This window comes from Hordeum vulgare, chromosome 4H (genome assembly GCF_904849725.1).
Source record: "Hordeum vulgare subsp. vulgare chromosome 4H, MorexV3_pseudomolecules_assembly, whole genome shotgun sequence".
Lineage (NCBI taxonomy): Eukaryota > Viridiplantae > Streptophyta > Magnoliopsida > Poales > Poaceae > Hordeum > Hordeum vulgare.
This window is the reverse complement of record NC_058521.1, coordinates 172363-242066: the sequence shown is the minus strand read 5'-3', so window position 1 is coordinate 242066 and position 69704 is coordinate 172363. Positions and strand designations below refer to the sequence as shown.

The window sequence follows — 69704 nt, the reverse complement described above, 5'->3', positions numbered from 1 at the left end:
CAGTCCATAGATAAATCAATGGAATGGATTTAAAGATATCGGCATCATGCTGAAAGAAATAAGTGCTCTCAAAACATTGTGAGTACAAAGGCAGGACTTGTGAAATGTATAGCGAAATCCACAATGGTCGCTAACTTACATACTCGGAGTTTTGTGTGGAAAATCTCCAAATGAGTGAAACGATTGTCATCAATGTGATGCAATGATATGTTATAACTTTATATGAGGCTGAGGGATAGGCGAAATGGTTAATGGCTACCTATACCCGGAATTGATAATGGTTGACAACAACGATAACCATTTAAATTCTTTCGCTCCTGTCACAACGAGTCAAGTGTTGATGCCAAACACACTGACAAAGAGTTACGTGTTGTGAAGGAGAAAGTCCGGAATTATGAAAAAATGCTTGAAGCATAAAAGCAACAAACAAGTGTTTGCAGATCTGTTCGTCAAAGGCTTACCGCCCAGTGTGTTCGGAGAACACACAGTTGACATGGGTTTTATGGTATAGTCTAATATTTCCGGACAATAAAGGGCCCAAGGTTAAAGAATCTGTCTCAAAATAGAGAGGTACATTGTGGCTGTCTAATTCCATCGGCAATTGAGCCGTGACGATGAAACATGCCCTATGTATTGATCTGTTACGAAACGGGTAAAGTTAAAAGTATATGATGAGATCAAGGGGGAGAATGTTAGGTTGATCTCTTTCCCCAATGGGCCCAACGGCCCATTGGACCTTGACTCACGCCCTGATCGGGGGCGTCCAGCCCAAGTAAGGCTGGTGGGCCCCTGTCGTGCAGTGCTATAAAGAGGAGGTGGGGACCATGGCACAAGATACGAGGTTCGCCGCCGCCATTGGTTCCCCACTCTCTAACCCTAATCCGATCTAGAGGGATGCACTGAAGCGCTGGGAAGTCCACCTCAACCGCTGTCACATTTCTCTCCTTCCCCACCGTCGTCACCACCTCACGATGGACGACCGGAGGGAGCTCATCGAGTTCATCACAAGGTAATAAATCACTACTCATCATCCGAACACATCTAGCCTAAGATCCACGGGATCTATCAATGCAAACTCCACTCATGCACAACAGATTAATTAATATCTCATGGATAAATGGCTGATTGTTTTTAATTTTATCCTATTTAATCTAGAGCACCATGCCAGATCGAGTTGATGATATGGGAAAGGAGACAGTGTACATATATCAAGACTGCATGTTTTGTTTATTTTCTAATATATACAGCTACTTAAACATAACTAACATCCACACTTATACAATATTTAGAGATCTACACCGAAAAACAAGGATCAAAGACGATGGTGACTTTCAGCATTCTCATCTTAAGCCGCTAGCTGATATATCTCCTAGAATTATCTTGCAGACCGCACGCCATCACGAGCCTCTCCTTCCATACGGGTCTGAAGGGCTAATGCCGTGCCTCTTTCCACCTTCCACCTTCCTCATCTTTCGGTGTCTCGATGCACTACTCTCCAGGTCCAGATTCACTTTAGGAGGGTTATCAAAACAGAAAGATGCCGCAACTTTCTGAAAGACGGCAATGAATTAGACATATAACCTCTTCATCCGGTGCAGTGTCAATTAAAATACAACACCTGCCTTTTTTTGTTACGGGAATGCAATTCATGTTGTTGATGCAAGACAGAGCTGGTGAGATATCACCATTATTCTTAAACAGAAATTTTCTATTTTCTACTCATCCTAAGCTAGCTTGGCATTTTCAAGGGATATGCTAGTTAAGGAAATAAAAAAATGTGCTTCTACTTTACAACTTTAGATTTTGTGAATTTGCAAACTTATAGCCAGAGGACAGAAAAATGCACAGAAACAAAATGCCCCCCCCCCCCCAGTTAAATGCACAAAAATCAAGGACAGAACCTTGAGAAAGGACGTCGCAAATATTTACCTTGAGATCAAGTTGATGTACATCAAAAATGTCCTTCATCGAGTGTGAGTTATATGCCAAAATGTAGGACCTGTAGGCTTCCTTCGCTGACTGGTTTAAAAAGTAATTCCCACCAACAATACTCTCCTGCTCCAAAACTAGACTTATAACACTACACGTTTAAACGATAGGATGTAGTTGCAAAAGGAACACTCACAAGTAGCGATTGCGTTTTCGGCACATGCTTTTCACTGAAAGCATATTCAGTCAGAGAAATTTTGGACGCCTGCAAGCAAACATTAAATGTGTTATTACTCCCTCTGTCCAAAGTTATTATGTGAAACATGTAAGTCATTGGAGAAGTTGAAGCCTTAGCACGTTTCAAACTACTACTTCAATTTCTTTTCTTTTTGACTTTGTGTATGTATATATAATAATGTCAGGAAACAGTTGTCAACTTGTAGTGCTGCATATATATACTTGAAGGTCCTCCTTAATAAAAGAAGAGGAGGACACACATTACCTGTAGGTAAATAAGCAACTTCATCTCTTCTGGTAGTAAGAACAATAAGGCACGTCCTTTGCCTTTATCACCTCGGGCAGTACGACCAACTCTGTGAATGTAGTCCTGCAAGTTAAATTCCAATGTCAAGTTAGCAAAAGAGAGAAAATAGGTAAGTCATCTAGCAAGGTTAACCACTTGCCTTTGGGTCATCTGGAGGATCATATTGCACAATATAGTCCTAAACAGGGCAGACGGTCCTTACGGTAGTTAGTCAGGTGATATATATAGAAAGGAGCGGTATCAATGATTTTAAAACTAGAAGCAAAATCTTACCACATTAGGAATATCAAGCCCACGTGCTGCCACGTTAGTGCATAATAAGATGCCCTTATTCATCTTCGAAAATTGGAAGAATGTAGTAGTGCGTTTCTGCTGCTTTAGTTGCCCGTGGATATCATAACACTCTATCCCAAGGAAATTTAGAAATTCTGCATGGAATTTTACTGAGCTACATGATGAAAAGAACACCATGACTTTCACATCCTGCTTCGTCTGCATCCTTTTTAGGAAAGCATACAGAACCAGGAACCTTTTCTCGCTAGGAATGACACAGTAGCCCTGTTGCAAGCCCTCGACGGTAGGCTGTAAGAGCATCCAAAGTTATTTCTCATCCAAATAAGTGAAAAACATATAATTTAAAAGAGGGTTGAACAGCATGGTGAAGCAGCTCCCATACCTTTAATTCAGAATCATCAACTCCAACATAAACAAGTTTTCGCTGTCTTTCTTCATTATTCCCAAACGTAAATTTTGCAAAATCTTCAACCTGTGCGATGACATCACATAAGCGTGTCGCCGATAGAGCAAATCGGGGTAAGTTTTAATAGGCTGGATAGCAAATCCACTAACCTTTTGAGTCTGTGTAGCAGAAAAGAGAACAGTTTGTCTATCCTGCGTAGGGTGCATATAAAAATTTCAGGACAGAATACAGCAATGTCAGTAGAAAATCAAAGGATGCACTGTACATATGAAATGAAATGCATGGTGACATACCCGAGGGAGACGTCGAAATATTTGTTTCATGTCCTCCTCGAAATTTTGCTCAAGTATGCGGTCAGCTTCATCGATTATGAGGCACTACATCATGATAGGATAGTTACGATTTTGCATATACTTGGAATAATGTAGGCTGACAGTCCATACACACACCCAGTTCAGTGTTAACAAGTAAGACTCGCAGTCATGAACAAGCAAACGGTAGACATACAAAAAAGAATTCATATGTGAAATAATCAGGTGGCTGATTATGCATGAACAATGAAAATATAGTATATTTAATGTGCCAATGAAACAAATATATTTCGACGTCGTGTAGTGCCAATTCAAAAGTGTTCAACAGAAGTATTTCCTTGGGAGCTTGAAATACATGACAGGATCGAGCCAGAGTGTCTTTACCTGTAGCCTCTTGTAGTTGAAATTACTGGTACTTCTCAAATGGTCCAGAAGCCTGCCCGGTGTTGCAACTAACAGATTGACCCCTTTCACAAGTTGGTTGGCCTCGCTTTTCATGTTAGTGCCACCAATTACATATCCAATAGTTTGTGAGTGATACTTCATTAATTCCTTGGCAACATTGTGTGTCTAGCGCAAATGAATAAATGGTTATGGATAGTCTTTTGAAAAATATAATGCGTAAGAATGAATGAATAGTTTCAACAAGCACACAACAGTTAGAAAAAAGTGCATATTGTGAAGGCAGTTTTCTTATCTTGTCTTAAACTAATGTGCATTATATATATGTATGTATGTATATATATACAGACATGGAAGGATAATACTATGTATCTCACTGAATAGCTGTTTCATTCTCAGCAAGTTGAAAAATAGTCATCATAATAAAATAGATCGGTCAAAAGAGGAATACTTTCTGAATATATACGTACGTACTTGGATAGCAAGCTCTCTTGTTGGGCAAACTATAATAACTCCAGTTCCGTTCCTAGGGGTGTAGTGCGCGTTGTGTAGTAGTTGGATCGCGGGTATGAGGAAAGCAAGTGTCTTCCCTGAGCCAGTCCTGGCTGAACCCAGCACATCATGTCCTACCATGAGGTGCGGTATTGATCTAGCTTGAATCTGAAACAAACATGCATGCATATATATTACTGTACATGAATATGCTACTACATACTGATACACACAAAAAAATTCATTTAAATACATGCATTAGACTTGCCAACAAAATAAATACTCCCTCCGTCCTAAAAATAAGTGAGAATAAAGAAGAAGTACCTGGGTGAGGTGTGTGTAGTTCATCTCCGTGATGGCCTTTGCAGTGAGGTCGGACATGTAGAGATCTGAGAAAAGCTTGCATGTCAGAATCCCACCTCCCTTGCCCTCCTGATCGTCACTTTGCTTCTTCTTCTTCTTCTCCTTTTGTTCTTCTTCTTCTTCCTTGTTATTACCCTTATCCTTTTCTTCCTCTTTCTTCCTCACAGCAGCCTCCTCCTCCCGCTTCATACAACGCTTCCGCTTCCTCTTCGACGCCGTATGCTTCTGCTGGATCGCGTCCATGAGAGTTTTTTGTTTTTTTGTGAGGTTTCAGATTAGATTAGAATAGAGGTGCGGCTGGGGTGAGTTGTATGTACTACTCCTATATATAAAGGCCAGGGGTTCTTATGGGTGTAATCCATCGGGCTGGCAGGGTTAGATTACATCAGGTTTCAGATTATATTACAAGGTGAACTCATGAAAGGTGGGTCCCCTTTTTTTTTTCTTGTGCCGTATTAAATAAAAAAAGGCCCAATCGTTTTTTTTTCTTCCCTTTTTTTTGCGGGCGTTTTTTTTTCTCCCTGTTCTGATATTTCTGCGTACGAAAATTTTTGTACTCCCTCCGTTCTAAAAATAGTGTCATAAATTTAGTACTAAACTAGTATAAATTTTATACTAGATCAACGGCATTTATTTTGGGATAGAGGAAGTAATTTTTAGATAGATAAAATACTACTACCATAGCAATTATATGATATGCCAAACAATCTATCTATCTCCCCTAATAATAAAGCGCGGAGCGCTTCTGCCGTCCGTCACTGGCGGTTTTGCAAAAAAAATCCTGTCTTTTCAAGTAATTAACCCGCCGTCCCTCTTTAAGTGACTAACCAGAAAAACGTTTCGTTCTTACAAAATGAACCTCGCGTTTTGGAGTATTCCATCCGAGATCCTTTTCTTAAGATAAGGTTTCGTTTTAGGGGCCGGTGCGGTGCGGTGCACGGGGTGCCACCAGCACCCGCCCGCCGCCGCCGCCACCACCAAGGCGCGGGAGAATACCAAGGGCGCGCGCAAGCTGCGCGCCGCCGACGTCGCGCTCAACCACCGCCTCGTCTCTTGGCGCGTCGGTGGCGGCACCGAGGACGGCCCGGTCGCAACGGGCGGGTACAACTACAGGGGCGCCTCAACGTCCGCCGTGCTCGCCCACCTCGCCGGCGGCAACAACTGGCACGCCGAGGACAAGGAGGAGGACGACGCCAATCTCGTAGCTGCCGCCCTGAGGGGGATCTCTGACTTGTACGACCTCATTGTCGGCCTCCAGGCCGCGCCGGACGGCCAAGAAGACGACGCAGACGGCACGACGGCAGCGGCGGACACCGACGAAATCGAGGAGCAGGATGCTGAAATTACTGACGTTGTCGACGAGGACGAGGAGGAGGACGACGACGGGTTCTGCGTGGTGCGGGGCATCACCATCGCGCTCGAGTTCTCCGACGTGGAGGAGGACTGGATCGTGGTCTGATCCGAACTCATCTCATTCATTTGCAAATAAGACGGCGTGCAACAGAGGTCAGCCGCCCGCACCCCTCTGCCTCTGCTGCTGCTGCTCAATTCCATTCAAATCTGCATCTGCATGTGCTCTGCTCCTGTTAATTCATCGTGCCCTTGTGTGTATACTGCCCCTGTGTGTATACTGCTTTGTTCCTGTTAATTGATTGTGTCCCTGTGTATATACTATATGGTGACTGTCTGTCTAATTGTCAAAAATTCATGGATTATCATGACCGGAATGAATTTATCAAACATGTGTGATTAATAAAATAAAATTAATGGAGAAGGGATTCATTCCTCCTGACCCTATTTGTTTCTTTCTGATTGAATGGATGGATTCCGATGTGGACGTGTCTTTCTTGCACTTTTAATCAGTTCCCTTCTGAATAGAGACTGTATGATGATCTGAATGGCCGATCGGCTTTCAGTCTGTGATGAAATCTGGTGAATTCAGTTCTTGATGTGGCCATGTTTTTGTTGGAGAACGTCGCATGGGAAACAAAAATTTTCCTACGCGCACGAAGACCTATCATGGTGATGTCCATCTACGAGAGGGGATGAGTGATCTACGTATCCTTGTAGATTGTACAGCAGAAGCGTTAGTGAACGCGGTTGATGTAGTGGAACGTCCTCACGTCCCTCGATCCGCCCCGCGAACAATCCCGCGATCAGTCCCACGATCTAGTACCGAACGGACGGCACCTCCGCGTTCAGCACACGTACAGCTCGACGATGATCTCGGCCTTCTTGATCCAGCAAAAGAGACAGTGAGGTAGAAGAGTTCTCCGGCAGCGTGACGGCGCTCCGGAGGTTGGTGATGACCTTGTCTCAGCAGGGCTCCGCCCGAGCTCCGCAGAAACGCGATCTAGAGGAAAAACCGTGGAGGTATGTGGTAGGGCTGCCGTGGAAAAGTCGTCTCAAATCAGCCCCAATACCTCCGTATATATAGGTGGGAGGGAGGGGACCTTGTCTTGGGGCTCAAGGAGCCCCAAGGGGGTCGGCCGAGTCCAAGGGGGGAAGGCTCCCCCCCCCCAAACCGAGTTGGACTTGGTTTGGTGGGTGGGAGTCCTTCCCTTCCTTCCCACCTCCCTTTTTTTTTCTTTCTCTTTGATTTTTCTTTGTATGGCGCATAGGGCCCTTTTGGGCTGTCCCACCAGCCCACTAAGGGCTGGTGCGCCACCCTTATGGCCTATGGGCTTCCCCGGGGTGGGTTGCCCCCCCCCCCCCCCCCGGTGAACTCCCGGAACCCATTCGTCATTCTCGGTACATTTCCGGTAACTCCGAAAACCTTCCGGTAATCAAATGAGGTCATCCTATATATCAATCTTCGTTTCCGGACTATTCCGGAAACCCTCGTGACGTCCGTGATCTAATCCGGGACTCCGAACAACATTCGGTAACCAACCATATAACTCAAATACGCATAAAACAACGTCGAACCTTAAGTGTGCAGACCCTGCGGGTTCGAGAACTATGTAGACATGACCCGAGAGACTCCTCGGTCAATATCCAATAGCGGGACCTGGATGCCCATATTGGATCCTACATATTCTACGAAGATATTATCGTTTGAACCTCAGTGCCAAGGATTCATATAATCCCGTATGTCATTCCCTTTGTCCTTCGGTATGTTACTTGCCCGAGATTCGATCGTCAGTATCCGTATACCTATTTCAATCTCGTTTTACCGGCAAGTCTCTTTACTCGTTCCGTAATACAAGATCCCGTAACTTATACTAAGTTACATTGCTTGCAAGGCTTGTGTGTGATGTTGTATTACCGAGTGGGCCCCGAGATACCTCTCCGTCACACGGAGTGACAAATCCCAGTCTTGATCCATACTAACTCAACTAACACCTTCGGAGATACGTGTAGAGCATCTTTATAGTCATCCAGTTACGTTGCGACGTTTGATACACACAAAGCATTCCTCCGGTGTCAGTGAGTTATATGATATCATGGTCATAGGAATAAATACTTGACACGCAGAAAACAGTAGCAACAAAATGACACGATCAACATGCTACGTCTATTAGTTTGGGTCTAGTCCATCACGTGATTCTCCTAATGACGTGATCCAGTTATCAAGCAACAACACCTTGTTCATAATCAGAAGACACCGACTATCTTTGATCAACTGGCTAGCCAACTAGAGGCTTGCTAGGGACGGTGTTTTGTCTATGTATCCACACATGTAGATGAGTCTTCATTCAATACAATTATAGCATGGATAATAAACGATTATCTTGATGCAGGAATTATAATAATAACTATATTTATTATTGCCTCTAGGGCATAATTCCAACAGTTTTGTTGTGAATACTAGACACAGGCCGCGTGGTTAGAGCATCTCTAGCCCTTCCCTCAAATCTTTATATAACAAGAAGCAAACTGTGTCCGGATTTTCTCTGGGAGCGACCCATTTTCCTATTGAGGTGTTGGGGACTTGCTCTTGCTGGTCAGTATCGGTCATTGGCTTTTTTACCTTGACACTTGGCTTCCTGTGCATGTAAGCATCGGCTCAAACAAACTCTTGTTCCGCATGATTTCTTCATGACACCAGAATATTGTGTTGTGGACGCTTCGCCATTCATCTAACGCTGTTGAGTGAGGAGGTGCTTCCGGACATGAAAGAGGGGGCAAAGAAGCTAGGTTGCAGATACATTCATGCGCCAACCAGCACCTCATGCAAACTACGAAGGAGGAGGGAGAGGGACAGGGAGGGTCCAACAAAAGAAGAGAAAAAGAGCAAGCTTTGGAGAGACAGACGGAGAACACGAGGAAGGAGGTCAGGGCAAAACACTACTCTGAGCCCTCTGTTATTTCTTCGTATGTAATTATGTTGACTGCTCGTGGGATATTCAGACTGAAATGTCAAACAGATATATTTCGTTTTCCCACCGGCGTCCACGTACAAATTTATGCAGCCTAAATTAGTGGGCGTGGTCTTGAATCATGGTTATTGGGTTAAGAGCGTGTTTTCTTTTTCCCCGTTGCAACGCACGGGCTCTTTTGCTAGTACCTACTAATAAAAGAAATAGGTATTCTTGGTCCGTCATACACTTTTGTATAAAAGCCTTTAATATTTTTTATGATCAACCCGCAGTCTATATATATGAAAATGTTTGACAGTTTATGTAAACTACATAGACAGTACATTATTAATTATCTCTTTTTTCTTACTATTTGCCAGTTCTGTTGTTGTACTGTTCAACAATCATTCCTGCCAGATAAAAAAGGGTTTGTATTTACTTAAAATGGTTGCTTCATTAATAAAGTTATAGTTTCTGTAGCCCTTTTCCACTACCTAAACAACTTGTATTTCTACCTACTACCAGATATGCTATTACTAGATTGCCTAGTTCCTTGCTTAAGAAGCTCCTCTGTTGTTCTATATTACCACTCAAATAATTGGAGTTCCAATTTGGTGAAAGAAATGCACTGTGCTCATGTTCCTTTCTATAGGTAAATAATCTTGGGTTTCTATGTGAACAAAATAAAAACTACAATCCCATCTAGATATGGTTCTAGAGCAAAGAAAATATTGTCTCTTTTTCGAACAAAGGACCTAAATTAGCTCTATTTTTTGACTTCTTACAGGATAATAAGCAGATTAATAATTAAATAGTGCTATTATATTATTGATTAATCTGGTTTCAGTTACGATCCACATGCACACAGGGATGTAAGAGCATCTCTAGTAGAACCCTCAAATCCTTAAATGTAAAACCAGTTTTAAGGGTTGAGAATTGCCCAATTTTAACACTTTTATGGGTTGAAAAACAGGGGCAAAGAGTAGAACCCTCAAACCCAACCCTTATAGCGGAATATATAAGGGTTGGGTTTGAGGGTTCTACTCTTTGCCCCAACCCCAACCCTTAAAACTGTCATTTGGCATTGCATAATTTTCACTAGAAAAACATAATAAACCTCCAAACAAACATGGAAATAAAGATCATTGATGCATGGTTTAATAGTTTTTACATCACACAATCATCATCTTCCCCCTCTACTCGGCACCATCACCAAAAAATTACACTTGGCGCCATTTCCTAGACCACTTCCACGTCCATCAAGCACCTCCATTGTCGCCGGTGGTGGAGTCTTCCACACCGCCATCGCCTCCACAACTCATCGGAGCGTCACCTCGAAGAGTAGAGGACGCACCACGGAATATCCTCTTCCTCTCCGCGATGTCCTCCTTGTAGTCCTTCCACCATTGCAATTGTTCTTGATCCATGTCCTTCTTGGACATCATCATGTGCTCTTTCTCTTCCACCATGAGTTCTTTCCATACCTTTTCAGGTACTTCAGGATATTCTTGACCGCTGTCCAGTGATCCACTAATGGATTACTCTGGAACCTACCTGCCATACTTATGGCTAGGCTAACATCCGGTCTAGTGCACATCATCGCATACATGATAGAACCTATGGCTGAAGCATAGGGGACGGAGCGCATATGCTCTCTATCTTCATCAGTTGCTGGGCACTGAGTCTTACTCAATCTCGTACCTTGTTGAACTGGCAAGAACCCTTTCTTGGACTGTTCCATTTTGAACCTCTTCAAAACTTTATCAAGGTATGTGCTTTGTGTAAGTCCTATCAGGCGTTTTGATCTATCCCTATAGATCTTAATGCCTAGAATGTAAGAAGCTTCTCCTAGGTCCTTCATAGAGAAACTTTTATTCAAGTAACCTTTTATGCTCTCCAAAAACTCTACGTTGTTTCCAATCAGTAATATGTCATCCACATATAATATTAGAAACGCCACAGAGCTCCCACTCACTTTCTTGTAAATACAAGATTCTCCAACCACTTGTATAAACCCAAATGCTTTGATCACCTCATCAAAGCGTTTGTTACAACTCCGAGATGCTTGCACCAGTCCATAAATGGATCGCTGGAGCTTGCACACCTTGTTAGCATTCTTAGGATCGACAAAACCTTCGGGTTGTATCATATACAACTCTTCCTTAAGGAAACCGTTAAGGAACGCCGTTTTGACATCCATTTGCCAGATTTCATAATCGAAAAATGCAGCTATTGCTAACATGATTCTGACGGACTTAAGCATTGCTACGGGTGAGAAAGTCTCATCGTAGTCAACTCCTTGAACTTGTGAAAAACCCTTTGCCACAAGTCGAGCTTTATAAACGGTCACATTGCCGTCAGCGTCCGTCTTCCTCTTAAAGATCCATTTGTTCTGAATGGCCTTGCGGCCCTCAGGTAGTACCTCCAAAGTCCACACTTTGTTCTCATACATGGATCCTATCTCGGATTTCATGGCCTCTAGCCATTTGTTGGAATCTGGGCCCACCATTGCTTCTTCATAATTTGCAGGTTCATTGTTGTCTAACAACATGATTGATAAGACGGGATTACCGTACCACTCTGGAGCAGCACGTGGTCTCGTCGACCTGCGTGGTTCGGCAGAAACTTGAACTGGAGTTTCATGATCATCATCATTAACTTCCTCCTCAACCGGCGTCGCAATGACAGAGGTTTCCCCTTGCCCTGCGCCACCATCCAGAGGGATGAGAGGTTTGACAACCTCGTCAAGTTCTATCTTCCTCCCACTCAATTCTCTCGAGAGAAACTCCTTCTCGAGAAAAGCTCCGTTTTTAGCAACAAACACTTTGCCCTCGGATTTGAGATAGAAGGTGTACCCAACTGTCTCTTTTGGGTAACCTATGAAGACGCACTTTTCCGCTTTGGGTTCCAGCTTTTCAGGCTGAAGCTTTTTGACATAAGCATCACATCCCCAAACTTTAAGAAACGACAACTTTGGCCTTTTGCCATACCACAGTTCGTATGGTGTCGTCTCAACGGATTTTGATGGTGCCCTATTTAAAGTGAATGCAGTTGTTTCTAATGCATAACCCCAAAACGATAACGGCCAATCAGTAAGAGACATCATAGATCGCACCATCTCTAATAGAGTACGATTACGACGTTCGGACACACCATTACGCTATGGTGTTCCAGGCGGTGTTAACTGTGAAACAATTCCACATTGTCTTAAGTGAGTACCAAACTCGAAACTCAGATATTCACCCCCACGATCAGACCGTAGGAACTTGATCTTCTTGTTACGATGATTTTCCACTTCACTCTGAAATTGCTTGAACTTTTCAAATGTTTCAGACTTGTGCTTCATCAAGTAGACATAACCATATCTACTTAAATCGTCAGTGAAGGTGAGAAAATAACGATATCCGCCGCGTGCCTCCACGCTCATCGGACCACACACATCCGTATGTATGATTTCCAACAAGTCACTTGCACGCTCCATTGTTCCGGAGAACGGAGTTTTAGTCATCTTGCCCATGAGGCATGGTTCGCACGTGTCAAGCGAATCAAAGTCAAGTGACTCCAAAACTCCATCAGCATGGAGTTTCTTCATGCGCTTTACACCAATATGACCTAAGCGGCAGTGCCACAAAAATATGGCGCTATCATTGTTAACTCTAACTCTTTTGGTCTCAATGTTATGTATATGCGTATCGCTATCAAGATTCAATATGAACAATCCTCTCACATTCGGTGCATGACCATAAAAGATGTTACTCATAGAAATAGAACAACCATTATTCTCTGACTTAAAAGAGTAACCGTCTCGCAATAAACAAGATCCAGATATAATGTTCATGCTCAACGCAGGCACTAAATAACAATGATTTAAGTTCATCACCAATCCTGACGGTAACTGAAGTGACACTGTGCCGACGGCGATTGCATCAACCTTGGAACCATTTCCTACGCGCATCGTCACTTCATCTTTTGCCAGCCTTCGTCTATTCCGCAGTTCCTGTTTCGAGTTGCAAATATGAGCAACAGAACCGGTATCGAATACCCAGGCACTACTACGAGAGCCGGTTAAGTACACATCAATAACATGTATATCAAATATACCTGATTTTTCTTTGGCCGCCTTCTTATCTGCCACATACTTGGGGCAATTGCGCTTCCAGTGACCCATACCCTTGCAATAGTAACACTCCGTTTCAGGCTTAGGTCCAGCTTTGGGTTTCTTCGTCAGATTGGCAACAGGCTTGCCGCTCTTCTTCGAATTGCCCTTCTTGCCTTTGCCGTTTCTCTTAAAACTAGTGGTCTTATTCACCATCAACACTTGATGCTCTTTACGGAGTTCATACTCTGCGACTTTCAGCATCGCAAACAACTCGCCGGGAGACTTGTTCATCCCTTGCATGTTGTAGTTCAACACAAAGCCTTTATAGCTTGGCGGCAGTGATTGAAGGATTCTGTCAGTGATAGCCTCTTGCGGGAGTTCAATCCCCAGCTCAGCTAGACGGTTTGAGTACCCAGACATTTTGAGCACATGTTCACTGACAGATGAGTTTTCCTCCATCTTGCAAGCATAGAATTTATCGGAGGTCTCATACCTCTCGATCCGGGCGTTCTTCTGAAAGATAAACTTCAACTCCTGGAACATCTCAAATGCTCCATGATGCTCAAAGTGACGTTGAAGTTCCGGTTCTAAGCCACACAAGACTGCACATTGAACTATTGAGTAGTCCTCCTTACGTGCTAACCAAGCGTTCTTAACATCCTGATCAGCCGTAGCGGGTGGTTCATCTCCTAGCGCAGCATTAAGGACATAATCCTTCTTCCCAGCTTGTAAGATTAGCTTAAGATTACGAGCCCAGTCTACAAAGTTGCTTCCATCATCTTTCAACTTAGCTTTCTCTAGGAACGTATTAAAATTCAGGATGACTGTCGCGTGAGCCATGATCTACAACACAAATATATTCAAAGTGGACTTAGACTATGTTCAAGATAATTAGAGTTTAACTTAATCAAATTATTCGCTAAACTCCCACTCAAAAAGTACATCTCTCTAGTCATTTGAGTGGTTCATGATCCACTTACACTAGCTCAAGTCCGATCATCACGTGAGTTGAGTATAGTTTCACTGGTAAGCATCCCTATGCTAATCATATCATCTATACGATTCATGATCGACCTTTCGGTCTCATGTGTTCCGAGGCCATGTCTGCACATGCTAGGCTCGTCAAGCTTAACCCGAGTGTTCCGCGTGCGCAACTGTTTTGCACCCGTTGTATGTGAACGTTGAGTCTATCACACCCGATCATCACGTGGTGTCCCGAAACGACGAACTGTAGCAACGGTGCACAGTCGGGGAGAACACAATTTCGTCTTGAAATTTTAGTGAGAGATCACCTCATAATGCTACCGTCGTTCTAAGCAAAATAAGGTGCATAAAAGGATTAACATCACATGCAATTCATAAGTGACATGATATGGCCATCATCACGTGCTTCTTGATCTTCATCACCAAAGCACCGACATGATCTTCTTGTCACCGGCGCCACGCCATGATCTCCATCAACGTGTTGCCATCGGGGTTGTCGTGCTACTCATGCTATTACTACTAAAGCTACATCCTAGCAAAATAGTAAACGCATCTGCAAGCACAAACGTTAGTATAAAGACAACCCTATGGCTCCTGCCGGTTGCCGTACCATCGACGTGCAAGTCGATATTTCTATTACAACATGATCATCTCATACATCCAATATATCACATCACATCGTTGGCCATATCACATCACAAGCATACCCTGCAAAAACAAGTTAGACGTCCTCTAATTTTGTTGTTGCATGTTTTACGTGGTGACCAACGGTATCTAGTAGGATCGCATCTTACTTACGCAAACACCACAACGGACATATATGAGTTGCTATTTAACCTCATCCAAGGACCTCCTCGGTCAAATCCGATTCAACTAAAGTTGGAGAAACCGACACTTGCCAGTCATCTTTGAGCAACGGAGTTACTCGTAACGATGAAACCAGTCTCTCGTAAGTGTACGAGTAATGTCGGTCCAAGCCGCTTCAATCCAACAATACCGCGGAATCAAGAAAAGACTAAGCAGGGCAGCAAAACGCACATCACCACCCACAAAAACTTTTGTGTTCTACTCGAGAAGACATCTACGCATGAACCTAGCTCATGATGCCACTGTTGGAGAACGTCGCATGGAAAACAAAAAATTTCCTACGCGCACGAAGACCTATCATGGTGATGTCCATCTACGAGAGGGGATGAGTGATCTACGTACCCTTGTAGATCGTACAGCAGAAGCGTTAGTGAACGCGGTTGATGTAGTGGAACGTCCTCACGTCCCTCGATCCGCCCCGCGAACAATCCCGCGATCAGTCCCACGATCTAGTACCGAACGGACGGCACCTTCGCGTTCAGCACACGTACAGCTCGACGATGATCTCGGCCTTCTTGATCCAGCAAGAGAGACGGAGAGGTAGAAGAGTTCTCCAGCAGCGTGACGGCGCTCCGGAGGTTGGTGATGACCTTGTCTCAGCAGGGCTCCGCCCGAGCTCCGCAAAAACGCGATCTAGAGGAAAAACCGTGGAGGTATGTGGTCGGGCTGCCGTGAAAAAGTCGTCTCAAATCAGCCCCAATACCTCCGTATATATAGGTGGGAGGGAGGGGACCTTGCCTTGGGGCTCAAGGAGCCCCAAGGGGGTCGGCCGAGTCCAAGGGGGGAAGGCTCCCCCACCCCAAACCGAGTTGGACTTGGTTTGGTGGGTGGGAGTCCTTCCCTTCCTTCCCACCTCCCTTTTTTTTTCTTTCTCTTTGATTTTTCTTTGTATGGCGCATAGGGCCCTTTTGGGCTGTCCCACCGGCCCACTAAGGGCTGGTGCACCACCCTTATGGCCTATGGGCTTCCCCGGGGTGGGTTGCCCCCCCCCCGGTGAACTCCCGGAACCCATTCGTCATTCTCGGTACATTCCCGGTAACTCCGAAAACCTTCCGGTAATCAAATGAGGTCATCCTATATATCAATCTTCGTTTCCGGACTATTCCGGAAACCTTCGTGACGTCCGTGATCTAATCCGGGACTCCGAACAACATTCGGTAACCAACCATATAACTCAAATACGCATAAAACAACGTCGAACCTTAAGTGTGCAGACCCTGCGGGTTCGAGAACTATGTAGACATGACCCGAGAGACTCCTCGGTCAATATCCAATAGCGGGACCTGGATGCCCATATTGGATCCTACATATTCTACGAAGATATTATCGTTTGAACCTTAGTCCCAAGGATTCATATAATCCCGTATGTCATTCCCTTTGTCCTTCGGTATGTTACTTGCCCGAGATTCGATCGTCTGTATCCGTATACCTATTTCAATCTCGTTTTACCGGCAAGTCTCTTTACTCGTTCCGTAATACAAGATCCCGTAACTTATACTAAGTTACATTGCTTGCAAGGCTTGTGTGTGATGTTGTATTACCGAGTGGGCCCCGAGATACCTCTCCGTCACACGGAGTGACAAATCCCAGTCTTGATCCATACTAACTCAACTAACACCTTCGGAGATACGTGTAGAGCATCTTTATAGTCATCCAGTTACGTTGCGACGTTTGATACACACAAAGCATTCCTCCGGTGTCAGTGAGTTATATGATATCATGGTCATAGGAATAAATACTTGACACGCAGAAAACAGTAGCAACAAAATGACACGATCAACATGCTACGTCTATTAGTTTGGGTCTAGTCCATCACGTGATTCTCCTAATGACGTGATCCAGTTATCAAGCAACAACACCTTGTTCATAATCAGAAGACACCGACTATCTTTGATCAACTGGCTAGCCAACTAGAGGCTTGCTAGGGACGGTGTTTTGTCTATGTATCCACACATGTAGATGAGTCTTCATTCAATACAATTATAGCATGGATAATAAACGATTATCTTGATACAGGAATTATAATAATAACTATATTTATTATTGCCTCTAGGGCATAATTCCAACAGTTTTGTTGTGAATACTAGACACAGGCCGCGTGGTTAGAGCATCTCTAGCCCTTCCCTCAAATCTTTATATAACAAGAAGCAAACTGTGTCCGGATTTTCTCTGGGAGCGACCCATTTGCCTATTGAAGTGTTGGGGACTTGCTCTTGCTGGTCAGTATCGGTCATTGGCTTTTTTACCTTGACACTTGGCTTCCTGTGCATGTAAGCATCGGCTCAAACAAACTCTTGTTCCGCATGATTTCTTCATGACACCAGAATATTGTGTTGTGGACGCTTCGCCATTCATCTGACGCTGTTGAGTGAGGAGGTGCTTCCGGACATGAAAGAGGGGACAGAGAAGCTAGGTTGCAGATACATTCATGCGCCAACCAGCACCTCATGCAAACTACGAAGGAGGAGGGAGAGGGACAGGGAGGGTCCAACACAAGAAGAGAAAAAGAGCAAGCTTTGGAGAGACAGACGGAGAACACGAGGAAGGAGGTCAGGGCAAAACACTACTCTGAGCCCTCTGTTATTTCTTCGTATGTAATTATGTTGACTGCTCGTGGGATATTCAGACTGAAATGTCAAACAGATATATTTCGTTTTCCCACCGGCGTCCACGTACAAATTTATGCAGCCTAAATTAGTGGGCGTGGTCTTGAATCATGGTTATTGGGTTAAGAGCGTGTTTTCTTTTTCCCCGTTGCAACGCACGGGCTCTTTTGCTAGTACCTACTAATAAAAGAAATAGGTATTCTTGGTCCGTCATACACTTTTGTATAAAAGCCTTTAATATTTTTTATGATCAACCCGCAGTCTATATATATGAAAATGTTTGACAGTTTATGTAAACTACATAGACAGTACATTATTAATTATCTCTTTTTTCTTACTATTTGCCAGTTCTGTTGTTGTACTGTTCAACAATCATTCCTACCAGATAAAAAAGGGTTTGTATTTACTTAAAATGGTTGCTTCATTAATAAAGTTATAGTTTCTGTAGCCCTTTTCCACTACCTAAACAACTTGTATTTCTACCTACTACCAGATATGCTATTACTAGATTGCCTAGTTCCTTGCTTAAGAAGCTCCTCTGTTGTTCTATATTACCACTCAAATAATTGGAGTTCCAATTTGGTGAAAGAAATGCACTGTGCTCATGTTCCTTTCTATAGGTAAATAATCTTGGGTTTCTATGTGAACAAAATAAAAACTACAATCCCATCTAGATATGGTTCTAGAGCAAAGAAAATATTGTCTCTTTTTCGAACAAAGGACCTAAATTAGCTCTATTTTTTGACTTCTTACAGGATAATAAGCAGATTAATAATTAAATAGTGCTATTATATTATTGATTAATCTGGTTTCAGTTACGATCCACATGCACACAGGGATGTAAGAGCATCTCTAGTAGAACCCTCAAATCCTTAAATGTAAAACCAGTTTTAAGGGTTGAGAATTGCCCAATTTTAACACTTTTATGGGTTGAAAAACAGGGGCAAAGAGTAGAACCCTCAAACCCAACCCTTATAGCGGAATATATAAGGGTTGGGTTTGAGGGTTCTACTCTTTGCCCCAACCCCAACCCTTAAAACTGTCATTTGGCATTGCATAATTTTCACTAGAAAAACATAATAAACCTCCAAACAAACATGGAAATAAAGATCATTGATGCATGGTTTAATAGTTTTTACATCACACAATCATCATCTTCCCCCTCTACTCGGCACCATCACCAAAAAATTACACTTGGCGCCATTTCCTAGACCACTTCCACGTCCATCAAGCACCTCCATTGTCGCCGGTGGTGGAGTCTTCCACACCGCCATCGCCTCCACAACTCATCGGAGCGTCACCTCGAAGAGTAGAGGACGCACCACGGAATATCCTCTTCCTCTCCGCGATGTCCTCCTTGTAGTCCTTCCACCATTGCAATTGTTCTTGATCCATGTCCTTCTTGGACATCATCATGTGCTCTTTCTCTTCCACCATGAGTTCTTTCCATACCTTTTCAGGTACTTCAGGATATTCTTGACCGCTGTCCAGTGATCCACTAATGGATTACTCTGGAACCTACCTGCCATACTTATGGCTAGGCTAACATCCGGTCTAGTGCACATCATCGCATACATGATAGAACCTATGGCTGAAGCATAGGGGACGGAGCGCATATGCTCTCTATCTTCATCAGTTGCTGGGCACTGAGTCTTACTCAATCTCGTACCTTGTTGAACTGGCAAGAACCCTTTCTTGGACTGTTCCATTTTGAACCTCTTCAAAACTTTATCAAGGTATGTGCTTTGTGTAAGTCCTATCAGGCGTTTTGATCTATCCCTATAGATCTTAATGCCTAGAATGTAAGAAGCTTCTCCTAGGTCCTTCATAGAGAAACTTTTATTCAAGTAACCTTTTATGCTCTCCAAAAACTCTACGTTGTTTCCAATCAGTAATATGTCATCCACATATAATATTAGAAACGCCACAGAGCTCCCACTCACTTTCTTGTAAATACAAGATTCTCCAACCACTTGTATAAACCCAAATGCTTTGATCACCTCATCAAAGCGTTTGTTACAACTCCGAGATGCTTGCACCAGTCCATAAATGGATCGCTGGAGCTTGCACACCTTGTTAGCATTCTTAGGATCGACAAAACCTTCGGGTTGTATCATATACAACTCTTCCTTAAGGAAACCGTTAAGGAACGCCGTTTTGACATCCATTTGCCAGATTTCATAATCGAAAAATGCAGCTATTGCTAACATGATTCTGACGGACTTAAGCATTGCTACGGGTGAGAAAGTCTCATCGTAGTCAACTCCTTGAACTTGTGAAAAACCCTTTGCCACAAGTCGAGCTTTATAAACGGTCACATTGCCGTCAGCGTCCGTCTTCCTCTTAAAGATCCATTTGTTCTGAATGGCCTTGCGGCCCTCAGGTAGTACCTCCAAAGTCCACACTTTGTTCTCATACATGGATCCTATCTCGGATTTCATGGCCTCTAGCCATTTGTTGGAATCTGGGCCCACCATTGCTTCTTCATAATTTGCAGGTTCATTGTTGTCTAACAACATGATTGATAAGACGGGATTACCGTACCACTCTGGAGCAGCACGTGGTCTCGTCGACCTGCGTGGTTCGGCAGAAACTTGAACTGGAGTTTCATGATCATCATCATTAACTTCCTCCTCAACCGGCGTCGCAATGACAGAGGTTTCCCCTTGCCCTGCGCCACCATCCAGAGGGATGAGAGGTTTGACAACCTCGTCAAGTTCTATCTTCCTCCCACTCAATTCTCTCGAGAGAAACTCCTTCTCGAGAAAAGCTCCGTTTTTAGCAACAAACACTTTGCCCTCGGATTTGAGATAGAAGGTGTACCCAACTGTCTCTTTTGGGTAACCTATGAAGACGCACTTTTCCGCTTTGGGTTCCAGCTTTTCAGGCTGAAGCTTTTTGACATAAGCATCACATCCCCAAACTTTAAGAAACGACAACTTTGGCCTTTTGCCATACCACAGTTCGTATGGTGTCGTCTCAACGGATTTTGATGGTGCCCTATTTAAAGTGAATGCAGTTGTTTCTAATGCATAACCCCAAAACGATAACGGCCAATCAGTAAGAGACATCATAGATCGCACCATCTCTAATAGAGTACGATTACGACGTTCGGACACACCATTACGCTATGGTGTTCCAGGCGGTGTTAACTGTGAAACAATTCCACATTGTCTTAAGTGAGTACCAAACTCGAAACTCAGATATTCACCCCCACGATCAGACCGTAGGAACTTGATCTTCTTGTTACGATGATTTTCCACTTCACTCTGAAATTGCTTGACGCCATTTCCTAGACCACTTCCACGTCCATCAAGCACCTCCATTGTCGCCGGTGGTGGAGTCTTCCACACCGCCATCGCCACCACAACTCATCGGAGCGTCACCTCAAAGAGTAGAGGACGCACCACGGAATATCCTCTTCCTCTCCGCGATGTCCTCCTTGTAGTCCTTCCACCATTGCAATTGTTCTTGATCCATGTCCTTCTTGGACATCATCATGTGCTCCTTCTCTTCCACCATGAGTTCTTTCCATACCTTTGCCTCTTTCACCTTGATCATCCTCTCCTCCAAGTCGGCCTTGCGCTTTGCTTCTTCACGCTTTGCTTCCACTTGTGCAAGCTTGACCTCTTTCTTCTTCTCGGTGATAAGAAGCTTCGTCTCCAATGTCTTCGTTGTCAATTCCTCTCTTGCCTTCATCATTTGCTCCATCTTGGAGGCAGCCCCTCGCGGCCTTGGAGGACTCGCCGGCGGCCTTGGAGGCAGCCCCTCGCGGCCCACGGGAGGCCGCCTTCGGTCGGCTCTTCTTGAGGGCCGGAGCGTCGTCGGGGGCGGAAGCCGGGGCAGTGGCAGGGGCGGGAGCGGCGGCCGGGGCTGGCGCGGACGGAGGCGGTGGCAGGCCTGCCCGCCGCCGCTTGGCCCCGACGGTGGCGGGGGCGGCCGGGGCTGGCGTTGCGGCGGCCGTGGCGGGGACGGGGCCGGCAGGGGCGGGCGAGGGCCGCCGCTTGGCCGGGGCCGGGGCGGGGACGGCCGGGGCCGGGGCGGGCGCTGCAGCCGCGGCCGGGACGGGGACGGGGCCGGCAGGGGCGGGCGCGGCGGCCGACGGCGGCGCGGCGGCGGCGGGGGGCTCCATGGCGGCGGCGGGGGCGAGGCGGGCGCGAGGAAGGCGACGGTTGGGAGACGGGATCGATCCCGCGCTGGAGCTGAAGTGGAGTGCGGGTTGGGAGGAGTTTCTCCTCCCAACCCTCACTTCTACAGGCTCAAAACTAGTTTGAGGGTTGGACCTCTAAAAATATTTACGGGTTTAAGGGTTTAAGGGTTCTAGTCTACGCCGTTTTTCGGACGAAAACTGTAAAAAAAGCGGTTATTTTTAAGGGTTTGGGGGTTTGAGGGTTCTACTAGAGATGCTCTAACCAATGTAGATTAGCATTGAGCTCCTAAAGTGTATATCCCCGTTGCAACGCACGGGCATTTTTCCTAGAAACAATGATATGTGAAACAATGATAGAGAAAGTATGGAAGTAGCATCTCAATATATGAGCAAGAACGGAACATAACTAGAAAAGTAACTATAACAACAAGTTGCGGCAGGAACTGTAACAGGAAGGACACGAACTCGAACACGTACTGAGTTGCAGTTGCATCAGTAGTGGAGTTGGTGTTGGCGTTGTCGTTGGCCATGTTGCCGAAGAGGTGGTCGACGTCGGGGAAGAAGTCGTCGTCGGTGTTCGTGATGAAAGCCAGTAGTCGCGCCCAAAAACCTTATCGCCCTTCTCCCGTACAGGACTCGAAGAGACGGAGTTTCAGAGGCCTACTATCCCGACCTACGGTCCATGCCGCAAGCCGTGATGGGGAAGAACATAGCAGCAGCACAGAGTTTGCACAAGAGAAGGAGGACATTTCATATATACGAGTCGTGCGTGGCAAAAAATTAGTTCGGCTGGGCTCACTCCTGCAACCTGCGGCGCATCGTGACGAGGTGAGGCGGGCGGCGGAGGAGGAGGTGCGCGCATGTATGTCTCTCTTGTTCTCATGCTCATACATGTGTGGAAACATCCTCCCTTATAAGGAGGTCCAACTCCCACTCAGCTAGCAATATGGGACTAAACTTTTCCGCCTCTTGCCTTGCATAAATGGGTTGCGTGGGCCTCTAGGATTTATTAGGAATTTCTGAAATTATATATTGGTCTGTCCCAAAAAATAGGTAAAATTTCAGCAATCCCCCACCAGATCCCAGAGGCACATAATATTTGCCTTTGGTTCCAAACACTGTTTTATATACCGATACTGCAGTGGAGACTGTTAAATTGAACTTCCACCTAGAACTCTATGCTACACTAGTAAGCAACTTGAACAGTGGACTAGGCCTTGAACTGCAAGTTTTCTGCGAATCTAGCTTCACACAGAGCCTTAATCGATACCAGGCTACCGTGGGACTTCCCCGCGGATGGAGCTTATGCGTCATACTCCAAGACCTTTCATGAGTTTACTAGAGAGCACCCTACTCTCATAGATTGCGACATTAACAATCAAACTCATATAGGTGTGTTCTTCAAAAGATGTTCTGCAGGACAACATCTCTGCTTCAATAAGCCACTTAGAACATATTAAGATTTATATCAACCTGCCATGTAGTTTAGGAAAGTATTGCATCTTCATGGAGTGGTATTATCAATGATAAGGATACTTCCCTCTTAGTTGACCAACAGCTTGTCTTCCACTTCTAATCCACGGGATCTTCGATCACAAAGAATAGGTTACCACTGTGAACAACTCATATTGTGGGTCTCATATCCATCTCCCTCGATGCATTATCTATCACATTACGTGATAGACCCTTAGTAAAAGGATCTGCCAAATTTTTAGATGTTTGGATATAATCCAATGCAATAACTCCAGAGTTTCTCATTTTCCTGACATATTTTAACCTTCTCTGAACGTGTCTTGATGACTTCATGTTATCCTTTGAGCTGCTCACTTTCGTGATCACAATTTGATTGTCGCAGTTCATAAGGATACCTGGTACAGGTTTCTCAACAACCGGCAAGTCACTCAAGAGCCGGCGAAGTCAATCTTCTTCGACTGTAGCTGTATCTAGTGTTGTGAGTTATGCTTGCATTGTTGACCTTGTTAAGATCGTTTGCTTGCAAGACTTCCAAGAAACAGCGCCACCTCCATGAGTGAATACATATCCGCTCGTGGCCTTTATCTCATCAGCATCATAGATCCAGTTTGAATCACTATACCCTTCAAGCACCTTTGGGTGTCTAGTATAGTGAATTCCATAATTTGTAGTGCCTTTCAAATAACGCAAAACTCTCTCTAGAGCTTTCCAATGCACATCTCCTGGTTTTGAGACAAACCGACTCAGTTTGCTAACAGCAAAAGAGATGTCAGGTCTTGTAGAACTGGATAAGTACATAAGTGAGCCAATAATCTGAGAATATTTCAATTGGTCTCTAGCAATTCTTCGATTCTTTCAAAGCAGCACGCTAGCATCATATGGTGTTGGAGAGGGCTTGCAGTCACTATATCCAAAGCGACTCAAGGTCTTTTCCACATACTGAGATTGAAGCAATGTTATCCCACCATCATCGTCTCTCAACAACTTGATGTTCAAAATGACATCAGCCACTCCTAAATCCTTCATCTCAAAATAGTGTGATAGGAAATCCTTGACCTCCTTAATAACATTCAGATTTGTTCCGAAAATCAGTATGTCATCAACATACAAGCAAAGGATAACTCCCTCGCCCCCACCATGGCGATAGTGTACACATCTATCAGCTTCGTTTACAACAAAGCCTGCAGCTGTCAAAGTTCTTTCAAACTTCTCATGCCACTGCTTGGGTGCTTGCTTAAGTCCATACAAAGACTTCATCAACTTGCACACTTTTCCTTCCTAGCCATCTACTACAAACCCATCTGGTTGTTCCATGTAAATTTCCTCATCCAACTCTCCATTTAGGAAAGTAGTCTTAACATCCATTTGATGAACTAGAAGACCATGTGAGGCAGCTAGTGAAAGTAGTACTCGAACAGTGGTCAGTCAAGCCACAGGTGAGTAAGTATCAAAGAAGTCTTCACCTTCTTTTTGAGTATAACCCTTAGCCACGAGTCGTGCCTTGTATTTCTTGATAGTACCATCAGGCCTAAGTTTCTTCTTGAATACCCATTTGCATCATATAGGTTTACACCCATAAGGACGATGAGTTATCTCCCAAGTTTCATTTGCCAAGATGGAATCCATCTCACTACGAACTACTTCCTTCCAGTAGTCAGCATCTTCAGACGCATAGTCCTCTGAAATAGAACTCGGAGTGTCATCTATGAGATACACAAGAAAATCATCACCAAAGGATTTTGCAGTCCCCTGTCTCTTGCTCCTGGTTGGAACTTCATTGTTCTCCTCCACAGAATTTCCAAAGTTTTCCATCGAAATGGTAGGTTCATAAATTTTAACTAATTCATGGTTCGATGAACTAGGCATCTCCTGATTAGATGAGGTAGCCATATCCTTCATGGGAAAGATATCTTCGAAGAAAGTCGCATCATTCGACTCCATGATTGTACCAACATGCATCTGAGGTACCTCATATTTTATAGCCAAGGATCTATATCCAATGCTATGAAAAGCATATCCCAGGAAAACACAATCCACGGAGTTTGGTCCTAGCTTGCGCTTCTTCGGAATTGGCACATTGACTTTCGCCAAACAACCCCAGGTTCATAGATAAGAGAGTTTTAACCTTTTCTTCTCCCATTCCTTGAATGGAGTTATCTCTTTGTTCTTTGTGGGAACTCGGTTTAGGACATGACATGAAGTCAATATTTTCTCCCCCCACCATGCCTTGGAGAGACCCGATGTGTTTAACATGGTGTTAACCAAATCAGTTAGAGTACGGTTCTCTCTTTCGGCTACCCCATTTGTCTGAGGTGAATAGGGAGGCGTCCTCTCATGGATTATACCATGTTCCACACACAAAGAATCAAACTCATTTGAGAAATACTCTCCACCACGATCGGACCTAAGCCTCTTGATCTTTCGATCAAGTTGGTTTTTCGCTTCAACTTTATAGATCTTGAAATAGTTCAAAGCCTCATCCTGAGATTTCAGAAGATACACTTGGCAGTATCTAGTGGAGTCATCAATTAACGTCATGAAATATTTCTTTTCACCTTTTGTAAAAATACCATTCATTTCACATAGATCTGAATGTATGAGCTCTAGTGGTGCAAGATTTCTCGTTTCGGCAGTCGTGTGAGACTGACGAGGTTGTTTGGCTTGCACCCAAACTTGACACTTAGATCCCTTGACGGTGGTGAAACTAGGGATTAAGTTTAATTTGGCTAGTCGCGGCATGCAACCAAAATTAACATGACAGAGACGCGAATGCCACACATTTGATTCACTATGCTCCCAAGATGCCACTAAGGCCACCGTATTGTCCTCACGCCCTCACACAATGCAAGATGTCGTGATTCCACTAGTGGTGCCCTTGAAGGCGACGACCGAACCTTTACAAACAAGGTTAGGGCATATATCCACAACTTAATTGGAGGCCCCCAACAACTTAATCGTGTTCCCCTCCCCTGCCTCGCACGAGCCAGGCGCTGGAGAAACTGCAAATCTGAGCGTAGGTCGCGGGCATGGCTTGGAGTGCTTTAAAGTTCACGCTATGCAGGCCGAACAGTGTATGCAGGCCAACCAAATAGCTCGATTCCTTCCCCCGCGGGCCTGGCTGGGCCTTATGCGGGCAACCAAACGCTACTTAGGTGTATATTCATCGTTCTCCTCTGAGTCCTCTTCTAAGCCCGATGACAATGCCCAGAACCGACACCCCTCTCCCTTGTCGCACACTGGCGAAGCGACCACCGGTTGGGAGCTCGCCGTAGAGACAAACCCTAATGCACTTGTCTGGTCATTTCCATCTCCCTCATACGCCGAAAATGGTTCGCGAGCCATCCCAAATTTGTCCTCACTAGTAAGGAACTCCAACCAACTATACTCATAGTCAAACTTCTATAAGCTAACTGACTAAACTCGTGGCAGGCAAGTCACCTATTCCATTGTCTTGTCCGCGTCATTGCCGTATGTGGAGCTCGCTAGCAAGCTAGCATCTATCTGGTTGGCTCGGTGGACCCGTGAGCCGACCGCAATGCCGGAGAGCTCCTTCTGTTTGACAGAGAGGTTATCCCATAGAGCTTTGGAGTCCGAGACCATAGCGGGTGTGGTGGAGAGAGAACAATGAGAGTGGAGGTGTGATGGGCAGTTGTCGGCCCTAGTCATGTTTGAATAGCAGGCGGATGACATGCCAAGAAGCGAGATGTTTAATGGCACCAGCGGGCGGACGGATGTGTGGCATTCGCATGCGGGCGTCGGAATAGGTTTATCGGCAAATGCGCTGGTTTAATGAAGGAAGGCTAGCGGACGGGTTCGTTTGAATGTGGAGAGAAGGCGCGTGCATCGGGACGACACTACCGGCCAGCGCGCCGCTACAATATGCTCGTTTCGATGAGAGGTCAGGTTCGCTCTGGCATCAATACGGCGTTGGTGCTCTGAAGCGGCATGAATACGGCGCAATTGCTTCGGACGGGGGAGGACGCGGGCGAGGGAGAGAGTTTTAGGTGGGACCAGGATGTGAGATGCGTGCATTTTTATTTATTTTTTATTTATGTTTTGAGGGGAGTGAGATGCGTGCATGACAGAATCCCACATCGTTGGAGGTGGCATGCATGCATGGGAGTAGAGTAGGCGATCGGACGGCTACAATTAATTAACTGCGCTGGTTTATGACGGTTCTTTTTCTTCTTCTTTTTTGAATTGAAAAAAGAAAGAAAACAACCATATCAAAACGGAAAAAGATTCCATTCTACGACCAACCAACCAACCAACCAAACCACGCGTATCATATCTACGAGTAGTATAAATATATCGTCCGAGGCGGAGCCGTGAAAGAATTAGCTGACAAATCTCGCTTCCACCTCTCGCTTGCGAGGCCACCAGATCACTTCCACCTCTCGCTTGCGAGCGAGCGAGCGCGCAACTGACAAATCTTGCCCGCCGCCGCCGCCGCCAGGATGAGGCGCCACCGGGTCGGGGGAGTCGGCGACGACCAGCTGCCAGGCGCGGCGGAGGCGGAGGTGGCGACGCAGCTGCTTGATCTTCCCGAGGTGGCGCTGGCTGCGAGCCAGGTTGCCGTCGCGACTGTCGGCGGGCGCCGCGTCGCCCGCATCGCCGGGATGGACGACATGAACGCAATCTACCTTGGCAAGGAGCGATTCGCCAGGGTGTCCTACTTCGCCGTGGTGAGCGTCCGCCTTGGAGACGCCCGCCACATGGCCCGCCGCCTCCGCCAAATCAAGACGGCGTCCACGATCTGGGTCAGCAATTTGGCAGCCCTTGTGCAGGCCCGGGGACTCGGGTCTTGGCTGTGCCTCCTCTACAACGAATTGATGTGGCTGCTGGAGGGGCTTGACGGGAACCTGATCCTGTGGGAGATCATCTCCGTCATCCGAGGAATGCTGCGCAAGGCGCGCGCAATGCAAGTCCATCTTCTTCCTGGCGTCGACATGGACGCCTTCTTGGACAAGATTGGTGTCACCGTCAACGCCTTCCCGCTCGAGCCGGCCGGTCGCCACGCTGGCCCCGAGACAGTGTCCTGTCCTCCGGCCTCGCCCGAGGCCTGCAAGCAGCTGCACCAGCAAGTGGGGGACAGTCTCGACGAGATAGACGCGCTTCTTGACAGGAAGATGGACTTCCTGGGCGTGCCTGATGATCCTGATTCGTTCGAGGTCCGGGTGATGGAGCGGCTCAAGGAGCAAGAAGACGAGATGATGCTGCTGGGCAAGGGCAAGGGCAATGGCAACCACGTCAGGGGATTGGAACACCTCGAGCTGCTGCAGTCAATGGCGAGCAAGGGACCGCTGACAGAGTTCTGCCTTGCCGGGATGCATCTGGGCGACGCGGATGACATGGCGAGATCCCTCAGTTGCTGCATCCAGAAGCACAAGTACGTGTTCCTCAACTCGGATAGGGTGAATCGTGCTCCTGGAATCAGAAGGTCCATCATCACGCTATCCGAGTCCCTGCGTTCCCTGGCAAAGGACCTCCGAGGCGGCGTTATCAACCGGCCTCTGCTTGCCAGGATGGAGCAAGTCGAGAGCACCTTAACCAGCCAAATTCTAGGCCAGAGTCCGACCGGGGCGTTCCGTGATGCGGCATTTGAGATCAACAGCAGACTCCTTGACCTCCTCGACCACCCGGGTCTGCTGCCTTCCCCTGGTGATGGTGTCCTCGCACAGCTAGTCGACCACCCGGGTCTGCTGCCTTCCCCTGGTGATATCGATGGTGTCCTCGCACAGCTAGTCCCCCTGGTCGACGATCTTGAGCAAAAGGTGAACGCACTCTGGGCTATCAGCATTGAGTATCCGCTCCACGGAAACGCGGATAGTTAGCCCTGGTTGTTTGCTTGACATTCATCTTACCATCTTTTAGTGCACTCTCTTTTTATGTATTGATATGAGAAATCAAAGTTCAATCATCAACTCCTTCGTATATAAAATACTAACAACAAATTGGTTTATATAAACCAAACGTGCAACAAGAGCAATGTGGACAGTCAAACACGCTTAACAACAGATTAAGATGAAGGCAACTATCGGCATGGATCCCTTCATCTTCATGCTAACAACTCTTGGACCCTAAAAAAATCTCAACCAGCAGCACAGGATGGATGAGGAAAAACATCTTCTACACGTATATAGTAGATAAATAACACTAGATAGATAGATAGATAGATTATATATTCTCTCCAGTCCAGCCAGGAGGTGACCATCAGTCCTCCGACATGCCACCCGACTTGCTTTTCAGGTGCTCCTTGAACTCCATGATGCCGCCCTCCCACCGGGTAACCGCCTGATTCTCGCACACCCAGATCTCCTGCGCCACCTGGTTGATCAGCCGGAAGTCATGGCTCACCAGCACCAGCCCGCCGTCCCACTCGTTCAGCGCCTCCGCCAGCGAGTCGATCGTCTCGATGTCCAGGTGGTTCGTCGGCTCGTCCAGCAGCAGCATCTGCGGCTCGCGCCACGCCAGCCACGCAAAGATCACCCTGCTACGCTGCCCGTCCGACAGGTTCCGCATCGGCATCACCTGCGCCTTGCCCGACAAGCCAAACCGCCCGATGGCCGCCCGCATCCGCTCCTCCTCGTTGCCCGGGTACTCGTTCAGCATGTACTGCAGCGCGGAGAGGTCCAGGTCCAGCTTCTCCGCCAGGTGCTGGTGGAACTGCGCGATCCGAAGGTGGTTGTGCCGCCGCACCATCCCGTCCAGCGGCACCAGCTCCCCCGTCATCAGCTTCAGCAGCGTGCTCTTCCCCGCCCCGTTGGGACCCACCAGCGCCACCCGCGAGTCCAGGTCCACCCCAAAGTCCAGCTTCTTGTAGATCAGGTTGTCGGGCGTGTACCCGAACGTCACCTCCACAAACTGCAGCACCGGCGGCGGGAGCTTGCCCACGTTCGCGAACCGGAACGTCAGGATCCTGTCCCTCGCCACCTTCTCCGTCAGCCCGCCGCGCTCCATCTTGGCCAGCGTCTTCTCCTTGCTCTGGGCCTGCCGTGCCAGCTTGGCGGACCCATGCCCGAATCGCGCGATGTACTCCTTCATCGACGCGATCTGGTCCTGCTCCCACCTGTACTGCTTCATCTGGTTCTCCTCCAGCTCAGATCGGGTCTGCACATACTGGTCGAAATTCCCGGTGTAGAGCTTCAGCTTCCTGTTCTGCATGTGGATGATGTTCGTACATACCCCATTCAGAAAGTCTTGAGAGTGTGATATCACAACAAGTATACGGTCAAATTTCTTCAGTGTTTCTTCCAGCCACACGCATGCCTCAAGATCTGCAAATGTTGCCACAGAATTGCCAGCATTATTATTATTAGTTCACAGATAAAAGCATATCTATTTGGCTTCAGAAATCATATTGTACTAGCTACTATATTATCTCAGTCAGCCTCAACTCAAACAGCTAAGCAGTAATCATGCTATTTTTATAAACGTTCCTAAACATGATAAAACTGCTTGTGTCAATGGAAGATGAGAAATCGAGGGCCTGGAGTTATCAAAACAACCTACCAACACCATCTGACAATCAGCGCGAGTAAATCTTGGGCAAAACAGGTCCACTAGATATCCAAGTGTAGCTTTTTAAGTTTCATCCTACCACCACCCAACAGAGTAAAGTCCAACAAAGTCAGGAATTAGAACCCCGAATGTGCCGAGACATGTATAATCAAAAACTGTAACAACCTACGTTCATGGTGATTTTTTGGTCAGCAGACCAACAGGTTCTCCAGTATAGCTGCTTCTACAGCCAGGCATTCCTACAGCAAGGCGCACGTCATTGTTTATCGTAACAAAGGATGCCATGGCAGAACCTTTTAATTTGGCAAAAATAAAGTCATTTAAAAAAAACATTGACTCATATGACAACTAATGAGCTCATCATTTTTTCATTTTTCCTAGTTTCATTGATAATAGATCACCCTTCAAACAGGGACATTGTCTAGCACTTCGGCCTAAGCTTTGTATTGAGGATAAGACCCTATATTGAAGACATTATCTAGCTGCTAAACTGAGATAACCAGCATATTCAGCTGGCCTAGTAGTATTTCGGCTGCTGCTCCCCTACGTGTGTGCCAACTCTACAGGTCCACCTATAGTAATCCTATGCGACCTTTTTCAGTATAAAAAAAACTAATTATCCAAACAAATATGTTCAAAACTGATGTAATTTAACTCCGCCTCAAACAAGCATAGAAAGCTCCATATGCTTTCATTGGCACTCTAAATTCATATATGGCGCAGCCCTTATGTCCCATCTCCACAATCCCAACAGGCCAATGCATCGCATCTAAGATGACCCATAATTATATACCTCCTAAAGTCGGTCAGGGTAAAGCTTGCTGAAAAGCATGTGATTTGGTGTTAAAGAAACACAAAGCACCAGGCCCACTTTACTTGTGACATGGGTTGGAGAAAAACTCACCAAGATGATTGGTAGGTTCATCGAGCAAAAGAATGGTTGGATTCATGAAGAGAGCTCTTGCCAAAGCAATTCTCATGCGCCAACCGCCAGAAAAGTCCCTAGTTTTCTTGGCCTGCATCTGCTTGTTAAAGCCCAGGCCAAACAAAATCTCGGCAGCACGCTTTTCAGCGGTGGATGCATCAATTGCTTCTAACCGCTCATATACGCGCTCCAAAGCTGCACCGCCGCCATCATCCTGAATATGCCAGCACAGGTATTCGTGAGACCATCTTCAGAAATCAGTCGGTTAGAGCACAGGCATTCATTAGAACATCTTCAGGTACAACACAGCAGACATGGGAAAAAGGAACAAATTCAAAGAGCAAGATGATAATAATAAATCTGATTGATAATAATAAATCTGATTGATTTTGACTGTTAAGAAACATACTTGAGCGGCCAAAACTTCAGCTTCCTTTTCCAGCTTGACCCTTTCTTCATCACAACTAATGACCGCTCCCAGTGCAGACATGTCTGAAGCCTCAATCTCATGGCTGAGGTGGTATATATCCATGTGCTCAGGGATAGGAAGCTCCCTGCATCCTATTGCTTTAAGAAGGCAGGACTTTCCGCAGCCATTCAGACCAAGCAAACCATAGCGCCTGAGATGGAATAATAAACCCATTAATAAACAAGATCACGGAGTCAAGAGAGGTTGGGAAGAGAGCGTGATGACCATGGCATAGTGTAGTAACCTGCCGTAGTTAAGCTCCAGCTCTGTGTCCACAAGTAGATCGTGGCCGTGGAATGTTAAAGTGAGAGACTCTATCTGCAAGCGGCATTCATCAAGACAGAAAACTGAGTTATTTTAGGTGGATTGTTGGGAATACAAGCAGTAGCAGAAACAAGAGAAATAGAGGGATTCATTATTATAGCCATGATCATTGTTATGGAAAAATGGGACAAGATTTGGTTGGAAAGTAAGTGCAGAAGTTTTATTCAAAAAAAGAAAGTAAGTGCAGAAGAGAGTGTTGCAGATGACAGGGAAATCGTAGTAAGATTAGTCAGTACTCTTGGTAGAACATGGACACGTGCATCGATCCATGGCAATTTGATTGATGACATGATTAAAGAAGGTATCTAAAACAAAACAAAACCAAACAAAATAATATATATCCTTGAGTGAGATGTAGTGGAATCATGGCTGCCTGCCATAGATGAATTGAAACGAAACATCCTTGCTAGGAAATGAAATGAAAAGTTGGGGCCTAAACGTGCACGTGCCAAGCCATAGATGGATCTTAATAAATTTCAGAAAGTAGTAGTAGTAGTATAAAAATATTAGTATCCTTCCCCTGATCTGAGCTGGGACTAAGATTACTAGTAGTATGCTAGTCTAAGAAAATTTGTTAATATATAGTACTAACTAGGTATTAAATACTGAAATTGATGAGAAAGCTATACTAGTCCAGTAGATAATCTGAGAGTGAAGAGGGGCATAGCATAGCATAGCAAATACTAATAATGATTAAATAACCAATTATAAGAGTGAAGAGGGAGAGATGAATCAATCTACAGATAGATAGATCGATAGATTGATTGATGATTATAACAAGACAAGAGGAGGAGAGGAAGAGGGATCTGAGAGGCAGACGTACGTGGATGTCGCGGGAGAGCGGGTGGGAGGTGAGAACGGCGGTGCAGGTGCGGTCGGAGAGGTGGACGGCGGCGAGGGCGTCGGCGACCTTCTTGGTGGATGCCGAGGATGAGGAAGAGGAGGAGGTGGGCACCTTGGCCCCCCTCTTTGCGGCGGCGGCGGCCTTTTTCTGCGCCGCCTTCTTCTTGCTGGCGTCGGACACCATGGCTGCTCTGCTCTGCTCTGCTCTCGTCTTCTTCTTGGTGATGGCAGAGAGACGGAGATTACGGCGGCCGGCGTGGTCTGATTCCGACCGACGACGCCGGAACAACAACAAGAAGAAGAAAGTGTCGTGGTGGGCTTGGCCTGCTACTTCTGCTTCCAGAAACTTTCTTGTGTTTTTTTTTTAGGGAATCAGAAACTTTCTTGTTGTTGGACACGTGTAGGTCTGTTGGGTCTCTTTTTCTTATTTGTTGTGGTCAAAAGGAAGGAGTTTTTTTTTTTTTTTGATAACAGTCAAAAGGAAGGAGTTGTGAAAGTGATGGACCGTTTTTCTTTCTTTCTTTTCACTCTACTCCCCCCTTCTCAAGACACGTATACCCCTCTCCCTAAGGCCGCCCTTGGTTGCCCTGTATTTTAATACACGCGTATTAATTGTACAGATGTATTTTATCGACGGCTAAAAGATTTTAGACGAAAGCAAAACGATGAAAGGAGATATGTATTTTTTTACAGAGGTATTTGAAGCTAAACGATAATCCAAACAAAGCCTAAGAGTTGTGAAAGTGATGGACCGAAGTACCAATATGGCCGCGCTTCAGGCAAGACGTAAGAGTTATGCAGGAACAGCTAAACCCTAAAGCCTTTCGTCGCACACACGGTTTTATGAATTAGTTTATTGTATGCTTAATTACTAATAGTATGTATGTATGTATTTTTCGGTAAGCAGAATATATTAATATTACGAAGATACTAATTACATCCAATCCCTATACCACACAATACCGTAATGACACTAGTAATGCACACATCCACAAAAAACAAGAAGAATATAAAAAAGAAAGTCCCGCTATACTGATCTAGTCCTTAAAACCGAGATTGTTCATTTGACCAGGATTGGGCTGCGCTGCGAGGGGCATGCGCGAAAATGACTGGGCCAGCCCAGCCAAGCCCATCTCGCTCTCGGACGTCACAATATTTACGGAAATAAAAAAAAGTGACAAACAATTCACGAATTTTGAAGAAATGCCACGTACTATTTTGAAATGCCACGTACTATTTTCATAATATTTAAATATATCTTGAACTGCCACATACGATTTTTATAATATTTAAATATATTTTGAAATACCACTTACTATTTTATAATATTTAAATATATATCTTGAAATGCCACATACTATTTTTATAATATTTAAATATAATTCAAAATACCATGTACTATTTTTATAATATTTAAGTATATTTTGAAATGCCACATACTATTTTTTATAATTTTTAAATATATTTTAAAATGCCACATACTATTTTATAATATATAAATATATTTTTAAATGACACGTACTATTTTTATAATATTTAAATATATTTTGAAATGTCACGTACTATTTTTATAATATTTAAATATATTTTAAAATGTCAGATAATATTTTTATAATATTTAAATATATTTTGAAATGCCATGTATTATTTTTATAATATTTAAATATATTTTGAAATGCCACACAGAAAATTACACATGCTCTATTTTTTTAACAGGAAAGTTTTTGCTGCATCACTACTACTTGTACGTTCTAACCTGAAAAATCACATTTGCTGGTCAATATAGAGCCGCTGACTTTAGCTCCAGCTGCTGCAGCTGTCCAGCGTATGTTTTTTTTTCCTTTTTTTACTCTTCTTTTTCAAAAATTTCATTTTCATTTTATTTTTTATATACATTTTCATTTTTTGAAAAAGGGCAGCCTTTTTTATTAAGTTTTTCGCTTTTATAAACTTTTTGTGTTCACTTTTTTTGTTTTTTATTTTTTTAACCCTGCGGCAGCCTTTTTTTAGCAGACTAACAAAAAAATGGGCCGATCCAACGCGCTCCTTGGCCCATCAGCCAGCCGAATCCCGGTTGACATTTTTCCCATGGGTATTTTTGTGTCTCAAGGTCCAATTTAAACCGGGATCGTATAGTTTAGGGTGCAAACGACAGGGATTTGGACTTGAGGGTTTGATTCGCCGAACCTCTATGAATTCAGGGGTTTTTTTTTTTTGAAAAGGAGGCATCGCCCCGGCCTCTGCATCGATGATGCATGCAGCCCTTTATTAAAAACCGGAATAATCCAAAGCAAGTACATAGTCTAACGGTAATCCGTGAGCAGAAATTACAAGGCGATCAATGCTCAAATGAAAAGATATAAATAGGTGAAGTTGGCTAACTTCCTATTCTATCAGCATGTCGCCATCCATATGGCTGAAGATAGCCTGAGCTACCATCTCCCATCGGGCACACCCAGTAACCAAAGGCTCCCTGGTTTCCACAGGAGTGAGTAAGGACCACATGCGGATCAAGGTCGTAGTCCTGAAGATGACCTGTAAAAAATTAATACAATGTTGTCTATTAAAAACTAGGTCATTTCTACAGTTTCATATAGCCCACAAAAGTGCGGATATTCCAACTCGAGTTAGTTTGGCTAAACGAACGTTAACCCCGTCCAGCCACGTCCCAAATACATGTTAATGCTAGTAGGCGAGGTGATGTTAAAGGCAATATGGATTGAGCGTCATAAGAGTTTAGCCATAGAACAATATGAATTCAGGGTTTAAAATGAACTTTTTCCTTTCTTCAACCATCAATCAATTAATCAATGTCAATATACTTACAAATCAAGTGGTTTACTCTGACTTTTGGGTAAGCACGTATGTACATACATATCTTCTCTAGTACTCCCTCCGTAAACTAATATAAAAGCGTTTAGATCACTATTTTAGTTATCTAAACACTCTTATATTAGTTTGTAGGAAATTTGTAGGAAGAGCCGGCCTGGTCGTTCGGTGCATGCATTCATTCTTGTGGCTGGTATGCATTGTGGCTACATAGATAGATAGATTGATAGATAGATGGATCGATCAAGTTAGCACCGATTGCTAGTGTTTATTTCTTTCTTTCTCTCTGACTTTTTTTAGAGATGCAAGCAGTAGTAATGCTGGAGACGTTGTACGTACCACTATCGTACGTACTCACTAGATAGATAGATATAGAAAAGAAACAAAGACAGATACGATAGAATAGGTAGAATAGATAGAGAGCGAGGCCTGCGCTGGCTGGATTATTAGCTGTATACCACTCATTCTTCATTTACGTACATACATAAGTATTTACGTACAGCTCAGCTTTCTCTTTCTGTTATGCCTTTTTAATGTATATATATGTACATATACAGTGGTATGTAGACGTACTCATCAGGCAGCATATATACATACATACTACATCACGCTGCAGTGCAGCCTCAACTGTGCATTGTTTCACCGCGTGCCAGCCATGGCCGACTTTATAACCTTCCCTTTTGTGTTTTTTATATTTAATTAATTAATTGCAATATACTACATACTCACGCGGCCGGCCCCTATATACTTAGCCTCCACCAAATTGAGTTTAGCCAAGGAAACTCTTCTGTAATCCATCCACCCATCCAACTCAATCAATTGGGATTGGGAGGAGGAAGAACAATCTTTTTCTCTTTTCTTTTTCTATTCTATTCTATTCTATTCTATTCTAAAAGGAGGAGGAGGAGGAGGAGGAGGAAGAAGATGAAGGGGGTGAGCATGGTGACCATGGCGCGTGCGGCGTGGGCGGTGGTGCGGTACGCGGTGGTGGTGCCCCTGCTTCAGCTGTCCATCTACCTCTGCGCCGCCATGTCCCTCATGCTCTTCGCCGAGCGCCTCTACATGGGGATCATCGTCGCCGTGCTCTGGCTCAACAACCGACGCCGTCAACGCCATTGCAGCCGCAACCAGAAGAACAAGGACGACGACGACATCGACGACCTGGAGACCGGCGGCGCAGACCGGCCCATGGTTCTCATCCAGATCCCCATGTTCAACGAGAAGCAGGTCAATTATCTATTGCTCCTCTATGTATGATGGTTTTGAGTTTTGATATGATATGCATGACTAGTCCTGCTTGCTATGCGTGCTGTTACTTACTGCACGCATATGATGATCCATCATGCATAGAGACCGCGTGCATGTTTTTGTAGCTTTCTTCAAAAAAAAAATCAATCATGCAAAAGCTGTTGCTATATGCATGCATAAGTACAACTGTAATTGTTGCACATATATAATGGAGTATATGAACTAACTCTTGTTGGCTACGTTCGGTCCATCCAAATTCACTCAAAGACAAGATTAAAAAGTAGAGTACATCAATAAATAATACTATAAGTAACGGCGGCATGTAAGACAAGAGTCAACTATCTCTCTCTGCTAGCTAGCTACGAAATTGATAGTAGTTTGTTTGTTTGTTTGTTTTTGTTTGTTGTTTGTTTGGAGTAGTAGTTTGCACCATGCATGCAATGACGACGACTGAATCGATGAATTGGGTGATGCATGGCATGGCATGATGATTAAACAGGTGTACCGTCTTTCGATCGGCGCGGCGTGCGGTCTGTGGTGGCCGTCGGACAAGCTTGTGATCCAGGTGCTGGACGACTCGACGGACGCCGGCATCCGGTCGCTGGTGGAGGCGGAGTGCCGGCGGTGGGCTGGCAAGGGCGTGCACATCCGTTACGAGAACCGCAGCAACCGGAGCGGCTACAAGGCCGGTGCCATGCGTGAAGGCCTCAAGAAGACCTACGCCAAGGACTGCGAGTACGTGGCCGTCTTCGACGCCGACTTCCAGCCCGACGCCGACTTCCTCCGCCGCACCGTGCCGCTCCTCCAGGCCGACCCGTCCGTGGCGCTGGTGCAGGCGCGGTGGCGGTTCGTCAACGCGGACGAGTGCATCCTCACCCGCATCCAGGAGATGTCCCTCGACTACCACTTCTCCGTGGAGCAGGAGGTCGGCTCCGCCTGCCACGGCTTCTTCGGCTTCAACGGCACCGCTGGGGTGTGGCGGGTGCACGCCCTGGCCGACGCCGGGGGGTGGAAGGACCGCACCACCGTCGAGGACATGGACCTGGCCGTCCGGGCGTCCATGCGGGGGTGGAAGTTCGTCTACGCCGGCGACGTGCAGGTGCGCAACGAGCTGCCCAGCAGCTTCAAGGCATACCGGTACCAGCAGCACCGCTGGTCGTGCGGGCCGGCCAACCTGATGCGCAAGATGTTCTGGGAGATTGTCGCCAGCCGGCAGGTGTCGGCGTGGAAGAAGCTCCACGTGCTCTACGGCTTCTTCTTCGTCAGGAAGGTGGTGGCGCACCTCGTGACATTCCTCTTCTACTGCGTCGTCATCCCGGCCTACGTGCTCGTCGGCGGCCAGGGCCAGGTGCGCCTCCCAAAGTACGTGGCCATGTACGTGCCCGCCATCATCACCCTGCTCAACGCCGTGTGCACCCCGAGGTCATGGCACCTGCTCGTCTTCTGGATCCTCTTCGAGAACGTCATGTCCATGCACCGCTCCAAGGCCACCGTCATCGGGCTCGTCGAGGCCAGCCGCGCAAACGAGTGGGTCGTCACAGAGAAGCTCGGTGGGTCTGCCGCTGCTTCTGCTACCACCACGACCATGGCCACCAACGTTAACAAGCAGGCGCAGGCGGCCATGAAGAAGAAGAAGAAGAGCCAGAGCAACAGCAGCGGTTTCCTTGTCCCGGAGATGGTGATGGGGCTCTGCCTGCTCTACTGCGCCGTCTACGACATCGTCTTCGGCCATGACCACTTCTATGTCTACCTCCTCATGCAGTCCGCCGCCGCATTCGTCATCGGATTCGGCTACGTCGGATCCCAATGAATCTGAATTTTGCCTTCTGCAGTCAGCATGCATGTTGTTGTACCAATAATATACATACATACATACATACCTAGTTGTATCGCGTTACTAAATAATTTCCAGATAGAGATGGAGCAGGACAATTGCTTGCCTGCTTCGTCAATTATATATACTGTATTATATTCATTCATCCATTTTGCTCGCATCGTGTACTAGTAGCTAGCTAGTACAAAACCAATAATAATTAATCTCATTTCAGTTTGTTGTCAGGCAGTAAATTTAAAAGGCATGCATTTTCTATATATACATACATGTTGGTGAAAACCTACCTACAGTTTCTTTCTTTCTTTTTCATACAAAGATGAATGATCGAATCCGAATGAAGATGGCAATATATATACAGTTGCATTCGAAGCCATTTGTTTGTTTGTATACACAGTAGGACGTACGTGAATAGGATTTTTTTTTACCACTCTAGCTTTTGCCAAAAAAAAAAATATGTCACTTTAGATTTTAACATTTTATTTTTGCCACTCTTAGCTTTTGGCAATTATCATAATTATTATTTTGTGACGTGGCAATTGTGATACATGGTCAAAAGCTAAAAGTGACAAAAGTAAAACAAATTAATTTTGCTTTTGGCGTGTTGAAGATGAGAAAGAAAAAAACAAATTAATCCAGTGAGATGAGATGGGATGAGGTTTTTTTTTAAGAAGAAGATAAGAATTTATTTACGTATTGGGATTTTGTTTTTAAAGAAGAAGAAGAGGTGGCGTATTGAAGGCCCGATGTGTGGCCCACTCGATATGCCTTGTTGGAGAAGATGAGATAGCTTCGTTGGGCCTGCCTCTCCCTCGGGGCCACTGGATGAAGGCCCGATGTGTGGCCCACTGGATAGGCCTTGTTGGAGAAGATGAGATAGCTTCGTTGGGCCTGCCTCTCCCTCGGGCCCACTGGATGAAGGCCCGATGTGTGGCCCACTGGATATGCCTTGTTGGAGAAGATGAGATAGCTTCGTTGGGCCTGCCTCTCCCTCGGGCCCACTGGATGAAGGCCCGATGTGTGGCCCACTGGATATGCCTTGTTGGAGAAGATGAGATAGCTTCGTTGGGCCTGCCTCTCCCTCGGGCCCACTGGATGAAGGCCCGATGTGTGGCCCACTGGATATGCCTTGTTGGAGAAGATGAGATAGCTTCGTTGGGCCTGCCTCTCCCTCGGGCCCACTGGATGAAGGCCCGATGTGTGGCCCACTGGATATGCCTTTGTTGGAGAAGATGAGATAGCTTCGTTGGGCCTGCCTCTCCCTCGGGCCCACTGGATGAAGGCCCGATGTGTGGCCCACTGGATATGCCTTGTTGGAGAAGATGAGATAGCTTCGTTGGGCCGGCCTCTCCCTCGGGCCCACTGGATGAAGGCCCGATGTGTGGCCCACTGGATAGGCCTTGTTGGAGAAGATGAGATAGCTTCGTTGGGCCCGCCTCTCCCTCGGGCCCACTGGATGAAGGCCCGATGTGTGGCCCACTGGATAGGCCTTGTTGGAGAAGATGAGATAGCTTCGTTGGGCCCGCCTCTCCCTCGGGCCCACTGGATGAAGGCCCGATGTGTGGCCCACTGGATAGGCCTTGTTGGAGAAGATGAAATAGCTTCGTTGGGCCTGCCTTTCCCTCGGGCCCACTGGATAAAGGCCCGAGCTGGTCAGTGAAGCCCAGACCCAGTTCTCAGTTAAGTTATCAATCGCAGCTCGCATGAAAGGGAAAAAAAAGTGACAAGGGGGAAGAAATGTGGCCGGCGGCGTGGACGAGGACGAGCAAGCTCCTAGGGCGGCTCGCCGGCGTCCGTCCATCAAAAGGATCCGGTCGGTAAGCAAAGCAGCAACCCATCTCCTCTCTAAGATTCCTCTGCTCCCCGCACCGCACTCATCTTGTTTGCTTGGGTTTCAGCTCCTCCTCTGCGGGTGCCGCCGGAGAGAGCAAGAGTCAGATCCGGAGGAAGAGGGTGGTGACCATCGGTGCCCTGAGCCTGGCCGGGGGAGTCGCCCTCAGTGCCATCAACGACCTCGCAATCTTCCACGGATGCACCACGTCTCTCTCTTCTACTAACCTCTCTTCTACTGCATCTGCATCTCCTCTCTAGTCTAGATTCAATCAATTATACTTTCTTTCTTTCTTTCTTTCTTTCCATATATTATACGTATATACAACTGCTAGCTAGCTAGCTAGCTAGATACATACTGTACTAGATTCAACATTTTATCATGCCTCTTCTCTACTCTACTCTACTCTGCTCTACTGTATCTCTAGTATGCAGGTTTTTCAGTTAGGGAAATCAAATAAATATGCACCAACAAAAAGCATATACATCTCTTATTAAATCTTTCATCTTTTCTATCATGATGATGATGATGATGCTCATACGTACAACTACAACCATCCAGGAAGGCGCTCGACAAGGCTACCGACAACCCAGAGGTCGTACAAGCCATTGGGCTGCCTATAGCTAGAGGGCCATGGTACGATGCGTCCGTCGTTCTGGGTCATCGCCGCCGATCCGTGTCGTGCACGTTCCCGGTGACCGGCCCACGGGGGTCGGGAGTCTTTCACATCGAGGCCATCCGGAATGGAGGTTACTCACCTCTCCTTTTTTTTGTTCTTGTTTCAGACTCCCTTGATATGTATGGCTCATGTCTGATTTATCTTGTGCTGTCTTGTGCTTGTGCATAATAAAAGAGGATGGCGTGCTTTCGTTTCTGCGCCACCACGACTGGGAGATACTGGCCATGGATGCTCGCCTGGAACTGCAAGCACTACCTTCAGATGATGACGGCCATCAGCGGCAACCACTCGTGATGAACCTCGACCTGATGACCAGCGCTGCTCATGACGACGACAACGAGTGTAAGACTAGTAGTACTGCTGGTGGTGGGAAAATCAGTTGAGAGTCGAGCCTTTCTTTTCTTTTCTTTTCTTGTTGTTGCGACAAAAGGAACGGATATAGAAATTTGGTTTTGATGGAGGTGGCAATAATAATTGAATTGAGCATCACTTGACTCACTGGTGTGGGCGTAAGTAAATCATCTACCCCCTCCTACTAGTAGTGAACTAACTGGAGATGAATCATATCCCATGTGCATCTTATCTTGAAAGAAAGAAAGAAAGAAAGGAAGAAAGAAAGAAATGTGGTGTCCAAAATTAGGAGAGGAGAGGAGGGGAGGGGAGGGGTAAGCATGCAGTTGGTGCTAGGCCAGCCAGCAGGGCAAACCATGAACCCACCCTACCTTTGTTTGGCGTGGGGGTGGCATGGATTCCGGCGGGCCGGCCAATGACCATGCTCGTCGATCGTGTCGATTGGGATCGGATCCAAGAATCGGATTGGATTGGATTGAATGCTTGGGCAAATTCTTTCTATGTATCGTTAGGTAGTAGAAGAGAATTTGCTCAAGCATTCACCACCTAGCAAGCAAGCAAGGAATCAAGGATGGGCATCTTGTGTTGCTTCCAGTCCGGCGCCGACAAGCTCCCGGATCAGGATCATGGTGGTGGCCGTGGCGGTGCTCCGGCGGCTGTTGCTTCAACAAAGAAGCCACCTCCTCGAGATGCTCCCACCGTCACCGTCCGTCCTCCTAATCTGTTGCGACGAGATGATGATCATCGTGAAGAGGACGGCGCCGGCACCGCCGCCACCACCAACAACAATAACCTTGCCACCCTCGTCAATGAGATCGTTGCAGAATCAGGTATCCCTCCCTCCGTTCGAGTTACATAGAAAAATCTATCCATACATCCATGATATTACTATTACGTTTTGTTTTCTTTTATAAGATATGTAATAATGTGACACAAAATCACCATCACACAAGGCATTTTCTTGTTTTCTAATATATACAAAAGATCACCTCCTGTTTTTTGTCTAGCTTTCCTGGGTCAGGCCAATGGAATCTGCAATTATATACTAGTACGTAGTATTTTTCTCATCTATCCCCTGTTGGTAAAATTGATGGTCAAAGATTTGAAATACAAGATGACCTTGTATAAGCAAAAATTAGTGGATATATAATAGGTTTACAAAATGATGACAGATGATTAAAGTTGAAGGCACATATATAATGCGAGACTAGAATGAATGGATGAATGAAATGAGATTTGCAATGTAATTTGCAGTGACGTACCAGCACAACCGGCGGGTGGCTGACGAGATCCTGGGGATGAACAAGGAGGAGACGGTGACCGCGCGATCATTCACGTACGCGGAGCTGTCGGAGGCCAGCGGCGGGTTCCGGGTGGACTCGATGCTGGGCGAGGGCGGGTTCGGGCCGGTGTACCGTGGGCGGCTGCGGGACGGGGACGGAAAGGGGAAGGGGAAGGGGACGGAGGTGGCGGTGAAGCAACTGGACCGCAACGGGCTGCAGGGCACGCGCGAGTTCCTGGTGGAGGTGCTCATGCTCAGCCTCCTCAAGCACCCCCACCTCGTCACCCTCATCGGCTACTGCGCCGACGCCGACCACCGCATGCTCGTCTATGAGTTCATGCCACAAGGCTCCCTCGAGGACCACCTCCTGGACCTCCCGCCCTCCTCCCCGGGGCTCGACTGGGCCACGCGCATGCGCATCGCGCAGGGCGCTGCCCGGGGTCTCGAGTACCTCCACGACGCCTCCCGCCGCCCAGGCCCGCCCGTCATCTACCGCGACTTCAAGGCCTCCAACATCCTCCTCGACACCTGCTTCCGCGCCCATCTCTCCGACTTTGGCCTCGCCAAGGTCGGACCCGTCGGCGACAAGACCCACGTCTCCACCAGAGTTATGGGCACATACGGCTACTGCGCCCCTGAGTATGCCCTCACGGGGAAGCTCACCACCATGTCCGACGTCTATAGCTTCGGTGTCGTCTTCCTCGAGATCATCACGGGCCGGAGGGTCATCGACACTTCCAGGCCGCATGATGAGCACAACCTTGTGCAGTGGGCGGCGCCGCGGTTTAAGAGCAAGAAGCGCTTCAGGGAGATGGCAGACCCGCTGCTCCGCGGCGCCTACCCCACCAAGGGGCTCTACCAGGCGCTCGCCATCTCCGCAATGTGCCTGCAGGAGGATGCCACCATGCGCCCCTCCATCGCCGACGTCGTCACCGCGCTCGACTACCTCACCGGCGTCGACAAGCCTTCCCCTTCCCCTTCCCCTTCCCCTTCCCATCAACAAGAGTCACCACCCAAGGATGATGCCACTGGCTAGTTATGCATATCTGTGCAACATGTATATATGCAAGTGCGTTCTTGTCATTTGATCGATTATTTCTACAACTAGTACCTGGTTTGTGCATGCCCGCGGGATAAGATTTAATAATAATAATAATAATAAGCAACATCATATCATATGCAAAACAAACAAGAGATTTAGGCAGCAGATTTCACCTTGCGCGCAGCTTCTTATCAGATTTACATTTTCATGCCAAAACGTACGCAACAAAAACTTCAGACTTCAGAGAGAAAAAAACCTTAAGGCATTTGCAACAAAGGGTAAAGACCAAAACCGCAAATATCTCATGCAACATATTCAAAGGTTCTGCATCTAACACCACCCATTCATATAGACACACAAAAAGCTTGCTCTCAAGCTGCTCCTAACCGACCGACCTACCTAATCAGCAAATCTTCACTCGTGACCCAGTTGCACTGCCTCCCTAGCAATCTATCTATCCAGTCTAGCTATCCATTCCTCCCTAACAAAACAGTAAAAAAAAAAAAAACTGCTTTACTTCTGGTGCGGAAAGGTGCCGAGGTCGCTCACGGATGGCATCCCAAGGGACAAATCAGCCTCTTCTGCCGCCACCGCCTGCTTGCTGGGGCTGGGGCTTCCCAGCGTCAGTTTCTGCTTGTACGTGTGGTTGTATATCTGAAGGGCCTGAGCAATCATTGTCCCCGGATTGCCTGCGTCGCTGGGGAGAAGCATCGTGTTCGTCTGCACAGTTTTCGCAAAACACACATGCATCAGTACGATGTTTTCATATCAGCTAGCAAACGCAAGAATCGTGTAACCATTAAGATTCAACTCACAGTTCTAGCCAGTTCACTGAATGCTCTGATGTACTGTTCAGCAATCCTCAAGCTGGCAGCCTGCACAAATTACAAGAAGCAATGTATGTTTTGTCAGGCAAAAGGAAAAAAGGACCGTCAAAATCTTTCTTACTTGAAATCCATCAAGATTTTGCATGAAAAACGTGATACCTCTGTGCTGCCTTCAGTTTTAAACGACTCAGAGACCATCCTGATCCCTTCAGCAGTGGCTTGTGACCTGGCAAGAATCGCTTCAGCTTCACCTGGTGTCCACAAAATAAATAAATAAGCACAAGTCCAAGAGGCAAGCAAACGCTTCACCACCAATCACAATATGTTTAAAGCAAGTAATAATAATAGTAGAAACGACAAGACTTTGGTTTTGTGAACTGGGACACTATAATGAGAATAGTTCTTCAAGTATGTATAGTCAAACAATAAAAACAGTAGAACTCAATATCTGTTCTAAAATGCAGGGGCTAGAAATACTTGATGTTTTCTGAAATTCATTGCCATTAGATGAATGTCTCTACAACTCATGTGTTTAGTGAACCTTCTGTACAAGTGAGACATAATTTAAACCTTGTGTAGAAATGCATCAGGTTCAATCTCCTCAAGTGGATGAGGAAAAATACATGCAGGCAGATGCTAGTATATATATTAAGAACAAGTCCAGGAGGCGGTATTATCCTTTACTTATATATCCTAAGAACATAGGAATAAAAGAATCCCAAATATTTGACAAATCTTAATGGAAGGATAGCGTGTTTCCAGATGAATTTATAATGCCAGATAGCTGGACAGCAGAAGGCAGAGGAACAGGATTTCCTCAAATCATGCATCTATCTAGAAGTATGCAAGAAGTGTAGTATTTTGACAAGCCGAGCAGGAAAAATATTTCAGAATATGCGGAGCAGGCTAAATAAAACAGATGCCACGTACCCTTTGCTCTGTTTGCTTTTTCCATCATAGCACCTAACAGAAGAGAAAAAATCAAAACCTGGAGTTAAATCTGTAGTTTCTTATTATGTGATAAGAGTTTGGTCTGATAGAATTTAACACTAATGTGCAACATCAGTCAGGTAACAGGATATATTTTACAACTTATATATCGCACATGGGCTAAACCAGGGCACTTCAAGATGAGGTAGCAGGGATATAATTTACAACCTATATATCGCACATGGGCTAAACAAGAGCACTTGTCAACATGAGGTAGCAGGATTCAGTGTGCAACTAATCTCAAACAAATCATAGAAGGTTCTTAAAACTTTTCAATCAAATTTAAAAAAAAGCAACCGTCAGCTAATATGCGCTGAACCAGAGGACTTGTAAACATCAGTTAGGTAGAAGTTATATCACATAAAAACAGAATGGCTTATTAAACTGAAGAGCAGCTTGCCATAGGAGTTTGGTCTGATGAAATCTGACAGTTATCTAGTTGCAACATCAGTATGGTAGCAGGATTTATTAATTTGCCGCTTACATCTAGCACTAGTATATGGAATCAGTGTGCAACTAGGACTAGTATGGCAGCAGGATTCAGTGTGCAACTTATAACATAAAAACACAAACTGACATCTAACGAAATCAACCACTGTATACTTGGCAAAATCAGTCGGGAAGCAACATGAGAGGTACAGTAGGTAGCAAGCAGGATTCATTGTTCATGACATGACATAGAAACTGAGAAGAGCGGCTTCAATAAAGTTGCTAGCAAAAGCTACCTTCAGACTCAAGGATCTGAGCACGTTTCTTGCGCTCTGCTGCGGCCTGCATCTCCATGGCCTTCTTGACTCCATCTGGAGGAGTGATGTCCCCTAGAAAGATAGATAGACAGATTGTATATTAGTAATGTGATGTTGTGTGGTGGTTGGATAAGTAGATGATATATTGTGCCATACATACAGACAGTTGAAAAAGGAAGGAAGGAAGGAAGGAAAAGAAGCATACTGATTTCGTAGCGAAGACACTTCAAACCCCAAGTTTCAGCTGCCTCATTGATTGACTTCTGTAGTTGGGGAAACAAGAGAGCACATGAATCACACACAACCCAATGCAATGCAATGCAATCCAATCCAATCCAAGCATGATAGTCGAGATATAAATCAAAGTCATGTCCTAGTAATAAGCATCCAGATTTTTCAAGTATGCAAAAGGCAGGTAGGTTAGGTATGCAAAAGTACCACAATGTTTAAGTTGAGCGTGTCCCTCTCCTCGAAGGTCTTGTCGAGGGTGATCTTGCCAAGCTCACTCCTCATTGTTGTCTGGGCAAGCTGGATGACAGCATAGATGGGGTTCTCGACGCCGTACGAGGCCATGTAGGGGTCGACGATCTGCTCCGATTCATCGTCAATTCGAGATTCAATTAGGAAGAAGAATCGAAGAGAAGAAGGAAACCTTGACGTATAGCACTCCTCCGATCTGTATTGATACGTTGTCCTTTGTGATTGCCGAGTTGTCTGGGATTGGGATGGCCTCCTCCTTGAGCGAGTGGACGTAGGCGATGCGGTCGACGCCGGGCATGAGGAGGTGGATCCCCGACGGCAGCGTCTTGAGGTACTTGCCGAAGCGCTCCACCACGAACGCCTTCTTCTCCGGGACGATGCTCAGGCCCAGGTTCGCCGGGGTCGGCGGCGGGTGGTACAAGGACGGCGCAGGGTCCGCTCCCCCGCGGTACAACCGCCGTTGCAGCAGAGCCGCCGTCGCGGCTGCGGGGTTGGCGTTGCGGAGGAGGTGGCCGGGGACGGCGCGGCGCGCCAGCATCCGGGTCGCCGTCGACATCGCCATCGGAGTCGAGTCGATCCGAGTCGAGAGGAAGAGGAAATTTATTTTATTATTTGATTCGATTCGAGAAGGCTGGCTCGGGATTTATATTATCCATTTATATATAAGAGGGAGGGGTCTGAACGATCGTTTTCCTTTCCTTTCCTTTCCTTTCCTTTCGAAAAGAAAATAAAAGAAAGAAAGAAATCAGGTGAAGGACTGACGGACGGATGGATGGAGATCCGACGGATGCCGATTTTCTTCTCTTTTCTTATTATATTACCTACTTATACTTTCCTTGCAAGAAAGAAATAAAGATGCACCAGCAGGAGGAGGAGGACTTTTCCTCTCTTTTTTCACCCGGGAGATTTACTTATTTATTTATCTCTCCCTAATTAATAATAAAGCAAATACGGTTTCTGGTTGTCCGTCATGGCATTTTTGGAAAAAAGTCCCTCCGTTTTCGATGAATCAACCCGCAGTCCCTGATTAAATGGAATAAAACGTTTTGTTTTTTTAAAAAAAAACCCTGTCCTCCATCGGTCTAGGGATGGGGGTGGATCGGGATGGTCCGGTCCCGATCTGGCTGAGGAGGAGGTCGGTCCGTCGACGGCGGCTCCAGCGCCGGCGAGCGTCGCGGCGGTGGTCAGAGGTGGAGGCGAGGCCGAGGGGCGCGTGGGGCGGCCGGATCCATGGCGATCCGGGCCGGATCTGGCGACGGGCGCATCGCACCATGCGGCGGGGCGGCGAGGCTGGAGGCGGCGGCGCGCGGCAGCGCAGACAACGGCGCGGCCACCGGCGTGGCGCGGGCGTCGAGGAAGAGCAAACCCAAGAAGATCCCGCAGCGCAGCCTCGGCGTGGCGCATCTCGAGAAGCTCCGCATCGAGGAGCAAAAGAAAAGGGGGGAGGGCCGTCCGCGGCCACGCCGTCGTCGCACGCGCTCAATGGCAGGGCCCTCTGCCACCTCCCCGCCGTAGCCCCCGCTAAGCGCCCTGTCAAGGCCGGCCGCCGCGGACCACTGCGGCTTCAAGCCGGCGCTCTAGAGCCCGGCGGATCCAGCCAAGCACTCGTACAAGAGAAGCCTGTGCCCGCAACCTCCACTCCCAAATCCAATGGTACGTGCCTGCCCTCTCCACGTCACCGCACGGCGTTGGTATGCATGTGTACACACGAACGAGGCCTCAAACTTATGCAAATCTTACGCCAACCAGGTGAGCACGGGCCTGTCCCCTTACGGCGCGTCGAGCCACCCAACGGAGCCCCCTTCAAACCAAATGTACAGCAGCGGCAGCAGGAGGGGCAGCGCGGCGGCGCCAGCGCCGACATCGACACCGACGGAGGATCAGAGGGTACGTATTATGTATGTCTCATGCCGCTCCCATGATGAACTTCAACTTGTTTGTGATGGATGGTCCCTGAATGTGGATTTGGGTAGAGTGTAGGAAACGGCCGGCGTGGATAGGTCCTGGCCCTTCATGTTCGAGGAGATTAGTTCATGATGAGGGGAACATCAAGCTTTATTGATCACTCTGAATGTCTTCAGACATACATTTCAAACACAGGGAATTTAGGACCACCACACAAGATGTTTATAGTTGAGGTTAAATTCTGCGCAATTTTACATAATGGACAGTCACACAAATTGTTGATGGTCATCAAAGGCACTATCTTAGAAGGGGAACGACACCATGGTGTTGAAAATTCCGGCCAGTTCGAATACACCGCAGGTAAGTATGCACTAAATGGAGTTAGTGGCGGTTGGCTTTGAGGAGGGAGGCGACGAGGAGCGGGGAGCTCGGGCGGACGTGCAGAGGGGATGACCCTCCCTCGAGGCCGGCCCACGCCCCGGCGCGGAGCGGGGAGCTGCTGCCCAAGGGCAGCAGCCCCGACGCGGCGGCTGCGGCGGTGCGTCACGAGGGGTGGATGGTGCGGTACGGGCGGCGGAAGATCGGGAGGTCCTTCTTCCACACCCGCTACTTCGTGCTCGACAACAAGCTCCTCGCATACTACAAGAAGCAGCCCAAGGACAACAACATGGTAGGTGCTCCAGACCTTCAGAGCTCCGTACCAGAGTTTCTGGTCAGAGTCAGATCGTTTGAGCTGTTAGGGTCGCGGTCCACCTTCCGGAGTGACCTCCTGTTGCTTCCCGGCAAGTTTTCAGCGGGATTTTTCCTCGCTCGTGGCGCGCTCTGGCCAATTTTGGCGGAGCGGGGCAGGGCAATCGGAGGATCCTGTATCGGTCGCAGTTCTACTACTTGCGGTAAATAATTTGGGCAGAGAGCAATTCGGTTCCACAGCTAGGCCGGGATCTACTGGGTTGAACTGAATGTTTCTTCGTGCAGTGAGAATCATATCAGCTGGTGTCAATCGATTGTAAAATCTGAAGCTGAGCAAATCTGTTCATTATAATTTGCAAGTGCTCTGTTGAGGTGGGGCTGTTGAACAAGAGGGGATGCTTTTAGTTGAGTCCCGGAAGTGCTAACGAATGTGCCTCGCGAATTAGTGGGGTTTTCCTTTTTCAACGCACCCATTTTTGAATTTATAGCTGCAAGTAAATAGTTTCTTCGGACATACGACAATGCTTCATTTTTATTTTATAAGAGAAATAACAAAACCTCTATCATATAGCTTCATTTTAAGCAAAAAATAATGCTTGAATTAGTCCATTGAAACCGAATGAAAATTAAGCTACAGCTACTTACTATTGAATCAAGAAATAAGATCAATTAGGTAGATTTAGATAGCTAGGTTCAGAGATTGAATCAATCACTATTGTGTAGTGTTTTTAGTACGAGGGTGCAAAGTATTCTTTTAGTAGGAAAGCCTTGAGATATTTTTTGCCCGGTGCAACGCACGGCATTTGTACTAGTTTATATAATCAGTTGCTGATAAACATTCTTTTCTTCACTATAGTATTGCAAATGCATATATCAATCCAATGCAAGAGCCCAGCTCAGAGTGCTTTCCGGCCTGCTAGTTTTTCTTATTATCTTTTTCTTACTTACTTATTCATTATGTGAATGCACTTATTTTTATTTATTTACTTTCGATTATTAAACTATCCGTATGCAAAATTACTTACTCTACTTGTACATATTTCTTCATAAACAATACAATATTCTTTTTGAACGATAATGCTATCTACCCACCATTCGCTGACAAGGAACTCACTATGCACGCCCTCCCAACAGTTTGAGCCATGGCAGTCTTTTTTCTCTTTAAAAAGAATGCCTTATCTACAAAGAAATTTTCAAGCTAGTATGAAAATATCACCATCCGCGGCAACTAAAATTGTCATGAAAAATCGCTACTTGCTCCTCCTCACGCTCTCTCGGCCCGCCTGGCCCATGACCATGCCGTTGCTATTGTTGTTTTTATTATAGGATTGGACGATGGGTGCGTGCATGGGAAAGAATAGAAAGAATATACGACTACCACCTGTATTTTTACTCTCTCTTTTTCGTTACTATATTTAATTAACAACCTGGATTAGCAACAACTACTTTGGTTTAGATTATTTTTTACGTCATTTTAGGCGGTCGGTGGACAAAGAAGGTGGACGGCGTCCATGTCCAAAAAGAAGGGGTCGGTTGTCGCTATAATCTATCGAGGGGCCAACACGCCAAATACGAGTAGTCTTCAATCCAAGGCTAAAACGGACCAGCACGGCAGAATCAAAGTAGGAATCACCAAAAGCTTCTCCTAATCTCTCCCGCCGAATACGAGTATGAAGATAGAATCGGGCATGTCCAAGAACAGACAACCACAGGGCTCTTCGTCTTCGTCGGCACGTCAACCAGCATCAACGAGACGGAGAAAGAGCCCCGACACAAGAACCAGCATCTTAACCGCCGTCACCGTCACGTCGGCCAAAATCTAGCCATCGTCGCTCTATGGGAAACCACCACAAAAGCCATCGTCGGGAGGAGGCAATAGCTCGAAGAATACGAACGCAAACATCGCTGCCACCTCCTGCATGACGACGGTGGCACACACACACACAACTCCGCTTCCTAAGAACACGAAGACTTGAGGTTCCCCCACTCTCCTGTCGCTGGAGTGGCCCTACAGAGGGGGAGGGAACCCGCTGATTCACCAAAGGACACGGGTGGAAATGAGTCGTCTCTCGTAGAAGAAAGGGCAACGCGCGTACTTAGCTTAAAATTAATTATCCCATTATGATATGTGAGTCATTTACGATAAAATAAATTTGTACCAGTAAAGAGTTGAGACGTTGAGTAGAAGGGAATGACTATGTGTCATTGTTGTAAATTTGCAGAAGAAAATTGTTTATTCTTTTTGTTTTTGAAGGAAGTCCCTTTCCTCTTTTCCTAATGGAGAAAAGAAATACCTATTCGGGAGGGGGTCCCTTAATTATTGTTTGGAGGGGATGACATGGGTCTTGAGCATTATGATAATATTTTTCTATGTGTTTATGAATAAAGATAGTCCTTGAACATTATCAATGATGTGTATTAAGAAGTATGTGACTTGTTTGTGAGACTATATACGGTATGATGAATGTCCTAAATGGTCCCTAGTCGAAAGAGTTGTGTGGACGCGTAACCAACTAGACTGGCATATGATACGGTGGATGGTCCGGTCTCACTGACCATGTAGCATTGGATGCTAGCTGGATAATATGGACTCAGAAAGATCTAGTCGGATTCGACGTAGCTGGATCCGAGTCGAGATAAGGTCTGAGTTGGACAGACCCATGTTGGAAATATGCCCTAGAGGCAATGATAAAATAGTTATTATTATATTTCCTGTTTCAAGATAATCGTTTATTATCCATGCTATAATTGTATTGAATGAAAGCATAGATACATGTGTGGATATATAGATAAAACAATGTCCCTAGCAAGCCTCTAGTTGGCTAGCCAGTTGATCAAGGATGGTTAAGATTTTCTTACCATACGCAAGTGTTGTCACTTGATAACTGGATCACTCTTGGAAATATGCCCTAGAGGCAATGATAAATAGTTATTATTATATTTCCTGTTTAAAGATAATCGTTTATTTTCCATGCTATAATTGTATTGAATGAAAACATAGGTACATGTGTGGGTACATAGAGAAAACAATGTCCCTAGCAAGCCTCTAGTTGGCTAGCCAGTTGATCAAGGATAGTCAAGGTTTTCTGACTATGTGCAAGTGTTGTTGCTTGATAACTGGATCACATCATTAAGAGAATCATGTGATGGACTAGACCCAAACTATGAACGTAGCATATTGATCGTGTCATTTTATTGCTATTGTTTTCTGCGTGTCAAGTATTTATTCCTATGACCATGAGATCATATAACTCACTGGCACTGGAGGAATACCTTGTGTGCATCAAACATCACAACGTAACTGGGTGACTATAAAGGTGTTCTACAGGTATCTCCGAAGGTGTCCGTTGAGTTAGTATGGATCAAGACTGGGATTTGTCACTCCGTGTGACGAAGAGGTATCTCGGAGCCCACTTGGTAATACAACATCAAACACAAGCCTTGCAAGCAATGTGACTAAGTGTAAGTCATGGGATCTTGTATTACGGAACGAGTAAAAAGACTTGCCGGTAACGAGATTGAAATAGGTATGCGGATACCGACGATCGAATCTCGGGCAAGTAACATACCGAAGGACAAAGGGAATGACATACGGGATTATATGAATCCTTGACACTGAGGTTCAACCGATAAGATCTTCGGAGAATATGTAGGATCCAATATGGGCATCCAGGTCCTGCTATTGTATATTCACTGAGGAGTGCCTCGGGGCATGTCTACATAGTTCTCGGACCCGCAGGGTCTGCACACTTAAGGTTCGGCGATGTTTTAGTATAGTTGAGTTATATGTGTGGTTACCGAATGTTGTTCGGAGTCCCAGATGAGATCACAGACGTCACGAGGGTTTCTAGAATGGTCCGGAAACGAAGATTGATATATAGGATGGCTTCATTTGGTTACCGGAAGGTTTTCGGGCATTACCGGGAATGTACCGGGAGTGACAAATGGGCTCCGGAAGTTCACCGGGAGGGGGGCAACCCACCCGGGGGAAACCCAATGGCCCTCGGGGTGGCCCACCATCCCTTAGTGGGCTGGTGGTACAGCCCAAGAGGGCCTTGGTGCCAAGAAAGAAAAACCAAAGAAAAAGAAAAAAAAGGGGGAGGTGGGAAGGAAGAGAAGGACTCCACTTTCCAATCCTAATTGGAGCAGGACTCCTCCTCTCCTCCTAGCCGGCGCACCCTTGAGGGCTTGGCCCTCAAGGCAAGCCTCCTCCCCCTCCATCCTATATATAGTGGTGGTCTAGGGCTGATTTGAGACAACTTTTGCCACGTGCAACTCAGATCTAGACACCATAGTTTTACCTCTAGATCGTATTTATGCGGAGCTCGGGTGGAGCCTTGCAGGAGTAGATCCTCACCACCACCGGAGCATCGTCACGCTGCCGGAGAACTCATCTACTTCTCCGTCTTGCTTGCTGGATCAAGAAGGCCGAGATCGTCGTCGAGCTGTACATGTGCTGAACGCAGAGGTGCCGTCCGTTCGGCACTAGATCGGAACGGATCGTGGGACGGATCGCGGGACGGTTCGTGGGGCTGATCGAGGGACGTGAAGACGTTCGACTAAATTAACTGCGTTTCTTAACACTTCCTGCTGTGCGATCTACAAGGGTACGTTGATCCAAATCTCCTCTTGTAGATGGACATCACCATGATAGGTCTTCGTGTGCGTAGGATTTTTTTTGTTTCCCATGCAACGTTCCCCAACAACGTTCTCACCGGTAGCGACGCTTAAGTCCGTCCGAATCATGTTAGCAATAGCTGCATTTTTCGATTATGAAATCTGGCAGATGGATGTCAAAACGGCGTTCCTTAACGGTTTTCTTAAGGAAGAGTTGTATATGATGCATCCCGAAGGTTTTGTCAATCCAAAGAATGCTAACAAAGTATGCAAGCTCCAGCGATCCATTTATGGACTGGTGCAAGCATCTCGGAGTTGGAATAACCGCTTTGATGAAGTGATCAAAGCGTCTGGGTTTATATAAGTTGTTGGAGAATCTTGTATTTACAAGAAAGTGAGTGAGAGCTCTGTGGCGTTTGTAATATTATATGTGGATGACATATTGTTGATTGGAAACAATGTGGAGTTTTTAAAGAGCATAAAAGATTACTTAAACAAGTGTTTCTCTATGAAGGACCTAGGAGAAGCTGCTTACATTCTAGGCATTAAGATCTATAGGGATAGATCGAGACGCATGATAGAACTTTCACAAAGCACATACCTTGATAAAGTTTTGAAAAGTTCAAAATGGAACAGTCCAAGAAGGGGTTCTTGCCAGTGTTACAAGGTATAAAGTTGAGTAAGACTTAGTGTCTAGTAACTGCTGAAGATAGAGAAAAGATGAGTACCGTCCCCTATGCTTCATCCATAGGGTCTATCATGTATGCAATGCTGTGCACTAGACCGGATGTCAGCCTGGCCATAAGTATGGCAGGCATGTTTCAAAGTAATCCAGGAGTGGATCACTGGACGGCGGTCAAGAATATTCTAAAGTACCTCAAAAGGACTAAGGAAATGTTTCATGTTTATGGAGGTGACTAAGAGCTCGTCGTAAAGGGTTACGTCGATGCAAGCTTTGACAGTGATCCACATGACTCTAAGTCTCAAACCGGATACGTATTTATTCTTAATGGGGGTGCGGTAAGCTGGTGCAGTTCCAAGCAAAGCGTCGTAGCAGATTCTACATGTGAAGTGGAGTACATGGCTGCCTTGGAGGCAGTTAAGGAGGGTGCCTGAATGAAGCAGTTCATGACGGATCTTGGAGTTGTGCCGAGCGCACTAAATCCAATAACTCTGTTCTGTATCAACACTAGTGACATTGCTTTAGCAAAGGAACCAAGGTTTCACAAGAAGACCAGACACATCAAACGACGCTTCAACCTCATCCGCGACTACATCCAAGGAGAGGACGTAAATATTTGCAAAGTGCACACGGATCTGAATGTAGCAGATCCACTGACTAAACCTCTTCCACGAGCGAAGCATGATCAACACAGAATTGTATGGGTGTTAGATTCATTGCAATGTAAAATCGCATAGCGATGTGAGGACTAGATTATTGACTCTATTGCAAGTGGGAGACTGTTGGAAATATGCCCTAGAGGCAATGATAAAATAGTTATGATTATATTTCCTGTTTCAAGATAATCATTTATTATCAATGCTATAATTGTATTGAATGAAAGCATAGATACATGTGTGGATATATAGACAAAACAATGTCCCTAGCAAGCCTCTAGTTGGCTAGCCAGTTGATCAAGGATGGTTAAGGTTTTCTGACCATACGCAAGTGTTGCGAGTTGATAATTGGATCACATCATTAGGAGAATCATGTGATGGACTAGACCCAAACTATGAACGTAGCATGTGACCGTGTCATTTTATTGATATTGTTTTCTGCGTGTCAAGTATTCATTCCTATGACCATGAGATCATGTAACTCACTGACACCGGAGGAATACCTTTTGTGTATCAAACGTCACAACGTTACTGGTGACTATAAAGGTGCTCTACAAGTATCTCCGAAGGTGTCAGTTGAGTTAGCATGGATCCAGACTGGGATTTGTCACTCCGTGTGACGGAGAGGTATCTCGGGGCCCACTCGGTAATACAACATCACATACAAGCCTTGCAAGCAATGTGACTCAAGTGTGAGTCACGGATCTTGTATTATGGAACGAGTAAAGAGACTTGTCGGTGACGAGATTGAAATAGGTATAGGGATACCGACGATCAAATCTCGGGCAAGTAACATACCGAAGGACAAAGGGAATGTTATACGGGATTATATGAATCCTTGGCACAGAGGTTCAACCGATAAGATCTTCGTAGAATATGTAGGATCCATTATGGACATCCAGGTCCTGCTATTGGATATTGACCGAGGAGTGTCTCGGGTCATGTCTACATAGTTCTCGAACCCGTAAGGTCTGCACACTTAAGGTTCGATGATGTTTTAGTATAGTTGAGTTATATGTGTTGGTGACCAAAGGTTGTTAGGAGTCCCGGATGATATCACGGACGTCACGATGGTTTCCGGAATGGTCCGGAAACAAAGATTGATATATAGGATGGTTTCATTTGGTCACCGGAAAGTTTTCGGGCATTACCGGCAGTGTACCGGGAGTGACGAATGGGTTTCGGGTATTCACCGGGAGGGGCTCACCCACCCTGGAGTGATCCCAGTGACCCTAGGGTGGTGAACCAGCCCTTAGTGGGCTGGTAAGGCCATCCCAAGAGGGCAATGGCGCCACAAGTGGAAAAAACCAAAAGAAAAGAAAAAACAAGGAAAGAGGGAGGTGGGAAGGAAGGAGCGGACTCTTTCGCCCAAACCGAATTGGGGTGGGAGTCCACATCCTCCCACCGGCCGACGCCCTTGGGGCTCCCTTGAGCCCCAAGGCTAGGCCCTCCCCTCCTCCTATATATATTGGTGGTTTTAGGGCTTTTGAGACACAACTTTTGCCACGTGCAACTCAAACCTATACCACGTAGTTCTTTCTCTAGATCGGATTTTTACGGAGCTCGGGCGGAGCCCTGCAGGAGTAGATCATCACCATCACCAGCGCGTCTTCACGCTGTCGGAGAACTCATCTACTTCTCCTTCTCTTTTTCTCGATCAAGAAGGCCGAGATCGTCATCGAGCTGTACGTGTGCTGAACGCGGAGGTGTTGTCCGTTCGGCGCTAGATCGGAACGGATCGTGGGACGACGGTGATTTGAATCACGAAGTTGTACCACTACATCAACCGTGTTTCTTAACGCTTCCCGCTTAGCGATATACAAGGGTATGTGGATCTAATCTCCTCTTGTAGATGGACATCACCATGATAGGTCTTCGTGTGCGTAGGAAGTTTTTTGTTTCCCATGCAACGTTCGCCAACAACCGAACTATGAGACGCAGTGATAGGTGATCTGTGAGTCTCTAGTACAACATACGTTCTATGTCCTAAAACCCGAGCTGGCGCATGTACTCGGGATAGTGACAGACTTGCTTTGGGCCGACCAAACGCTACTCTGTGACTGGGTAGTTACAAAGCTAGGTTTCAAACTTGTCTAGATCCATGTTGCGAGACGTGGCCGAGCAAGATGGGATTTGCCCCTCCGACTAGGAGAGATATACTCTGGGCACCTCGGATGATCTGACCTGGATAAGCATGGCCATGTGATGAGGATTATGACCTAATCTGAATATTGGTCAGATTCACCGGAATGAGAAAGAGGTCGTGCGACAACAAGGATGACCGTGTCGCTTTGTGCACGACAACGTATGAAAGGATCGATATGGTTGACTAGAGGGGGGGTGAATAGGCAACAACCACTTTTTAATTTATCTTAGCAAGTTATGGTTAGCAACATAAAGGTTCTCTAAAATGACAACAAGGAGGTGAACCTATATGATGCTACCAACTAAAAGTACTAAGGCAAGTAAGAGATAGTCAACAACAAAAACATACGCAATGTAAAGGTTAGAGATAACCGCAAGTGGAACCAATGAAGACGAGGATGTGTTACCGAAGTTCCTTCCCTTTGACAGGAAGTACGTCTCCGTTGGAGCGGTGTGGAGGCACAATGCTCCCCAATAAGCCACTAAGGCCACCGTATTCTCCTCACGCCCTCACACAATGCAAGGTACCGTGATTCCACTATAGGTGCCCTTGAAGGCGGCGACCGAACCTTTACAAACAAGGTTGGGGCAAACTCCACACAAAGCTTGGAGGCTCCCAACAAGACCACGGAGCATCACCACAATGGAATGTGACTCCGAGGTGACCTCAACCGTCTAGGGTTCTCAAACACCCAAGAGTAACAAGATCCGCAAGGGATTAGTGGGGGGAATCAATTTTCTCTTGGTGGAAGTGTAGATCTAGGCCTTCTCAACCAATCCCTAGGAAATCAACAAGTTTGATTGGCTAGGGAGAGAGATCGGGCACTTTTGAGCTTAGGGAGCAACAATGGAGCTTGGGAGGGTCAAAGGTAGGGTTTTAGAGCAAGGAGAACCCTTTATATAGTGGGTGAAAAAATCCAACCATTTTCCCACTCACAGCACGAGCCCAGCGGTACTACTGCTGCCACTCCAGCGGTACTACCGCTGCCACTCAAGCGGTACTACCGCTGAGCCCATAGTACTGGAAAGGCACTACCGGGCCAACCACCGCCAAGAAAGTCTTTGCAAAAAGTCCGACGAAGTACAACCGCAAGGAAGGCGGTACTAAAGTCCTAGAGCGGTACTACCGCTGACCAGGGCGGTACTACCGCGAGGGACAGCGGTACTACCGCTAGGAGACCTTTTTGCAAGATAGATAAACCAGAGATGGGAACAACTCCAAAGTTGCAGGGAAAGAGGATGGAGATAAAGTGTGTGCGTGCAAAATTGATTCCACCCAAACCTTTCCACTACGGATCCCCTCTTAACAGTACGACATTCCTACGACTCAAAAACCACCAAAGTGAATCGTAGAGGACACCGTGCTTCTGTTCCACGGAGGGTGCCGAATCGTCTTGTGCCATTGATATGTATTCTCTGAAAGTTTAATGCACACGATTAGTCCTTTAAGGTACTGTCATCAATCACCAAAATTACTTAGGCACAAATATGCCCTAACAATCTCCCCCTTTTTGGTGGATTGATGACAATACCGGATTTGCACAGAAGAAAGCATGTGAACATAAAAATAAATAATAGAGATAATTGAAGAGCATATGACTCACAACATATGATAGAAAATAAGTCTCACAATAAAACAAAGTCTCGAATCACACGTAGCAAAGATAGCAAAACCGATCAAACCAAGTTCAAAGCAAACACGATAAAGATAAGCAAAGCTAAAACAAAGCGCAAATCCAGCTCCTAGACTGTCTCCCCCTTTGGCACAAGACACCAAAAAGGGGGCACACCTAACAACACAGGTGGTCACTCCGCATCCTCATCATCCCCAGACGCGTCCGTGGCATCCGAATCCTGCTCGTCCTGCTCCTCCTCAATGTCCTCCTCAGAAGCCTCTTCCTCAGCATCAGACCCAGTCCATTGGTAACCTTGAGCCCTCATCCAGTCAGACTTTAGAGTGATGTCGTCCTCTGAGCCGCTTGAGATAGCCACATCAAGAGTCCTTAAGACACGCTTGTGCCTCTGGCGATTCTCCTTCTGGGCCACATGAGACTGATATTGTCCCTTGGCCTGCATGCAGAAGAGAGTCTTCATTTGATCCTTCAGTTTCACGGCCCAAGATGGCATAGCAGAAGAGCGGGTGTGTGAAGTAGGCCCTCCTCCAGCAGTAGTCTCTGTGTCCGTGTCCATGGGCTGAGAAGAAGTTGATGGGTTGGCCCATTTGTCCTTGATACGGAGCTTGATAGGATCATGCATAAAATAGTCAGCCATAATAGGGAAGGGATCTATCAGTTAGATATCGTGCCACCTCTTGTGAATATAGGCAAACAAGTAAGGCCCGTAGATGGGAACCTTACGGTTCATGATGCAGTTCCAGAGCTCATTGAACATCACATGGGCAATGTCGAGAGGCGCATAATCCTTAGTCCTTGCCTCCTCACACAGCAGAAGCATCTCGGCTAGATGACCATGCACCTCGTCTTGATATCCAGATGCTTGGGGAGCACACCTTTCTTGACGAAATGTTGTTGCAGCCTGTCCTTGGGGGTGGCAGTAGACGAAGGAGCATGAGGATGCATCCCAAGAACATCTTCGTCCCCCTGAAAGTCGACTTTGAGGAACTGCATGAACTCCGTCCAGGAACCAGTCATCTTCTGATTACCGGCCATCCAGGTCATGGTGCGCACGTCATCAGGCTCAAAGTGAACAGTGACATAGAATTGGGCCACAATATCTGGATCAAAGTCCTGTCTAAAGGTGATGATATCTGTAAGGCCAAGCTTTTCAATCAAGGAGAGAGCCTTGCCAAAGTAGTCCGGATTCCGCCGAAGGTGAGCAAGGTCGATCCACTGCACTGGGACAAAGATCTTCTTGAAGGGCTTGATGATATCACGATAGATCATGTAGTGATCCCGTGACCAAACATAATAGATGTTCTTAATCTGCGCCTTGTCTTCAACATAGGGATTGCGGGTGCGGAGTGCTAGAAAATCCCTAGGGGCCATAGTGCGAACGTTGATCCCTTTGTTCTTGGAAGCAGTCTTCTTGAAGGACATCTTCTTGGGATTCAGACTAGAAGTGGCGGAACCCTCTGGAGCCTATGGAGTGCGATACTGCTTGGGTTGGGTGGTACGTGTGGGATTCGAGCGACGAGCACCACCTGTGAAACACAAGACACACACACAAAAAGGAGCGACAAAAGGAGTCATGGCAATGGTAAAAAAGAATCATAAGAAGAAACATATTGGCAAGAGAAATCAAAGAACAAATATAATAAAAAATAAAAAAAATCCTCCTGGCGGTAGTACCGCTAGGGGTTTGACTTTTAGATCTGAATAAATATGAACCCTCAAAAACTACTAGATTCGTTTCAAGAGATCCACGGCTAATAAATAAACTCAGTATAAGGATCACCATAGCCCTAACACGTGTGGAACTCGAGATCATCTAGATGGGGACAGGCCTAGTCAAAGGGATCCAAGTTTTAGATCAAATCTATGAGAATAATGATAAGAGCTACTAGATCTAAAACATGGAGAACTAGGGCATGTCAAAATAATTGCAATGAAGAACATAAGACCTAAACTCCCCTAAGATATCTCCTTCGTTCCATCCAAAAACTAAGCACAAATCATATCCATGGATCCAAATCACCAAGCTCCTAACCCTAGAACAAAAAACAACAACCAAGAGAAGAAGGGGAGGAGCTTTACCGGCATTCATGGCACTTGACGGAGGAAGGAGGAGGGGAGCAAACCCTCCAACTCACGGGAGAGAAGGGGCTCCGCAGAGAGAGATCTAAACGGGGGGGGGGGGAGTTCGGAGTAGAGGAAGGGAGAGCCACGAAAAAGAAGAAACATGGCAAGAAAAAACGGGCTCCCCCTCCTTTATATAGTCCAAGGGGTATGGGCCTAGCGGTAGTACCGCTCCCCTGGCGGTAGTACCGCTCGGGTCCTAGCGGTAGTACCGCTCCCCCTGGTGGTAGTACCACTGGGGTCCTAACGGTAGTACCGCTCCCCCTGGCGGTAGTACCGCTGGGGTCCTAGCGGTAGTACCGCCTTCCTGGCGGTAGTACCGCTCCCCCTTGAGACATCCCTAAAAAGCCCTAGTCAAGTCGTGATAGGCTGGGGTCCTGGCGGTACTACCGCTACCCCTGGCGGTAGTATCACTGGGGTCCTGGCGGTAGTACCGCTACCCCGGCGGTAGTACCGCTCAAGAAGACACAACGAGACATAGAATTTTGTGGAAATGAAGTGGGCAACGACTAGTCAGTGTAATAAAAAGATAACACCAGCAAGATATACTGACTAGTCATTTTGTATCCTTTCTTCCATATGAGAGAAAGGTGGGGGCAGTGGCCGAGGCCACCTATGTTTGAGGCAAAGGTATGACACCGCGAAGAATTATCCTTGGGTTCATGATCAACGCTCGTCTTTGAAGCACAAGTGCCATTTAATAATTGCCAAAGTGAAAGACTTGATCGATTTATGCATACGGGGGGAGGGAAAGTTTATTGAGAGAACAACACCCCCCCTATGTCCATGCCTACACCTAGGACAAGATGTAATGCAGAGTGAGGTGCAAAGTGCCTAGTTTCAATCCACATTACTTGAATCAATGATATTTAGCTCATGCCTTAACTCCTGAAACCTTGCTTCATCTAGGGGCTTAGTGAAAATATCTGCAAGTTGCTCTTCAGTGTTGATGAAGTGAACCTCAATATCACCTTGCTTGATATGTTCACGAATGAAGTGATGCGAATATCAATATGCTTGGTCTTGCTATGTTGCACCGGATTGAGGGAAATCTTGATAGCACTTTGATTGTCACATAGAAGATGCACTTTGTCACAAGTGACACCGTAATCCTTTAAAGTTTGGCTCATCCATAGCAACTGTGCACAACAACTTGCAGCTGCCACATACTCAGCTTCGGTGGAAGATAGTGAGACACAATTCTGCTTCTTTGAAGACCAACTTACCAGTGAACGACCAAGGAATTGGCATCCTCCACAAGTTGACTTCCTCTCCATAGAGTCTCCTGCCCAATGTGAGTCAGAATAGCCCACTAGGTTGAAGTTTGCTTCTTTGGGATACCATAGACCAAAGTTTGGGGTATGAGCCAAATATCGAAAGATTCGCTTAACAGCCATAAAATGACTTTCTTTTGGTGCAGATTGAAACCGTGTACAAATACCTACACTCAACATAATATCCGGTCTAGATGCACAAAGGTAAAGAAGGGATCCAATCATGGAGCGATATACCTTTTGATCCACTGCTTTACCATTGGGATCACTGTCAAGCTTGCATCTTGTTGGCATGGGAAACTTGACCGGCTTGACATCGTCTAGCTTGAACCTCTTGAGCATGTCTTGAGTGTTCTTGGCTTGTTTGATGAAGGTCCCTTCTAAGCCTTGTTTAATCTTGAATCCGAGGAAGAACTTCAACTCACCCATCATAGACACCTCAAATTTCTCGGTCATTAGTGCAGCAAATTATTCATTGAAAGATTCGTTAGGGGAACCAAAAATGATATCATCAACATATAGTTGGCATATGAACAAATCCCCTTTGACTCTATTAGTAAAAAGAGTGGGATCTATCTTCCCAATTTCAAACCCACGATCTTGTAACAACTCAGTAAGGTACTCATACCACACACGTGGGGCTTGTTTAAGGCCATAGAGTGCCTTATTAAGTTTGTACACATGATTGGGGAGCTTGGAATGTTCGAACCCCGGGGGTTGTTTGACATAGACCAACTCATTTAAAGGACCATTAAGAAAAGCACTTTTCACATCCATTTGTTGTAATCTGAAATTATGATGAGAAGCAAATGCAAGCAGCATGCGAATAGATTCTAGACGAGCAACATGGGCAAAGGTTTCACCGTAGTCGATACCCTCGACTTGGGAGTAGCCTTGAGCCACCAATCTTGCCTTGTTTCAAATCACAATCCCATTGGCATCTTGCTTGTTTTTGAAGATCCATTTGGTCCCGATGACATTATGTTCCCCCTTTGGTCTTGGCACTAAATTCCAGACTTGATTACGCTCGAAGTTGTTGAGTTCTTCATGCATGGCCATAAGCCAATCCTCATCATCGAGCACTTCCTGTACCTGTTGAGGTTCACAATACGAAACAAACGCGTGATGCTCACAATAATTCCAAATTTGTTGACGAGTGGATACTCCCCTTTTCAAAATGCCAAGCACATTCTTCATAAGATGTGACTTGACTCTCAGCTTGTTCGCAATCTTGGCTGCGCGACACTCCAAGAGTTCCGCATTGGATAACTGGGGAGGATCGACTTGATTACTTTGCTTGACCTTGCGTTTTGAGCCTCCCTTGGCACCAGTAGCCCTCTTAGGCGCTGCAAAAGGGAATTGAGAGACAACATCCTGATCAACTTGATTTTCGACTTGAGCAGGTTCACTGGTTTGTCCTTGTTCTTGTGGTTGCTCTTGATCTTGATCTTGTGCTTCTATTTGGTCTGGATCTTGTATTTGCACTTGATCTTGATCTTGAGCAGATTCTGAACCTTGGGTAAGCGCTTGTACATCATGGGACACATCACCATCTTTGAGCAATTGATCTTGTCCTTGAGCTTGTTCAACTGGTTGAGGGTCTTCTCTTTGTTCATCGGAAGCGCGTGGGGATTGTGAGGATGATGGCTCCACTTGAGTAGAGCATTGTCCTTCTCCTTCGGCCACAAGGGGTTCCTCAATGGGGAGTATTTGACCAATCCCCATTCTTCTTATGGCTTGGGGAGGAATTTCATCACCTACATCACATAGACCACTTTGCTCCACTTGGGAGCCATTATTTTCATCAAACTCCACGTTACACGTCTCCTCAATGAGCCCGGTGGACTTGTTGAGGACATGGTAAGCATGAGAGTTTACAGCATAACCAACAAAGATGCCCTCTTGTGCTCTAGAATCAAATTTAGCTAATCGTGCACCTTTTTTGAGAATGAAACACTTACACCCGAATACCCGGAAGTACTTGAGATTGGGTTTGTTTCTGGTGAGAATCTCATATGGGGTCTTGTTCAAGCCTTTGCGGATATAGAGCCGATTGGACGCATGGCATGATGTGTTGATGGCTTCGTCCCAAAAGTTATATGGAGATTTGAATTCCGCCATCATTGTTCTTGCAGCATCCATCAACGTCCGGTTCTTCCTTTCCGCCACACCATTTTGTTGAGGGGTATATGGTGCTGAATATTGAGGTTTTATTCCCTCATCACCTAGAAACTCATCCAAGGTGCAATTCTTGAACTCGGTGCCGTTGTCACTTCTAATCATCAAAATCTTTGCTTCATGTTGACGTTGAGCTTCATTAGCAAAGTTGATGACAGTTTGTTGAGTCTCACTCTTCCTCTTGAAGAAATATACCTAGGTGTATCTTGAGTAGTCATCAAGAATCACCAAGAAGTACTTTCTGCCCCCAAGACTATCAAATGATGGAGGACCGAAGAGATCCATATGAAGGAGCTCCAACGGCCTCTTAGTGTAAATGAGAGTCGTTGGACGATGAGCAGTTTCATGAATCTTTCCTTCAATGCAGGCACTACAAGCACGATCTCTGGCAAAACTCACATTCGTTAGTCCACGAATATGGTCCCCTTTGAGGAGACTTTGCAAAGATCTCATATTGACACGAGCTAGTCAGCGATGCCAAAGCCAGCCTACATCAACTTTATGTTGGAAATATGCCCTAGAGGCAATAATAAATTAGTTATTATTATATTTCTTAGTTCATGATAATCGTTTATTATCCATGCTATAATTGTATTGATTGGAAACACAATACTTGTGTGGATACATAGACAAAACACTGTCCCTAGTAAGCCTCTAGTTGACTGGCTCGTTGATCAAAGATGGTCAAGGTTTCCTGGCCATAGGCAAGTGTTGTCACTTGATAACGGGATCACATCATTAGGAGAATCATGTGATGGACTAGACCCAAACTAATAGACGTAGCATGTTGATCGTGTCATTTTGTTGCTACTGTTTTCTGCGTGTCAAGTATTTATTCCTATGACCATGAGATCATATAACTCACTGACACCGGAGGAATGCTTTGTGTGTATCAAACGTCGCAACGTAACTGGGTGACTATAAAGATGCTCTACAGGTATCTCCGAAGGTGTTAGTTGAGTTAGTATGGATCAAGACTGGGATTTGTCACTCCGTGTGACGGAGAGGTATCTCGGGGCCCACTCGGTAATACAACATCACACACAAGCCTTGCAAGCAATGTGACTTAGTGTAAGTTGCGGGATCTTGTATTACGGAACGATTAAAGAGACTTGCCGGTAAACGAGATTGAAATAGGTATGCGGATACTGACGATCGAATCTCGGGCAAGTAACATACCGAAGGACAAAGGGAATGACATACGGGATTATATGAATCCTTGGCACTGAGGTTCAAACGATAAGATCTTCGTAGAATATGTAGGATCCAATATGGGCATCCAGGTCCCGCTATTGGATATTGACCGAGGAGTCTCTCGGGTCATGTCTACATAGTTCTCGAACCCGCAGGGTCTGCACACTTAAGGTTCGACGTTGTTTTATGCGTATTTGAGTTATATGGTTGGTTACCGAATGTTGTTCGGAGTCCCGGATGAGATCACGGACGTCACGAGGGTTTCCGGAATGGTCCGGAAACAAAGATTGATATATAGGATGACCTCATTTGGTTACCGGAAGGTTTTCGTGCATTACCGGAAAAGTTTTCGGGCTCATCGGTAGTGTACCGGGAGTGCCGGGAGGGGTGCCGGGGACCATCGGGAGGGGTGTCACGCCCCAAGGGGTCTCATGGGCTATGGGAAGAGATAAACCAGCCCCTAGTGGGCTGGAATAAGTTCCCACTAAGGCCCATAAGGTTTGAGAAGGAAAAAACACAAGGTGGAAAGAGTTTCCAAGTGGGAAGGTGGAATCCTACTCCAAGTAGGATTGGAGTAGGACTCCTCCACCTCCATTTTCGGCCAAACCTTTAGGTTTTGAGGCTGCCTCCTCCCCTCCCTCCCACCTATATATACGGAGGTTTTAGGGCTGATTTGAGACGACTTTCTCACGGCTGCCCGACCACATACCTCCATAGTTTTTCCTCTAGATCGCGTTTCTGCGGAGCTCGGGCGGAGCCCTGCTGAGACAAGATCATCACCAACCTCCGGAGCGCCGTCACGCTGCCGGAGAACTCTTCTACCTCTCCGTCTCTCTTGCTGGATCAAGAAGGCCGAGATCATCGTCGAGCTGCACGTGTGCTGAACGCGGAGGTGCCGTCCGTTCGGTACTAGATCGTGGGACTGATCGCGGGATTGTTCGCGGGGCGGATCGAGGGACGTGAGGACATTCCACTACATCAACCGCGTTCACTAACGCTTCTGCTGTACGATCTACAAGGGTACGTAGATCACTCATCCCCTCTCGTAGATGGACATCACCATGATAGGTCTTCGTGCGCGTAGGAAAATTTTTGTTTCCCTTGCGACGTTCCCCAACACTTTAGCCATTAGGCAAGTCGCAGTCTTAGTGGGTCGCTTCAAAAAGTTCACCACATAGAGACCATTTTTGACATATCCAACATAGGCTACTTTAAGAGTCTTGATCCACAAAAGGACCACAATATCAAGATTAAAGAATGTGGAAAAATCCATAATTGCAAGTTGACGAACCGAAAGTAGATTTTAAGCAAGGGACTCAACAAGCATGACCTTCTTAATAGATAACTCTTGAGAGATGACCACCTTACCAAATCCCAATACCTTTGACGATGATGCATCGGCGAATTGGACATGGGTGGGCATAGATGGAGAAGGATGCACATCCACCACTAATTCCTTGCTTCCGGTCATATGATTTGTTGCTCCACTATCGAGCAACCATGACACCCCACCGGAAGCAAACTCCTGCAATAGATCAAGGCTTGGTTTTAGGTACCCATTTTTGAATGGGTCCTTTAATGTTAGAGACAAGGGTCTTAGGAACCCAAATAGCCCATTCAATGGACTCATAGTAAGAACCAACAAATCTGGCATAAACATGCCCATCATGAGCACGACATAAAACATAGGAAGGATTGAGTTTGCCGACTGTGTTGGTAGGAATGGTTTTGCCCTTCCTGACGCTACCATTGTCCACCTTGTTCCTGTTCACCTCCTGAGTCCCTTCGTCCTCTTTGACAAAGATGTCCATGAGGACAGGGGATCGTTTGTTCCTGTTCTTCCTTTTTCTTTTTGACTTGGATGTAAGTCCAAGTCCCTCCTTTCCTACCACACCCTTTTGATTGCTCAAGAGGTCGTTCAGGTTTTTCTCGCCTTGGATGCATGACACAAGGCCCTTCTCAAGTTTATCCTTCAACTTGGCATTTTCCTCCACAAGATGTACATGCTCACAACAAGGGTTAGTTGTACAAGCATTATCAATTAAAACGGAAGGAGGACACGTAGAGATTTCCTTGGTAAGGTTTGCTTGGAGTTGATCATGAGACTCTTCGAGGGAGAAATGAGCACCTTTCAAGACCTTGTGAGCCTTGTCAAGTGTGTCAAACTCCACTTTGAGTGTGTCATGGCCAACCCCAAGAGCATCCTTTTCAGACTTAAGCATACGAGTAAGAACAGTAGCATGATCTAGTTTCTTTTGCACTTTAGCGCAGTCATCGTTGTATGACTCCTCAAGAGCCAAATGAAGAGTGCGCTCCTTTTCTAGTGCAATAGATAGTTCAGCAATCTCATCGGCATAGTCACGACTATGTCCTTACAACTCGGAGATGGTCTCCTCATGAGACTCGATGAGGTCATTAGCCTCACCCAATTGAGAGCAACAAAGTTCTTCTTGGGTTCTCCCTGTTGGGGAACATCGCATGGGAAACAAAAAAAATTCCTACGCACACGAAGACCTATCATGGTGATGTCCATCTACGAGAGGGGATTTCCGATCTACGTACCCTTGTAGATCGCACAACAGAAGCGTTAGTGAACGCGGTTGATGTAGTGGAACGTCCTCACGTCCCTCGATCCGCCCCTCGAACTGTCCCGCGATCCGTCCCACGATCTAGTGCCAAATGGACGACACCTCCGCGTTCAACACACGTACAGCTCGACGATGATCTCGGCCTTCTTGATCCAGCAAGAGAGACGGAGAGGTAGATGAGTTCTCCGGCAACGTGATGACGCTCCGGAGGTTGGTGGTGATCTAATCTCAGCAGGGCTCCGCCCGAGCTCCACAGAAATGCGATCTAGAGGTAAAACCGTGGAGGTATGTGGTCGGGCTGCCTTGGAAAAGTTGTCTAAAATCAGCCCTAATAGCTCCATATATATAGAAGGAGGGAGGGGAGGCTTGCCTTGAGGCTCAAGGAGCACCAAGGGCTGCGCACCAAGGGGAGGAGGAGTCCTCCTCCAATCCTAGTCCAACTAGGATTGGAAGGTGGAGTCCTTCTCTCCCTTCCCACCTCTTTTTTTTTCTCTTTTCTCTTTGATTTTCTATCTATGGCGCATAGGGCCTTCTTGGGCTGTCCCACCAGCCCACCAAGGGCTGGTGCGCCACCCCCAAGG

At 46.2% G+C, this 69704-nt stretch overlaps 7 protein-coding genes across 7 annotated transcripts; 4 read left to right on the top strand and 3 right to left on the bottom strand.

Moving 5' to 3' along the window:
• Nucleotides 1–1397: 1397 nt before the first annotated feature.
• On the bottom strand, nucleotides 1398–4984 carry LOC123448134 (DEAD-box ATP-dependent RNA helicase 27-like). The gene is made up of 12 exons (XM_045124913.1): nucleotides 4703–4984; nucleotides 4361–4546; nucleotides 3869–4054; nucleotides 3467–3550; nucleotides 3323–3364; nucleotides 3150–3239; nucleotides 2747–3055; nucleotides 2613–2651; nucleotides 2432–2536; nucleotides 2126–2194; nucleotides 1930–2055; nucleotides 1398–1550 (listed from the first exon to the last, which is right to left on the bottom strand). The coding sequence occupies exons 1-12, from the start codon at nucleotides 4982–4984 to the stop codon at nucleotides 1398–1400; spliced, it is 1671 nt and encodes a 556-aa protein (XP_044980848.1).
• Nucleotides 4985–5158: 174 nt separating this feature from the next.
• On the top strand, nucleotides 5159–6200 carry LOC123448132. The gene is made up of 2 exons (XM_045124911.1): nucleotides 5159–5165; nucleotides 5659–6200. The coding sequence occupies exons 1-2, from the start codon at nucleotides 5159–5161 to the stop codon at nucleotides 6198–6200; spliced, it is 549 nt and encodes a 182-aa protein (XP_044980846.1).
• Nucleotides 6201–29129: 22929 nt separating this feature from the next.
• On the bottom strand, nucleotides 29130–33647 carry LOC123446784 (ABC transporter F family member 1-like). Its single transcript, XM_045123326.1, has 5 exons — nucleotides 33284–33647; nucleotides 32381–32454; nucleotides 32077–32287; nucleotides 31647–31881; nucleotides 29130–30498 (listed from the first exon to the last, which is right to left on the bottom strand). The coding sequence occupies exons 1-5, from the start codon at nucleotides 33485–33487 to the stop codon at nucleotides 29435–29437; spliced, it is 1788 nt and encodes a 595-aa protein (XP_044979261.1). The 5' UTR covers nucleotides 33488–33647; the 3' UTR covers nucleotides 29130–29434.
• Nucleotides 33648–36701: 3054 nt separating this feature from the next.
• LOC123446780 (glucomannan 4-beta-mannosyltransferase 1-like) lies at nucleotides 36702–39427 on the top strand. Its single transcript, XM_045123322.1, has 2 exons — nucleotides 36702–37359; nucleotides 37880–39427. Exons 1-2 carry the CDS (start codon nucleotides 37057–37059, stop codon nucleotides 39188–39190), a joined length of 1614 nt encoding a protein of 537 aa, XP_044979257.1. The 5' UTR covers nucleotides 36702–37056; the 3' UTR covers nucleotides 39191–39427.
• A 1457-nt stretch (nucleotides 39428–40884) lies between these two features.
• LOC123446783 lies at nucleotides 40885–42207 on the top strand. Its single transcript, XM_045123325.1, has 4 exons — nucleotides 40885–41028; nucleotides 41110–41250; nucleotides 41604–41791; nucleotides 41896–42207. Exons 1-4 carry the CDS (start codon nucleotides 40949–40951, stop codon nucleotides 42102–42104), a joined length of 618 nt encoding a protein of 205 aa, XP_044979260.1. The 5' UTR covers nucleotides 40885–40948; the 3' UTR covers nucleotides 42105–42207.
• A 96-nt stretch (nucleotides 42208–42303) lies between these two features.
• LOC123446781 (probable serine/threonine-protein kinase PBL7) lies at nucleotides 42304–44477 on the top strand. Its single transcript, XM_045123323.1, has 2 exons — nucleotides 42304–42902; nucleotides 43327–44477. Exons 1-2 carry the CDS (start codon nucleotides 42644–42646, stop codon nucleotides 44388–44390), a joined length of 1323 nt encoding a protein of 440 aa, XP_044979258.1. The 5' UTR covers nucleotides 42304–42643; the 3' UTR covers nucleotides 44391–44477.
• A 198-nt stretch (nucleotides 44478–44675) lies between these two features.
• Nucleotides 44676–48048, bottom strand: LOC123446782 (stomatin-like protein 2, mitochondrial). The gene is made up of 8 exons (XM_045123324.1): nucleotides 47612–48048; nucleotides 47398–47547; nucleotides 47165–47222; nucleotides 46939–47031; nucleotides 46154–46186; nucleotides 45383–45474; nucleotides 45212–45271; nucleotides 44676–45116 (listed from the first exon to the last, which is right to left on the bottom strand). The coding sequence occupies exons 1-8, from the start codon at nucleotides 47999–48001 to the stop codon at nucleotides 44910–44912; spliced, it is 1083 nt and encodes a 360-aa protein (XP_044979259.1). The 5' UTR covers nucleotides 48002–48048; the 3' UTR covers nucleotides 44676–44909.
• Between the last annotated feature and the right edge of the window lie 21656 nt (nucleotides 48049–69704).

What these genes read in the sequence shown, in the direction of transcription:
- LOC123448134 (XM_045124913.1), bottom strand. Translation starts at nt 4,984, where the DNA reads ATGGACGCGATCCAGCAGAAGCATACGGCGTCGAAGAGGAAGCGGAAG. An exon ending in ATCCTCCAGATGACCCAAAG is followed by an intron (nt 2,537 to 2,612) that starts GCAAGTGGTTAA and finishes TTTAACTTGCAG; the next exon opens with GACTACATTCACAGAGTTGG. An exon ending in CGAAAACGCAATCGCTACTT is followed by an intron (nt 2,056 to 2,125) that starts GTGAGTGTTCCT and finishes GTTTTGGAGCAG; the next exon opens with GAGAGTATTGTTGGTGGGAA.
- LOC123446784 (XM_045123326.1), bottom strand. Translation starts at nt 33,487, where the DNA reads ATGGTGTCCGACGCCAGCAAGAAGAAGGCGGCGCAGAAAAAGGCCGCC. An exon ending in CTGAAGTTTTGGCCGCTCAA is followed by an intron (nt 31,882 to 32,076) that starts GTATGTTTCTTA and finishes TGGCATATTCAG; the next exon opens with GATGATGGCGGCGGTGCAGC. An exon ending in TGAACCTACCAATCATCTTG is followed by an intron (nt 30,499 to 31,646) that starts GTGAGTTTTTCT and finishes CAACATTTGCAG; the next exon opens with ATCTTGAGGCATGCGTGTGG.
- LOC123446780 (XM_045123322.1), top strand. Translation starts at nt 37,057, where the DNA reads ATGAAGGGGGTGAGCATGGTGACCATGGCGCGTGCGGCGTGGGCGGTG. An exon ending in CCATGTTCAACGAGAAGCAG is followed by an intron (nt 37,360 to 37,879) that starts GTCAATTATCTA and finishes ATGATTAAACAG; the next exon opens with GTGTACCGTCTTTCGATCGG.
- LOC123446783 (XM_045123325.1), top strand. Translation starts at nt 40,949, where the DNA reads ATGTGGCCGGCGGCGTGGACGAGGACGAGCAAGCTCCTAGGGCGGCTC. An exon ending in CCATCAAAAGGATCCGGTCG is followed by an intron (nt 41,029 to 41,109) that starts GTAAGCAAAGCA and finishes CTTGGGTTTCAG; the next exon opens with CTCCTCCTCTGCGGGTGCCG. An exon ending in ATCTTCCACGGATGCACCAC is followed by an intron (nt 41,251 to 41,603) that starts GTCTCTCTCTTC and finishes ACAACCATCCAG; the next exon opens with GAAGGCGCTCGACAAGGCTA.
- LOC123446781 (XM_045123323.1), top strand. Translation starts at nt 42,644, where the DNA reads ATGGGCATCTTGTGTTGCTTCCAGTCCGGCGCCGACAAGCTCCCGGAT. An exon ending in TGAGATCGTTGCAGAATCAG is followed by an intron (nt 42,903 to 43,326) that starts GTATCCCTCCCT and finishes TGTAATTTGCAG; the next exon opens with TGACGTACCAGCACAACCGG.
- LOC123446782 (XM_045123324.1), bottom strand. Translation starts at nt 48,001, where the DNA reads ATGGCGATGTCGACGGCGACCCGGATGCTGGCGCGCCGCGCCGTCCCC. An exon ending in GTGTCTTCGCTACGAAATCA is followed by an intron (nt 47,032 to 47,164) that starts GTATGCTTCTTT and finishes CTATCTTTCTAG; the next exon opens with GGGACATCACTCCTCCAGAT. An exon ending in TCAGATCCTTGAGTCTGAAG is followed by an intron (nt 46,187 to 46,938) that starts GTAGCTTTTGCT and finishes CTCTTCTGTTAG; the next exon opens with GTGCTATGATGGAAAAAGCA.